This window comes from Triticum aestivum, chromosome 7B (assembly GCF_018294505.1).
Source record: "Triticum aestivum cultivar Chinese Spring chromosome 7B, IWGSC CS RefSeq v2.1, whole genome shotgun sequence".
NCBI classification, from domain to species: Eukaryota; Viridiplantae; Streptophyta; class Magnoliopsida; order Poales; family Poaceae; genus Triticum; species Triticum aestivum.
Window position 1 is genome coordinate 386,018,159 of NC_057813.1, and position 72,089 is coordinate 386,090,247.

The 72,089-nt window shown below is 45.4% G+C and overlaps 2 protein-coding genes across 2 annotated transcripts; one reads left to right on the forward strand and one right to left on the reverse strand.

The window, feature by feature from the left end:
* The first annotated feature begins 36,891 nt into the window (after positions 1-36,891).
* LOC123161615 (homeobox-leucine zipper protein ROC7) lies at positions 36,892-41,891 on the forward strand. Its single transcript, XM_044579432.1, has 5 exons — positions 36,892-37,360; positions 38,564-39,031; positions 39,133-40,584; positions 40,687-41,083; positions 41,174-41,891. The coding sequence occupies exons 1-4, from the start codon at positions 37,256-37,258 to the stop codon at positions 41,056-41,058; spliced, it is 2,397 nt and encodes a 798-aa protein (XP_044435367.1). The 5' UTR covers positions 36,892-37,255; the 3' UTR covers positions 41,059-41,083; positions 41,174-41,891.
* A 6,173-nt stretch (positions 41,892-48,064) lies between these two features.
* On the reverse strand, positions 48,065-51,803 carry LOC123157116 (tryptophan synthase beta chain 1). Its single transcript, XM_044575364.1, has 5 exons — positions 51,367-51,803; positions 50,401-50,757; positions 49,770-50,212; positions 49,593-49,687; positions 48,065-48,475 (listed from the first exon to the last, which is right to left on the reverse strand). Exons 1-5 carry the CDS (start codon positions 51,706-51,708, stop codon positions 48,300-48,302), a joined length of 1,413 nt encoding a protein of 470 aa, XP_044431299.1. The 5' UTR covers positions 51,709-51,803; the 3' UTR covers positions 48,065-48,299.
* Positions 51,804-72,089: the final 20,286 nt, after the last annotated feature.

A 72,089-nucleotide genomic window follows, 5' to 3' on the forward strand; every position in this document is an offset into this window, starting at 1 on the left:
AACGTAACAGGGCATAACGGCAACAACCAGGGTAATGGTGGTAAGCACAGACAACCCGATGGCGGGTCAGATCTTGTAGCTAACAACAACACTGGATACAAAAACCAACACCGTAATGGTAATGGTAAGCAGTCCTTTGGAGGAAAGAACTTTAATATTGAGGCAATGATGAATGAGCCTTGCCCAAAACACAGCCTGCCCAATAAACCGGCGACTCATGCTTGGAAGGACTGTTTCATTATGCGAGAGTACAGGAATTCCAACTTTAATCAGAATCATGGAAAAAATAATGGCCCGCCTGGCGGGTCAGGATCCGGCTCACATGGGGCCCGACTTTGGTGGCGGCGGCTCAAGCTCTGGGTATCAAGGATAGGGCAACCAGGGTGGTTATAATCAACAGTCTGGTCATGGTAACCAGCAGCATTAGTCAGGATACCAGAGTAATCCAAAGCATCTCAACAATGGCCAGTACCATGTCTTCACCACAAGTCTTTGCAAGCGGGGTCAGAAGGTTCATAAACACACAGTCATTGCAATTGAGCCGGCGGTACCTCAATACTTGCGATGGTTAGAGTATCCAAGCACATGGAGTCGCGAGGATCACCTCCCCGGGGTTGACAATCTGAGTCAGCTAGCGTTAGTGGTAGCCCCTCAGGTCGGGGGTTATAAATTCACTAAGGTGCTCATGGATGGTGGCAGCAGCATCAGTATCCTTTATTATGGCACCTTTCACCGGATGACTTAACTAATAAAGATCTTAAGCTATCTTCTACATTTTTTTCATGGTGTGGTGCCTGGTAAGTCAGCATATCCTGCTGGAAAGATTGCCCTGGAAGTGGCTTTTGGCGATGATTATGACTACAGAACAGAGATGTTATTGTTTGAAGTGGTCAAGATCAAGAGCCCTCATCATGCCTTGATTGGATGACCGGCTTATGCCAAATTTATGGCTCGACCTTGTTATGTTTATTTACAGCTTAAGATGCCAGGGTGTAAGGGTACTATTACGGTCCATGGTGATCGAAAAATTGCCTTGGAATGTGAGGAAGGAGATGTTGCTGATGCTAAGTCGGCCTGCACCACGGAGGAGCTTAAGTTTTATAACGCGCTTGATGTTTTGGATGCAGAGCGTGACCATGTGGTGGCCCGGTTGGCGATTTATCAACAAGACCTGCGTGGATATCATAGCCGTAGAGTTAAGACTCGGGTGTTTCAAGAGGGCGACTTAGTGCTCTGGCTGATTAAGGATCAAACTGGCATGCATAAGTTGTCTCCACCTTGGGAAGGACCTTTTGTGGTCAGTAATAACCTCAACGATGGCTCATATTATCTCATTGATCTACGTGAGCATACGAAGTCACACACCTCTGACAAGGAGACCAACAGGCTATGGAATATTGCTCATCTTTGCCCTACTATACTTGAGCCACATGCTCTCCCTATTGTACATACTTCTATTGATGTATATATATTTTTATGATCAATATAATAAAGCCAGCATCCCTGAAAAAATCAGGGCCTCTAACGTTTCATTTCTGTGTATCTGAGTCTTTATTAATTGGTCATAAGGTCACTTGGGGGCTTCCAACCCACTGGGTACCCTCTTGACCAGGCATGAGACGCCAAATTATGAGTTATCCTGCATGTTTGCAACTTGCTACTCCGCCAGGTGACCCGCCGAACTCTTAACAGTCAATCTTTTTAAGACCTTTAAGTTGTTAAGGTTAAAACGGTGGCTTGTGTCACGTGAGAGCCGGCTTACACTGAGCTAGGATAAACTCAACAGATGTGCAGCCTTGAAAGCACAAGGCATGTGAACCAACTTGTTTGGTCATGTCTTGAAAGACGGCCTAGCAAAGATTTTAGATTTGTTGTATCTCTTTCCTTTGGATTTGTTGATGTTTTTTTATTTTGTGCAAATTTTGAATATCCGGGTTGTGAAGCTCTGGGTTATGATTCTCATGATTGAGTATTTTGGGTTGTCACCCGCCTTGGCTTTGGACTTTAAGTCGCCAGCATGTTAGATTTGACTAGTTGTGGCTATGGGGCTAGAAATCTTGGGGTTGTCACCCATGCTGGCTTCTTGGTTTTTAAGCTAGCAGCATGATTTGGTTTTACAGCCATGTTAATCATGTTTTCAATTATTATGGGAGACTATGAGTCTTCGGGTTTGGTAACCTGCCCTGGTTTTTGACTTCAAGTCACCAATACATTGTTCAAATTTTTTGCAGGACATGCAAAACTTCGGATGAACATGAGAGCCTTGGTACGTCTCATATATATGATCACATCAGACTTGTCATAAAGATTAAACTGGCGGATCAAAGTCAGGATCAACATGCACGAAGGCATGACATGGTGGATCATTGTTTTATACTACCCTATTACAAGGCTTCACAAGGAGCCCAAAAGATTTGAATCAAGTGTTTCTGGAGTTGCACTCCTATAACCCGACTTGAGAGCCGCCTGAATCACCAGTACTATGATCAGTTGTCTTCCTGCCGCCTTGACGATTGTGGGCCATCCTGCGCCGGCTCTTCCTCGTCGATCATCTGAAGATCAGCCATTGTCCAGTTGATGCCGGCTAAAGCTTCAAAAGTGGCCTCATCATTTAGTATAATGGAATGATCGATGTCAGGGGCGAAGATATGCTCACGCTGATGAGGAATGAGACTGACAACATCATGAGTTGGTACCTTAATCTTCTGGTTGTTGTCGTCATAAGCTGGTGTGTGCTTGTTTAAGTTTGGCTCTTCAATGAGCTTGGAGGCCACGGGCCGCATCTCTCAGACACATTGAGTGAAGTGTTTTTCTTCAAAGGCAGACTGGTCACCCTTGAATTCTGGGCACCCGGTGGCTATTTCCTCTGGGTCAAGCTCAGATTGCCATGCTTCGGCCCGGCCAAGAGCAACGATGGCTCCAGCTTGGGCAGCTGATAATCTTTGTTCTTCAATCAGGCTTGCGACCATGGACAGATGATCCAGAACAGTCTTGATTTGACTCAGTGGCTTTCTGTTACCTCCTAAGGCCACAAGACCGCGGAGAGTGCCACTGTATAACTGCTCTATTAAAGAATAAATTACCTTCAGCATCACATGTCTTGACCAAGACTTGCACTCCTGGGGCCTGTTAAGAAGTTATATAAGAGTCGCCAGGCGAGTTAGCAATGCATATATATATGAGAAGCCAGGCGGGTTACCGAATTTGAATGGCATATTACACTTACCGAAGATGGCGGCTATCATTTGAGAGATGTTCTGTTTTAAACCGGATAACTCCTCGGTGCCGGTTTAAGCGCAGCTTCAGCATCTTCGACCTTTCTTGCTAGAGCAGCCTTGTTAGTCTCCCAGGAGGCTCTCTCAGCATTAAAACCCGCTTTAAGTTTCTCAATTTCCTCTAATGAGGCCTTCAGATCTGACTTGGCCTTGGAGGTTTCTGTCTGCTGCTGCTTAAATTTTTTCTTAACTCGCCAACTTGTGATTCCTTCATGTTCAGTTCTGCCTGAAATGCAATAAGGTGGTAATAGTTACCATACAAGGAGCAAGTTTGTGGTATAGTTGGTTAAGTCCCAAGCATATTGCAAACAACACACTTGGCACTTGGGGGATAATGTAGGTTGTCTTCGAAATTTCTTATGACCCGGCTCAACTTGTGAGTTTAAGCCGGCCCCTGGGGGCTACATATTTGGATTTCATAAGTGACTATAAGTCCCAGCTCAACTTGTCAGTTCAAGCGGCCCTTGGGGCTTACATGTTTGGATTTCTTACGTTATTATAAGTCCCAGCTCAACTTGTTAGTTTAAGCCGGCCCCTGAGAGGCTACAATTTGGAAATTATCATCAAGTCTCAAGCATATTCAACATCTGTTACTATACTTAAGACTTGGCGACTATATAAGTACATATGGAAAGGGGTTAGTAACATACCTCATAGCGTTCCTTCATAAGGTTCACTAAGCCGGCTTCCAGGTCATGGCTAGTATGAAGGCAGTTCAGATAACCTGCGTGGATGTCGCTCGCACTGAGGGCAGCATAGCTTTCCAGGTCTAGCTTGGCCTTGCCCTTTTCTAAGGAAGGCGATTCTTCCTTAGTTTTGTGCTTGGATAGCACTGTTGAGACTTGTCGGGGATATACCCCGCGGCGTAAACTGGCCAGAAGTATAACCCGGCTGGACTTGGCGGTTTATTTGAGACCCCGCTGACGCTTGGTGGTTCACCGGCGACCCGTTTGGACCTGGCGGTTCATGACTCATTGGTAATCCGACAGGCGGGTGCGAGGAGCGACAAGACCTGGTGGCCCAACAGGCGGTTCATGAAGGCCGGTTCATACTATGGTGGGCCGGTTTAAGAGGAAAGGCATAAGGAATATTTGTCTTACAAGGAGTTAAGACCTGGACTTGTATCCGGTTTGTATTAGAGATAGACTAGTCCTAATCCTAACAGGACTCCACATGTAACCCGCCCCTTCAACATATATAAGGAGGGGCAGGGCTCCCCAAAGAGGGAGAAGCTACAAGCAAGAAGAAACAATCTTAGGGCTAGACACAAAGAGGAGAGCCGATTTATGGCGACTCCCTCGTGATGATAATGAGACCGAGCCTCAAACAGCATGTAGGGTTTTTACCGGATGATGTTTTCCCGGGGCCCGAAGCTGTCTAAATCCCTGTCTTGTGTTGCGTCTCTCGATTCCGCTCAACCCCTCTCAAGCTACCACATAGATGCGTTGGCCTCGCGACTAAGTCTTGACACTAAAGACATCTGCCGTGACAAAACCATGACAGTTGGCGCCCACCGTGGGGCCTGCGCACGATGGTGTTAAGTTCTTGGAGGGTTTTCTTCCAGGGATCGAGAAGTTTGGCAGTTTACGGATGAAGAAGAGCCAGTTTGAAAGGATTTTTCATGAATAGTTTGCATCAGCTTCAAGATCTATAAAATCTAAAGTTCAAAGAGGAAATTAGGGTTGTGCTTGTATGCCACCATAAGTCGCCGACATCGACGTTTTCTGCTACAGCCTGGGTTTGCTGGCGTGTCAAGCCCGGATCCATAACTCGCCAAAACTGGCACGGTTGAAGATTCACCGTTCAACCATCAAACACCAAAGGAAAAAGTCCAGAAAAAGAAACAAAGCACCAAGAAAGATTTGATCCGTCGCCGCAGAATCTTAGCACAACAATCGCTAACCACCCAATCCAATTGACTTTAGTCAAAGAAACTACAACCCGGAGAAGGACTTGGAGTCTGAAACTTCCACGGTCTATGCCTCTGCTCCAGCTGTGGCTGCGCCTTGGGCCACCGTAAACCGTTCGCACCTTTCTCCACAGCTAGAGGCCATCCCAGCTACCTCTCCTCGCCGGTTCAACCTGCTGCTACTCAACCGGCCTGCGTTTCCTCCTCAGCCACGAGAGATCTTCACCGCCGCCCCTTCCATGGCTGGCTTCTAGCCAATATATCCCTCTGCGGCCTTGAGACGCGGATGCCGCGGACTGGCGCCACAAGCCATCTCGCCGTGCGCCCACTCCGCTGTGGTTGAGCCACTGGCCTTCTCACCTCTGTGGTGAGCCGCCGTGCCAGTTTGCCTCGCTGCCGAGCTGGCCTCGCGTCTCCTACTTCGAGTCGCCGCTTCGTCAAGTGGCCCTGCTTCCGAGACACTTTCCGCTTCGATCTTCGAGTCGCCCGCAGCCACGGCCTTCTTCTAAGTCGCCCCGGTTTAGCTTCGCCTCCTAGTCGCGAGCTACCTCGAAGCCGCCGTGGACGCCGTTCACCTCCGCCGTAAACCGGCTTCTGCCGCTGCCGACCCGGCCTCCACTGCTGCTAAACCGACCTCCCCTGTTGTCGTGAGTTGCCGCGACCGCACATCGACCCGCCTCAAATGAGTCACCGGCCACTCAACCAGGGTTCTACCGTGGCTCCGCCTCTTCAAGACTGCGCCACCCCGCCTTCTCGCGTTTGGCTTCATCTGCTGCCAAGGGCCCTCGCCAAGCTACTGAATTGCCGGTGTCCCCTTGCCTTGCTGTTGTGCTGTTTCTACAAGTCAACCGCGCCGTAAGACCCCCAAATTGCTGCTCCACTTATGTTGTTACCCTGCTAAGCTATGAATTATAAATATAAAGGACAACAAGACAGGCTCCATCAGAATTGCCAAAACTACATCAGGGTTTTCTGAAGAAAGCCTAGCTCCCGGTGATGAGAGAGAGAGAGAGAGAGATCCTGCAAGCATCATTTTACGGCGGTATTCGTTCAGGAAAACGGGCCACCAAACAGGCATAAAGGCAAAATTTCTACCATCCATGGTTTACATTGACCCGTCAGACGCTAAAAAGGAAGTCAGTGGCAGCCTGCGTGGGATGTTTGGTACTGCCATCTCCATTTTCTCAAAAGAAGACATAGGCAAAATCGACTAGCACTTACAGTACAACTGCTTATACGGTGAGGGAGTTCTACTACTAGTAGTAGTAACCCATCCAGACTAAAATACTAGCACATGCACAGTGCTATTGGACCCAGTTAAATTCTAGCCTGGGCGCAGATCATCTATCGTCCAAATACATTAGGTGAAATCTATCCGGTCTATTTTTATTTATATATTTTCATTCCTATGAGAACAATTACTCTGGCTATAATATTTTTACATAGGACGACAATTAAAAAAAGGGTATGGTGTTATACCGCAGATGCACGTTCGGCTGTGTCGCGCGGTTTCACGGACACGCGTGTCGCGGTCTAGTTTACATCAATGCGCCGGCCGACTCGCCCGTCCGCGCCGCCTTACAATGCCACGGACGAAGCATGCGTCCGCCCTCACGCCGGTTCAAGCGTCCACGCCGGCTTACAAGCGCGGAGGACAATTTGTTCGTCCGCACCAGCTTACAACGCTACAGCCGGCTCATCTGTCTGCTCCCACGGCCGACTCACTCGTGAGTGATTTCAACTTAACCTAGTGATCATCAACTTCATGGCGGATTATTTTTGGCCTGGCACATCAGGTGATATCCATTTTAAACATATTTTATTGGCACATATTATTTTTGTCAAAAAGCAGTTTATCTTTGTCTTGGTCTGCAATATTGTTGATGCAGGACAATTGTTCACTACATCAAAATGACGCGATTAACTCGCCCGTCCGTGCCGGTTTACGACACCGGTGCCGATCTTCCCCGTCCGCACCGGTTTACAATGCCACGGCCGACTCATCTATCCGAGCTGCCTCTGATGTTGCGGTCGTTTTTGTCGTCCGTCTCTCGCGGCCTGGTCTACATCAACATACCGGGCCGCACCTGTCTGCATGAGCTGTTTATTGAGTATGAGCAAGTCACAGCTTGGGTAGCCCGGTTTTTTTCAACAAAAAGGAGGCAAATTATCATATACTATCAACCGCCGTTTGCACTGGATGGCTCAATGGGCAGGCGCACAAGTCGCCGCCACTACAGTTTGGTTAACTTCAAATCGCCAGTTGGAAGGAACCATTGGCCGAGTTGCTGACACGGCTCATACGGGATCATTTATAACCCGCCGCAGTCACCTCAACCTTCTGTGGATTTACATCATGCTATCAACACCAATGATATACAAGTTATGTCGGTTTATATCATGGTCAAATATGAAGAGTTTCAAGCCAACTCCTCGAGTCACCTTGAGACTCGGGGGCTACGATGACATGACTCAGCAAATCTTGCTAGTTTCAGCAAATTTAAGAACCCCAGGATGATGGAGGGAAAGATAACCCGGTCCAGGAGGCTACTGTTATTTGAAGGCCGTCAGAAAATTTCCGGCTTAGAAAGTATATGATAGTTACAAAATCCCGGTTCAATGAAGAAGATCCGGGTCATCAGAAAGGATTCCGGTTTAAAATCCGGTTCAAGGGAAGTCAGTCTCATTGAAGCTCTCAAATATCTGGTTTACAATCCGGTTCAAGGGAAATCTGTTCTCCCACAAAACTCTGAAGCGCCCAAATCCGGTTTAACAATGTCCGGTTCAAAAAGGAATTAACTTCTCGCAGGTTCGAGTTTAAAGACCGTCAGAAAATTTCCAGCTGAAAATGAAGATTCCGGTTTAAAATCCGGGTCAAGGGAAAGATGTCTCCCACAAAGCTTTGAAGCTCTCAATATCCGGTTCAAGATCCCGGTTCAAGAAGAATTTATCTCTTGCAAAAAAGTTAAAAATTACCGAAGAGGACCTGCTGCCATGATGCGCGGTTCAAACATGGGTATCCTGCCTTGTTGGCCTAACATATTATTGATCACATGGGGGTTTTTGCTTCATAAAGCGGGGTCTCTGTCCTTTCATATCATGTGTGGTTACATGGAGTGGTTCTGTTTTAAAGCGGCCTCCGGTTTACCCCTTGAAATTTGCTTTTCAAAAAGCTTTGTGATATCACTTGGGGCCTTGGTCGTGTCCGAACCAATGCGACACCTTTTGATAGGCGAAAGCCACCAGATCACTTGGGGACATGGTCAAGTCTGAACCAGTCACGCCTCTTGATCGGCCTAAGGCCACAGAATCACTTGGGGGCTTGGTCGAACCCGAACCATTGCCACGCCTTTTGATCGGCATAAATGCCACGGTTTCATTTGGGGACCTGGCTGACTTGAACCATTGTCACTCATATTGGGGGCTTGGTCCTGTCCGACCATGGTAACACCATCTGATCAGCTCAGTAAAGCATGTTTTTGCAAATGGTCTTAACATTGCCTTTGTTTCCATATTTTTTCATAACTGTTATTTGATTTTTGTTGCGTTTTTAAACCGACATTGTTAATCCGTTTCAACTGTCAATTTCAAATTGGTGGAACACGGTCAAATCTTAATCCGGAGGCCATCTGCCCGGTTTGATTTTCTATTACCATCCTATTATGGAGTAAACCGGCGTTCATTAACCCGGCTTGACTTTCAATTACAAGTTGACAATACAGGATCAAGTTATAATCCGGAGACTATCAGCCCGGTCTGGTTTGACTACGAGTCGCCAGTATTATATATGGTTAAACCGGTGTTTATCACAACCCGGTACGGTTTATCATCAATCGGCACAGTATGAAAGGAGTTATCATTACTCAAGATGGGGGTCATCACCCTTACTACAAAAAGTTGGTAAACCAATGATGTGATTCAATGTCACAGGTATGATATATTTCATTGATTATTCTTAAGTGCAGCCTTGGTTATAAACCTGGGTTATATGTTGGGCATTATGACCCGTCCGATGGTAAACCGCCAGGACACTTTAAACTTGTTGTATGCAGAGACAGGTTGAATAAGGCATGATGATAAATTATCCGGTGTTTATTAAACCGGCCTGGCTTTAAGACGATAAGTCGCCAGTATATGATGAGAAATTATCCGGTGTTTGTTAACCCAGCCTGGCTTTGGACTATAAGTCGCCAGTACATATTTGGATCGAGCCATTGGAATCATGCGCTTATAAATCATTGGGTTATATTATTCAAATAGCCAAACTTGGCTGAGTTTTCATTATGATATTGAATGAATAAGGTTTTTCATACCAGATTATGTTATCTTTAATAGCCAACACGGCTGGATTTTTATTATGGTTATCAATAACCAATATGATAATTGAGGTTTTCAAAGTCGCTTTTAGCGCAATGGTTATCATATTATTAATGGATATGATTTATTCTACAATTGAAGGAATAGTCCCGAGTCGCTGCAGGCTTACGACCCGACACTTGGGGGCTACATTATTTAAGTTGAGATTACATCAAATATGCAAGTCTCATGTCGCTGCAAGCATGCACCATGACACTTGGGGGCTAATGCAAAGTAATTTTCTGCTCATATTATTGAAGACCCGACTCATCACATTATAATGAGTCGGCCCTTGGGGGCTACCAATTGCTCCTGTCAACAGTTGAAGGTACAAAGCTTTTTATTCATTATATTGAAGAGTCCACTGCTCAGTTGGTAAAGCACAAGGCTCTTAACCTTGTGGACGTAGATTCAAGTCCCATGATGAGGGTTACATCATATGATGTTATTTTCATTGAAGTATATATTAAGTCCCAGCTTAATATTATCTTACCGAGCCGGCCCTTGGGGGCTACACATCATTGCTCAAATCTACATGATTATACCTACAAAGTCCCTGCTCATTATTGCATAATGACCCGGCCCTTGGGGGCTACACTGGTTGATGTTTTTATGAGTATAAGACAATTACAAGTCCCAGGTTGCTGCAAGCATGACAACCCGGTACTTGGGGGCTACATAATATGGAGTATTCAGTTTTTACTAAGTGACTGGGATGAACAACATGGATTTCTTCTTAAGTGGCAGTATTTATATTGAAGCAAGTCTTAAGCAATCACTTTGTTCTGCTCAAGACTTGGGGGCTACAGGTATTATATTATTATTGAAGAAATATTTTCAAATTCTCTGATTGAGCAAACTAGGTTGACCCGGCATCACCAATTATTATGACCCTGTGGCTGCAACCCGGCGTCATTAATAATCATGAACTGGCATTGGCAACAATCATGAACCGGTGTCTGCAACAATCATGACTCGAAATTATCAAGTTTTTATAACCCGACAGTCTTTGGCAATGATAAAACCGGCAAGTTCTGCATCTTCAAACCGGTTGAATGTCAGATGAGTATTTCAAGACCAATATTTCTTAAACCGGCGCTTTGGAAGCCGACTCAAGTGGATTATTCTTCACAATATTTTTTCTATAAGAAGGCAACATCAGCAATTTGAGTATGAAGCTAGGTTATTGACCCGGATTTTCTAGAAGGAGGAAATGACAAGGATTTAAGGATGATCAGATGCCGGTTTACAAGAATTCTTAACCCGGAGCATAATCTGTCAAGTTTGTTCTTGTGTTTATTTCACAGGATCAGTTTAACATGGATAAATCCAAATTAAACTGGGGGCTAATGTCGGGGATTTACCCCGCGGCGTAAACCGGTCGGAAGTATAACCCGGCCGGACTTGGCGGTTTATTTGAGACCCCGCTGACACTTGGCGGTTCACCGGCGACCCGTTTGGACCTGGCGGTTCATGACTCATTGGTAATCCGACAGGCGGGTGCGAGGAGCGACAAGACCTGGTGGCCCAACAGGCGGATCATGAAGGCTGGTTCATACTATGGTGGGCCGGTTTAAGAGGAAAGGCATAAGGAATATTTGTCTTACAAGGAGTTAAGACCTGGACTTGTATCCGGTTTGTATTAGAGATAGACTAGTCCTAATCCTAATAGGACTCCACATGTAACCCGCCCCTTCAACATATATAAGGAGGGGCAGGGCTCCCCAAAGAGGGAGAAGCTACAAGCAAGAAGAAACAATCTTAGGGCTAGACACAAAGAGGAGAGCCGGTTTATGGCGACTCCCTCGTGATGGTAATGAGACCTAGCCTCAAACAGCATGTAGGGTTTTTATCGGATGATGTTTTCCCGGGGCCCGAAACTGTCTAAATCCCTGTCTTATGTTGCGTCTCTCGATTCCGCTCAACCCCTCTCAAGCTACCACATAGATGCGTTGGCCTCGCGGCTAAGTCCTGACACTAAGGACATCTGTCGTGACAAAACCACGACAAGACTCTTGGCGCTGTGTAAGCCGTCCTAGTGATAGTCACATCAACAGAGTTCTTCTCAAAGCGGATCTCTTCAGCTGGCTTTGGAGGAGTCGGCAACTTAGGGCTCGGCGGGTCATGGTTGGCCGCCGGGTTACGCTCACTGTCCATCTGTTCAGGGATGATAGCATCAACTAATGGTGGCGGGTCATTGACAGGCTCTTCGAGATCTTGAATAAGGGCCTCAAATATTTCTGTTGCTTGCTTCTCTAGTTCAGCCACTTTTGGATCTTTTAAAGACCCGCCCAGTTTTTGTTTTTTTACCCGCTTTGGCTACACCTCTATAACAAAGACACAAGAGCTCATGAGAACATGTCATTATAAATCATTTATGAATAAGTATAAATACTTACCCTTGGGCAACCTTGAAGACATGCATTTGAGTTCCTGTAGAGTCGCCGGATGATGGAGGTGTTCCCTGATAATTTGAGTCGGAAGAATTAAGAAGTTGACGAAAAAGACCAGCCTTCGGAAGAGAAAGAGTTTGGATATGAGGCACCTCATTTCGACGCTTGCGAGGAGCAGGAGTGTTGGGTAATCCATAGTTGAGGTCTTGAGAACCGTCACTCTGGGTCATACGTCTTGAGTCATGCTGCTGCTTCTTCAAAAGAAAATTGGGGTCCAAATGAGCAAGAGGATGAGAAAATCTTACTTTCCAGATGACCTCTCGGGTTCTCTTTCTTGGAAAAGGGTTTGAGTCAGAGAAGACAGGTATTACCTCTGCAGCATCAGCCTGCCTTGTCTCTGCATCATCCTGAGAAGAGTTGGCATTAATAAGTTGCATAAAAGGACAACCAAGAGAGGTGAGTTCTACCTCTGAGTTGTCCAACTTGAGAAGATCTTTTGCAGCTTGTTTCTTACGATGGCCCGGAGCACGGATTTTGGTCTTAGGTTTCTTGACCGGGGCGGCAGCTTGTGGTTTCTTGGTCCAGAAAGCAGAGTTAGCCTGAATAAGTATAAAAAGATTAAAACAAGGCATAATGCAGAGTTGATCTATATTGAACCAGATAAATATAAATGCTTATAGGTGGAGCTGGATTTTGTTTAAAGAAGGGTGGCAGACCAACTTAGTTGCAGTTTGCTACATTTTGAGCTTGCGTTGGTTTTCCTTGAAGAGGAAAGGGTGATGCAGCAAAGTAGCGTAAGTATTTCCCTCATTTTTTGAGAACTAAGTTATCAATCCAGTAGGAGGCTCCTCAAACGTCCCACGCACCTACACAAACAAACAAGAACCTCGCAACCAACACAATAAAGGGGTTGTCAATCCCTTCACGGCCACTTGCGAAAGTGAGATCTGATAGAGATAATATGATAAGATAAATATTTTTGGTATTTTTATGATATAGATAGGAAAATTAAAGATGCAAATAAAAGTAGATGGAAAACTTATATGATAAAAGATAGACCCGGGGGCCATAGGTTTCACTAGTGGCTTCTCTCAAGATAGCATAAGTATTACGGTGGGTGAACAAATTACTGTCAAGCAATTGATAGAAAAGTGCATAGTTATGAGATTATCTAGGCATGATCATGTATATAGGCATCATGTCCGTGACAAATAGATCGAAATGATTCTGCATCTACTACTATTACTCCACACATCGACCGACTCCTGCCTGCATCTAGAGTATTAAGTTCATGAAGAACAGAGTAACGCATTAAGAAAGATGACATGATGTAGAGGGATAAACTCATGCAATATGATATAAACCACATCTTTTTATCCTCGATGGGAACAATACAATACGTGCCTTGCTGCCCCTGTTGTCACTGGGAAAGGACACCGCAAGATTGAACCCAAAGCTAAGCACTTCTCCAATTGCAAGAAAGATCAATCTAGTAGGCCAAACCAAACTGATAATTCGAAGAGACTTGCAAAGATAACTTAATCACACATAAAAGAATTCAGAGGAGATTTAAATATTTCTCATAGATAAACTTGATCATAAACCCACAATTCATTGGATCTCGACAAACACACCGCAAAAAGAGTTACATCGAATAGATCTCCAAGAAGATCGAGGAGAACTTTGTATTGAGAATCAAATAGAGAGAAGAAGCCATCTAGCTAATAACTATGGACCCGAAGGTTTGTGGTAAACTACTCACAACTCATCGGAAGGGCCTTGGAGATGATGTAGAGGCCCACCATCGTCGATTCCCCCTTCGGTGGAGCGCCGGCGAAGGCTCTAAGATGGGATCTCGCGGATACAAAAGGTTGTGGCGGTAGAATTAGGTTTTCGTGGTGCTCCTCAAAGGTTTCAGGGTACGTAGGTATATATAGGAGGAAGAAGTAGGTCGGTGGACGCTCGAGGGGCCCACGAGGGTGGGGGGTGCGCCCACCCCTAGGGGGCGTGCTGGGCACCCTCGTGGACGCCTCCTCTGTTGCTTGACATCCAGTCCAAGTCCCTGGAACATGTTTGTTCCAAAAAGATCATTCCCGAAGGTTTCATTCTGTTTGGACTCCGTTTGATATTCCTTTTCTTCGAAACACTGAAATAGGCAAAAAAACAGCAATTCAGGTTGGGCCTCCGGTTAGTAGGTTAGTCCCAAAAATGATATAGAAGTGTAAAATAAAGCCCATAAACATCCAAAACGGGTAATATAATAGCATGGAACAATCAAAAACTATAGATACCTTGGGGACGTATCAAGCATCCCCAAGCTTAATTCCTGCTCGTCCTCGAGTAGGTAAATGATAAAAACAGAATTTTTGATGTGGAATGCTACCTAGCATAATTCTCAATGTAATTTTCTTTATTGTGGCATGAATGTTCAGATCCAAATGATTCAAAATAAAAGTTCATATTGACATAAGAAATAGTAATACTTCAAGTATACTAACAAAGCAATCATGTCTTCTCAAAATAACATGGCTAAAGAAAGTTATCCCTACAAAATCATATAGTCTGGTTGTTGCTCTATCTTCATCACACAATGTATTTAATCATGCACAACCCCAATGACAATCCAAGCAATTGTTTCATAATTTAGTAATCTCAAACCTTTTCAACTTTCACGCAATACATGAGCGTGACCCATGGACATAACACTATATGTCGAATAGAATGGTGGTTGTGGAGAAGACAAAAAAAGAAGATAGTCTCACATCAACTAGGCGTATCAACGGGCTATGGAGATGCCCATTAATAGATATGACTGTGAGCGAGTAGGGAATGCCATGCAACGGATGCACTAGAGCTATAAATGTATGAAAGCTCAACAAAAGAAACTAAGTGGGTGTGCATCTAACTTGCTTGCTCACGAAGACCTAGGGCATTCTAAGGAAGCCTGCCATTGGAATATACAAGCCAAGTTCTTTAATGAAAAAATTCCCACTAGTATATGAAAGTGACAACATAGGAGACTCTCTATCATTAAGATCATGGTGCTACTTCGAAGCACAAGTGTGGTAAAAAGGATAGTAGCATTGTCCCTTCTCTCTTTTTCTCACATTTTTTATTTGGCCTTTCTCTTCTTATTTTTTGGCCTTCCTTTTTTTTTTTATATATATATATATATAAAGTCTAAAGTCTCATCCCGACTTGTGGGGGAATCATAGTCTCCATCATCCTTTCCTCACTTGGGACAATGCTCTAATAATGAAGATCATCACACTTTTATTTACTTACAACTCAAGATTACAACTAGATACTTAGAACAAGATATGACTCTATATGAATGCCTCCGGCGGTGTACCGAGATATGCAATGAATCAAGAGTGACATGTATGAAAAATTATGAAGGTGGCCTAGCCACAAATACGATGTCAACTACATGATCATGCAAAAGCAATATGACAATGATGATGCGTGTCATATAAACGGAACGGTGGAAAGTTGCATGGCAATATATCTCGGAATGGCTATAGAAATGCCATAATAGGTAGGTATGGTGGCTGTTTTGAGGAAGGTATATGGTTGGTGTATGGTAACGGCGAAAGTTGCACGGCACAAGAGAGGCTAGCAATGGTGGAAGGGTGAGAGTTCGTATAATCCATGGACTCAACATTAGTCATAAAGAACTCATATACTTATTGCAAAAATCTACAAGTCATTTAAAAAAAAAGTACTACGCGCATGCTCCTAGGGGAATAGATTGGTAGGAAAAGACCATCGCTCGTCCCCGACCACCACTCATAAGGAAGACAATCAATAAATAAAATCATGCTCCAACTTCATCACAAAGCGGTTCACCATACGTGCATGCTACGGGAATCACAAACTTAAACACAAGTATTCTTTAAATTCACAATTACCCAATTAGCATGAATCTAACATCACCATCCTAATATCTCAAATCAATTATCAAGTATCAAATTGATCATAGCATCCAATTCACTTTCAATGATAGCTTTTATTATACCCAACTTGGATGCCCATCATTCTAGGACCAATTTTATAACCATAGCAAATACCATGCTGTTCTAAGAGACTCTCAAAATAATATAAGTGAAGCATGATAGATCAACAATTTCTACAAAATTAAGCCATCGTCGTGCTCTAAAAGATATAAGTGAAGCACTAGAGCAAAACTATCTAGCTCAAAAGATATAAGTGAAGCACATAAAGTATTCTAATAAATTCTAAATCAAGTGGGATTCTCCCAAAAGGTGTGTACAGCAAGGATGATTGTGGTAATCTAAAAAGCAAAGACTAATATCGTACATGACACTCCAAGCAAAACACATATCATGTGGCAAATAAAAATATAGCTCCAAGTAAAGTTACCGATAGACGAAGACGAAAGAAGGGATGCCTTCTGGGGCATCCCCAAGCTTAGGCTTTTGGTTATCCTTGAATATCTTGGGGTGCCATGGTCATCCCCAAGCTTAGGATCTTGCCACTCCTTATTCCATAGTCCATCAAATCTTTACCCAAAACTTGAAAACTTCACAACACAAAACTCAACAGGAAATCTCATAAGCTTCGTTAGTGCAAGAAAGAAAAACCACCACATAAGGTACTGTAATGAACTCATTATTTATTTATATTGATGTTAAACCTACTGTATTCCAACTTCTCTATGGTTCATACCCCCCGATACTAGCCATAGATACATCAAAATAAGTAAACAACACACGAAAAACAGAATCTGTCAAAAACAGAACAGTCTGTAGCAATCTGTAACTTTCGAATACTTCTGGAGCTCTAAAAATCTTACAAAAATAGGAAGTCCTGGGAAATTTGTCTATGGATCTACATAAAAAATAATCAACGCAAAATCACGTTTCTGTGATTTATTAAAATTATTTTCGTGCGCCCAAAAGTTTCTGTTTTTCAGCAGAATCAAATTAACTATCACTGTAGGTTATCCTATAGGTTCTACTTGGCACAAACACTAATTAAAACATAAAACCACATATAAACATAAGCTAGATGAATTATTTATTACTAAACAGAAGCAAAAATCAAGGAACAAAAATAAAATTGGGTTGCCTCCCAACAAGCACTATTGTTTAACGCCCCTAACTAGGCATTGAGATTTCAATGATGCTCTCATGAAAGACAAGAATTGAAGCACAAAGAGAGCATCATAAAACGTGTGACAAACACATCTAAGTCTAACATACTTCCTATGCATAGGCATTTTATAAGCAAACAAATTATCATAGCAAGCAAAAATTAGCATATGCAAGGAAGAAGAAAGAGACGATAACAATCTCAACATGACAAGAGGTAATTTTGTAACATGAAAATTTCTACAACCATATTTTCCTCTCTCATAATAACTACATGTGTATCATAAGAAAATTCAACAAAATAGCTATCACATAAAGTATTTTCAACACGATCCACATGCATGCAAAGTTGACACTCTTCCAAAATAGTGGGATTAACATTAACTAAAGTCATGACCTCTCCAAACCCACTTTTATCAAAAATACCATAAGATTGAACATTCTCCAAATATGTGGGATCTAAAGTTGACAGTCTTCCAAACCCACTTTCAATAATATTGCAAACACTATTATCAATCTCATATTCATCATGGGGGTTAAATAATTTTTCAAGATCAATAGAAGAATCACCCCAATCATGATCATTGCAACAAGTATTAGACATAGCAAAACTAGCATCCCCAAGCTTAGGGTTTTGCATATTATTAGCACAATTGACATCAAGAGAATTTATAGTAACATAATTGCAATCATGCTTTTCATTGAAGGAACTATCAAGTATGGGTCCAATAGCAACGATCTCATATTTAACATAAGGAACTATAGCAAATTCATCTTCATATATATTGGCATCATGGTTGTCAGTGTCAAAACCGGCGGATCTCGGGTAGGGGGTCCCGAACTGTGCGTCTAGGCGGATGGTAACAGGAGACAAGGGACATGATGTTTTTACCCAGGTTCGGGCCCTCTCGATGGAGGTAAAACCCTACTCCTGCTTGATTAATATTGATGATATGGGTAGTACAAGAGTAGATCTACCACGAGATCAGAGAGGCTAAACCCTAGAAGCTAGCCTATGGTATGATTGGTGTTCGTCCTATGCCACCCACCGCCCTCAAAGTGGCATGTGGCTTTGATTAGCGAAGAGCTGGCAACCGACGCATCGTTGGACTAAGTCCTGAGCGTCTGCCCGGGCCGTCGGCCAATAGAATCATGTACGGAAGGCCTTGCCTACAAGGGCACGGGCTGCGGCATGGTGCCCGCCGATTCCGGCATGAATTTCGGCCAGAAGATTCCGCCCTTCCTCTTCGGAGATACACCTTTGAAGGACTCCAGTTGTGCTTTTCTTATAAAGCTCTCCCTCATGGACCTTGTAGGCTTTAGATCGCCGTACTATGCAGCGGGCCTCATTTTGGTCCTCGGAAAGTTCCTGCCTGGTTACGTAGGCTAGGAATGGTTCCGTCCACGGGGCGATGACTGCCATTATTACGTGGGCTGAGGGTGTTACTTCGTTGGCAGAACCACCAATTGTGTCAGAACGTTCGGTGTCGGGCAGTGCGGTTGGGTTTGGGTTGTTATTTTCGGACTCCCCCTCCCATAGTACGGATGGCTTAAACAGCCTCTCTAGGAAGATGTTGGGAGGGACGGCATCGCGCTTTGCGCCAATGCGTGCCAATACGTCTGCTGCCTGGTTGTTATCCTGGGCTATATGGTGAAATTCGAGCCCCTCGAACTGAGCTGACATTTTTAGGACGGCGTTGCGATTGGCTGCCATTTTCAGATCCTTGGCATCGAAGTCTCCATTTATTTGGGATATCGCGAGGTTCGAATCCCCGCGCACCTCTAGGCATTGAATGCCCATGGAGACTGCCATCCGGAGACCATGTAGAAGGGCCTCGTATTCGGCTGCGTTGTTGGAGTTCGTATACATTATCTGGAGTACGTATTGAACTGTATCTCCGGTTGGGGACGTCAGAACGACGCCAGCCCCCAGACCAGCCAACATTTTGGAGCCATCGAACTGCATGATCCAGTTGGAATATGCGCCGTACTCTTTAGGGAGTTCGGCTTCACTCCATTCGGTGATGAAGTCGGCCAAAACTTGCGACTTAATAGCTCGCCGTGGCTTATAGGTTATGTCGAACGGGAGGAGCTCAATGGCCCATTTGGCAATCCGGCCCGTCGCGTCGCGGTTGTTTATAATGTCGTTAAGAGGTACTTCGGAGGCTACTGTTATCGAACACTCTTGAAAGTAGTGTCGCAGCTTCCGGGATGCCATAAACACCGCGTACGCTATCTTTTGATAATGCGGGTACCGTGACTTGCATGGAGTTAGGACAGTGGACACGTAGTAAACTGGTTTTTGAAGGGGGAACTTGTGTCCATCCGTTTCTCGTTCGACAACGAGTACCGCGCTTACAACTTGATGAGTTGCCGCGATATATAATAGCATTGGTTCGCCCATATTGGGTGCGGCCAGGACCGGGTTTGTTGCCAATATGGCTTTTATTTCTTCGAGTCCAGCCGTGGCGGCATCCGTCCACTCGAAGTGTTCGGTGCATCGGAGGAGGCGATAAAGGGGTAATGCCTTTTCTCCCAAACGGGAGATAAAGCGGCTTAGAGCCGCCACGCATCCAGTCAATTTTTGTATTTGTTTGAGGTCCTTTGGGATATCCGATTGTGACAGAGCTCAGATCTTGGCTGGGTTTGCTTCAATTCCTCTGCCGGATACAATGAAGCCTAAGAGCTTTCCGGCTGGTATGCCGAAAACGCATTTTTCGGGTTGAGCTTGATGTCATATATTCGGAGATTATCGAATGTGAGCCTCAAGTCGTCTACTAGAGTTTCGACATGCTTGGTTTTAACGACCACATCGTCTACGTATGCCTCCACTGTTTTGCCGATCTGGTTTGCCAAACATGTCTGAATCATGCGCTGATATGTTGCGCCGGCGTTTTTGAGCTCGAAGGGCATTGAGTTGAAGCAGAATGGGCCGTATGGGGTGATGAATGCCATTGCAGCTTGGTCGGGCTCTGCCATCTTAATTTGGTGGTAGCCGGAGTATGCGTCGAGGAAGCACAATGAATCATGTCCTGCGGTAGCATCGATAATTTGATCGATGCGGGGGAGGGGCAAGGGATCCTTTGGGCAAGCCTTGTTAAGGTCCTTGAAATCGATGCATAGGCGCCAGGATTTGTCCTTCTTTGGTACCATCACCAGGTTTGCTAGCCAGTCCGAATGTTTTATATCTCTGATGAATCCGGCCTCCAATAGTTTGGCTAGCTCCTCTCCCATGGCCTGTCTCTTGGGTTCGGAGAAACGCCGAAGAGCTTGTTTGACTGTCTTGAATCCTTTTAGGATGTTTAGGCTGTGCTCGGCCAGCCGGCGTAGGCTTCCTGGCATGTCTGAAGGGTGCCAGGCAAAAATGTCCCAATTTTCGCGTAGGAATTCTCGTAGTGCGGCGTCTACATCAGGGTTTAATTGTGCCCCGATAGAGGTCGTTTTTGTAGGGTCCGTTGGATGGACTTGGAATTTGACTATTTCATCTGCCGGTTTAAAGGAGGTGGACTTGGATCTCTTATCGAGTATCACATCGTCTCTGTTCACCGTGGAGCGCAGCGCAATGAGTTCTTCCGCCACTAGGGCTTCGGATAGTGCCTCAAGGGCTAGTGCGGCTGTCTTGTTTTCGACGCGGAGTGCTATGTTCGGGTCACTAGCAAGAGTGATGATTCCGTTGGGGCCGGGCATTTTGAGCTTCATGTACCCGTAATGGGGTATAGCTTGAAAAATTGTGAATGCCTCTCGCCCTAATAGAGTGTGATATCCGCTGCTGAACGGGGCCACTTGGAACGTGACCTCCTCGGACCTGTAATTATCCGGCGTGCCGAACACCACATCCAGTGTGATTTTTCCTGTACAGCATGCTTCCCGACTGGGGATTATTCCTCTAAAGGTTGTGCTGCTTCGCTCAATGCGGCTCCAGTCTATTTCCATTTTTCGGAGGGTTTCCTCATAAATGAGGTTCAATCCGCTGCCACCGTCCATCAGTACCTTGGTAAGGCGAAAGTCATCCACTAATGGACTGAGGACCAATGCGGCTGGTGCTCGGGCTAATCGGAATTTAGGTTCGTCACTGGTATTAAAGGTAATAGCCATGTCACTCCATGGGTTTATTGTTGCTACTTGGTAGACTTCGGCAAGGCTGCAAAGTGTTCGTTTCCGCATATTATTTGATGCGAAAGTCTCGAAGACTGTTAATACCGTATTGGTATCCCTGGGCTGGTGCTCTGGAGTTAGAAGCTCTTCGCCACTTTTGGCCACCTGCCGTAGTATCCGACATGCTCTAAGGCTGTGAGTTGGAGTGGCGCCCTCTGTACTATGAATTTTGCAGGGTCCATTGAGCCATCCCTCCAGTACGGTTCCATGACCTATAGAGGGTTTTTGCTTTTTGGTATTTAACCCAGGTGCCTGGCGATGATGCACCCTTTTATTTCGGACTGGGTTGTATTCAGGGTCGGATTGTCCCAAAAATTAATTTCGGTTTTCCAGGCGCTTTCCATCGCACAATACTTTCGTACTATGGACGCCAAGTCAATGAAGCGTGTAATTTCACGACGACTTATGGTGTTGAGGATTCCCTTGTCCGTGCAATTATTGCAGAAGAATGAAATTGCATCCTCCTTGCGGCAATCCTTTATCCTGTTGATGACCAGGAGGAATCTGGCCCAGTAATGGTGTACTGTTTCTGCGGGCTCTTGCCGCATTTGGGATAGATCGCTTATGTTTGGGTGGGCGGGTGGAATTAAATTCAGAACCCCGTCCAATCTAAGACTCAGGGGCCAAGAAGTTTCCCAACTTGGAAGCTTGGGTTCTTGGATGTTGTCCAATGAATCTAGCCCGCTACCTGACTTTAGGTTCAGGGATTGAGTGACGTCCTCCCCTCCGCGGTAATCCGGCATGGAGGGATTGGGAATCCGGACATAGCTAGTCCTTAAAATAGAGGAAGGGTCACCGTATTGTTCCTCAACCACAACACGTGGTGGGTAACCTGGGGAGAGTTGATCTCTCTTAGATCGGGTTTAGGGCCAATCTGATCATAGTCTGTAGCGACTCCTAGGGCGGCGATGCGATCCAAGAGCTTGTTTAAGGAAGAGAGCTCCATCGGATCTAACTGCTCGGCGGGTTCCGAGTTAACGTGAAGATTGCTTTCGATGACCCGAGAAGTCATTGTCGGAGCGGCGGCCGAACAAGCGGTCATAAGAAAACCACCTAGCCAGAGAGTTTGGCCGATGGACAAAGCTCCTTTAGCGATAGTGTCGTCTTTAAAGACGGGATGAGGCATCCTTCCTGATGGCGACGGCACAGAGGAACTCTCAATGAAAGCACCAATGTCGGTGTCAAAACCGGCGGATCTCGGGTAGGGGGTCCCGAACTGTGCGTCTAGGCGGATGGTAACAGGAGACAAGGGACACGATGTTTTTACCCAGGTTTGGGCCCTCTCCATGGAGGTAAAACCCTACTCCTGCTTGATTAATATTGATGATATGGGTAGTACAAGAGTAGATCTACCACGAGATCAGAGAGGCTAAACCCTAGAAGCTAGCCTATGGTATGATTGTTGTTCGTCCTATGGACTAAAACCCTCCGGTTTATATAGGCACCGAAGAGGGTTAGGGTTACACAGAGTCGGTTACAATGGTAGGAGATCTACATATCCGTATCGCCAAGCTTGCCTTCCACGTCAAGGAAAGTCCCATCCGGACACGGGATGAAGTCTTCAATCTTGTATCTTCATAGTCCAGGAGTCCGACCAAAGGTCATAGTCCGGCTATCCGGACACCCCCTAATCCGGGACTCCCTCAATGGCCACAAGAATAGCAAGCATCATGTTCATCAAGGAATATTTCAATCAAATCATCGGAATCATTATCTATAGATTCATGCATATCATTATTTTCTTCCAAAGCAACAGTCATTCTCTAAATAAATTCTTTGACATAGACATTATGAGCATTGTTTTCATAGCAATATTTAAGTATGTCAAAAATTTCAGATTCGTAGAGAGTAATATCATACTTTTCAATCAAAGAAGCAACTTCATAAGCACCCTTAAAAGCAACAAATTCTTCAATTTGTTCGATATCATAGTAGCTATAAACACCTTTTGCATAAGAAGATAAGATTTCATTTTCATTAAACTCACATAGGTAGGGAAGGTGTTTTTTAGGGTTCCTAGAGCAACAAGTAAAATCATGAATTTCACAAAGATTCCAAACATAACACGGCAATATGTTTATTTGATCCCATAAGAGTCTCCCCTTTTCAGACAAACGGTGACCACAAAATGAGCATGCTCATCTAAAGATTTCCCGTCAACTAGGCTAGTTGGGGTTTCAGCACGAGCACATAAGGATCAAAGATGATCCAAGTAGAACACTTTAAGTGGATCCATATCAATAGATTTTTAGCAAGCAAAGATGCAAGCAAATAGAAGGCACATGGTAACACAAGATCGAACGGAAGGAGGGCGAATAAAACGGCAAGGGTGAAGTGGGGGAGAGGAAAACGAGAGGCAAATGGCAAATAATGTAATGCGTGGGAGATGAGTTTGTGATGGGTACTTGGTATGTCTTGACTTGAGCGAAGACCTCCCCAACAATGGCGCCAGAAAGCCTTCTTGCTAGGTCTTGAGCTTGTGTTGGTTTTCCTTGAAGAGGAAAGGGTGATGCAGCAAAGTAGCGTAAGTATTTCCCTCAGTTTTTGAGAACCAAGGTATCAATCCAGTACGAGGCTCCTCAAAAGTCCCACGAACCTACACAAACAAACAAGAACCTCGCAACCAACACAATAAAGGGGTTGTCAATCCCTTCACGGCCACTTGCGAAAAGTGAGATCTGATAGAGATAATATGATAAGATAAAGTTTTTTGGTATTTTTATGATATAGATAGGAAAAGTAAAGATGCAAATAAAAGTAGATGGAAAACTTATATGATAAAAGATAGACCCGGGGGCCATAGGTTTCACTAGTGGCTTCTCTCAAGATAGCATAAGTATTACGGTGGGTGAACAAATTACTGTCGAGCAATTGATAGAAAAGCGCATAGTTATGAGATTATCTAAGCATGATCATGTATATAGGCATCACGTCCGTGACAAGTAGATCGAAACGATTCTGCATCTACTACTATTACTCCACACATCGACCGACTCCTGCCTGCATCTAGAGTATTAAGTTCATGAAGAACGGAGTAACGCATTAAGAAAGATGACATGATGTAGAGGGATAAACTCATGCAATATGATATAAACCGCATCTTTTTATCCTCGATGGCAACAATACAATACGTGCCTTGCTGCCCCTGCTGTCACTGGGAAAGGGCACCGCAAGATTGAACCCAAAGCTAAGCACTTCTCCCATTGCAAGAAAGATCAATCTAGTAGGCCAAACCAAACTGATAATTCGAAGAGACTTGCAAAGATAACTTAATCACACATAAAATAATTCAGAGGAGATTCAAATATTTCTCATAGATAAACTTGATCATAAACCCACAATTCATCAGATCTCGACAAACAGACCGCAAAAAGAGTTACATCGAATAGATCTCCAAGAAGATCAAGGAGAACTTTGTATTGAGAATCAAAGAGAGAGAAGAAGAAATCTAGCTAATAACTATGGACCCAAAGGTATGTGGTAAACTACTCACAACTCATCGGAAGGGCCTTGGAGATGATGTAGAGGCCCTCCATGGTTGATTCCCCCTCCGGTGGAGCGCCGGCGAAGGCTCTAAGATGGGATCTCATGGATACAGAAGGTTGCGGTGGTGGAATTAGGTTTTTGTGGTGCTCCTCGAAGGTTTCAGGGTACGTAGGTATATATAGGAGGAAGAAGTAGGTCGGTGGATGCTCGAGGGGCCCACAAGGGTGGGGGCGCAACGGGCACCCTCGTGGCCGCCTCCTCTGTTGCTTGACGTCCACTGCAAGTCCCCTAGATCACGTTTGTTCCAAAAAGATCGTTCCCGAAGATTTCATTCTATTTGGACTCCGTTTGATATTCCTTTTCTTCGAAACACTGAAATAGGCAAAAAAACAATAATTCGGGATGGGCCTCCGGTTAGTAAGTTAGTCCCAAAAATGATATAAAAGTGTAAAATAAAGCCCATAAACATCCAAAACGGGTAATATAATATCATGGAACAATCAAAAAATTATAGATACGTTGGAGACGTATCATAGTTCTCCTAAGACTCGCCAAGCAGGGTCCTCATAGCTTTAAAGGCTTCTTCAGCGGTAAAGTTGTCTTCAGTATACCATTGAGGGTCACATGGCTCGCTATATTATTCTTACATTAAGCAGGGACGGCAGCTTAATGGGAGTATCTTCTGAGAGACCCAGCACCGGGTTAGGTCAACTCCAAGCAACACATGAGCCAATAAAGCTTTAGCCCTAGAAAGGAATGGGAAGGCCTCGACATGCTCTTCTAGAATAATTTTTCTTGGCGGGCCAAAATTTGTTGGAAGATGATCAGCCCTAAACCCAAGCAAAGGATTTTCCGTTGCAGGAGGAGTTTTCTTACAGTAAAACCAGGTGGTCACCCATCCCTTGGGGTGACTTGGTAAGACGATGGAGGGAAAACTATTATCCCTTCGTCTCTGAATAGAGATTCCACCTAATTCCTGGCTTGGGCCATTTTGACATTTAGTCTCGCGGTTTATATAAAAGAACTCCTTGAACAGGGGAACAATGGGTGTGGTCTGCAGATAAACTTCACAGAAGATTTCAAAGAGGGAGATGTTGGATACTGAGTTCGGCCCTATGTCTTGAGGGTGCAAGTTGAAGTAGTGGAGCAGGTCCCGAAAGAATTTAGACCCAGGTGGGGTAAACCCTTTGAGTATGTGATTAGTAAAGGTCACAATCTCATCCTCGACAGGAATAGGGATTACTTCCCCATTGCTAACTCGCCATCCAATTTCTTGCTGACTTACTAATAGGCCTTGGCCTACGAAATCATTGAGAATCTCCTTGGTAACCAGAGAATGTTCCCAGTTGACGATAGTCATTTTCAACGAGTTAAAAGTTACGGACTGAGAATAAAGGTATTGGCAAGTTAATGTATGATAGTAAGCCGCTTAAATGATCCTACAATAATTCAGCAATGATGAGCCAGACAAAGCTAAAAGGTTATGTGTAATGAACTACTAAAGGGATTGTGAGGTGCCCTAGCCATAGAATGAAGCAATTGACCAGATTATAAGTACATGGCCGGTTAAGTTGAGGAGGAATAAGCCGGCAAGTATTATCGGCGGGTTATACAAAACTCCAAATTTCTTGCCGAGTCATAAGTTATGATTAAGCCAGCCAGGTTCTGGTGGGTCACAAAGGTTGTTATTTAAGCCGCCCGAACAAAGAATGGCGGGACAGTTGTCTATGAAATCAAGATGGTTGAAATTATGCTAAGTATGAAACAAACAAGTTTCACGGATTGTGCCTAAAATTTTGGATCTATGGTAGTTCAAGAAATGAAGAACGAATTCGAGACCTAAGGAACAATAGTGGAAAAGTGGCGAATCATGCATGGATTCTGAAGAAAGGGGATCTACACGAAAAGCAAGATAATGGCTAAAACTGCTATCGCTCCATGCTTACTTTGTTTTTGGATTGAATAAAGTTTTCTAAAGCAGAAGGTGGATGAACTTGAGGGAACCACGATGAACATGCTAATGGTTTACCTGAACTGCTATGACCTAATGTGGATCTGAAGCAGAAGAGAAGGAGTACCTGATGAAACCAAAGAAGAGCGGGATGTGCCGCCATTATCTAGTCCGATCAGGTTGATGCAGCAGCCTTTGTCGGAGCCGCTGGTGAGGAACAGCCGGAGTGGCGGAGCTCTGTGCGATGGAGGTCGCGAGGAAGAAGAAGTGGAGGCGAAGGGGGTAAAAGTGAAAAAAGGACCCCCCCTGCCTATTTATAAGGGAAAAGGTGAATAGTAAAATGGCAGGAACGGAAATCGAGATGTCATGATTATCTCAACACTAGAGGCGCCTCGATTTTCAATGACCATTTAATGCAAAAAGATCTTTTGTGATGTCATATGTTTTTTCTGGATTTATTCCACATGACGTCATGGTGGGTTACAATGATTTGTTTAGAGCTAAGCATTGGAAAGAAGACTCGCCAACCGGAAGAAGTGAAGATTGACATGAACAAGTTCAAATCAATCTGGGGCCTAATGTTGGGGATATAACCCCGCGGTATGACCCGCCCAGGAGGGGCCGGGTTACATTGTTGGCGACTCAAGAATGAAAGGCTTCGATGGGCCTGAGGAGACGTGAAGACTAGTGGCGGCTTAAGAGCGGGCCTGTTGAAGGACCAAGATCCGGAGGTGTGCGCCGCCAGATGGTAACTTGCCTAGTAAGGCAAGGCGACTTAGAAACCGAGTTGGTCACGTTGTGTGATCCGGCTTGGACTCCTGTAAGCCCCAGGCCTCGACCTGTGTATATAAAAGCAAGACCCGACGGCGGGTTAACTTAAGAAACAATCGGTTGAGAGCTAGGTGAGGTGATTCCGCTCCCTTGTAATCGATATTCATGATATAGTCAACAAAATCAGGAGTAGGCTTTTACCTCATTTTGAGGAGCCGAACCTGGGTAAACCTTGTGTCCTTTGTCCTGTTCAACCCCTTGGAGCTAACCTACTTTGTGATGGCTCCACACCTAAGTCCTTTCACAAGGGCATCTGCCGTGACAAAAAGAAGACTAAAATCAAACATGGTCCAACCTTCCGAGTCATGTATTGCTTAACAGTCATCTGTTAATTAATTTTGTCAAATTTGAAGCTATAGAATATGCGTGCATGCCAAAAAACGGTAGAATACGTGTAGACAAAAGTCAATCTCCAACATATACCTAGAACATGTGTCAAGATTAACATGACTTCTTATGTACAGTACTGCTTCATATGTGGTGACGGGTATATATCAAATAAAACTGTAAAAACGTCTTATATTTAGGAATAGAGGGAATATCTTCTATAGTATTACTCCAGTAAATATTCAGTCACTTGTGAAAAATCCACACATCAATTTTTTATAGACAACAACTATTTGTACCTTGCTTGCATTTGTAATTGAGCTAAGTCGATTTTGTGGGAGATGAGAGGAGGCGAGGCAGAGCTCCAGTGCTGAGCCAAAACAAAGACGACATGGCTCGTTGCGCTGCCTCTGGAGGACGCGAGGTGAAGGCTTGACATGTGCAGGTGGGGGGTCTTCTAGTATTTGTTTCCTGTTTGGATTATACAACATCTTTGTTGGAGGAGGGACGGTGCGACGAGCGGTAGCAAGGCACGCATGGCAGCTGAAAGCAAGTACCGGAGGAGTAATAGTTGAAGGGGGGAGAAAAAAGAAGGACAGCCGTCAGGTCTTAATCAAACGGTTTAGAAAATCTACTTACCCCAAAAAAGAATTGACGCAACCTACAAATAGTCAGTCTTATTTTATACTCCCTCTGTCCGGAATTACTTGTCACAGAAATGAATAAAAAATGGGTGTATCTAGAACTAAAATATGTCTAGATGAACAGCGAGAAACATTTACCTCGAAACCTTTTCATTCTGTGCAGCAGCCAGCCGGGCATCCCCCGTGACGGGAATCCAGCCATGAGGAACCCCATTGGAGTACGTTGTCGATAACCACATTGCTGGAATGCGCAATGTTGTCTCCCCCTCCCCTCCCTCTCCCCTCCTCCCCCCGCTCCCTGCTCCCCTCCTCCTCAGATCTCGTCTCCAGCCATGGGCTCCCCCTGTCTCCTGCTCCCCTCTCCTCCTCTTCGGCGACCCCCTCGTCGCCTGGTGCCCGGGGTGGTGACCCTGTTCCCTTGCCCGTTGCGGTCCTTCCTCTCCTCCTGTCGGGGTCGCCATCCCTGTCTGGATCCCGCTTCTGGGCGCCAGGGGATGAGCTGGATTCGGAGTCTGATTCGGAGGGGCCTGCCTCGCCGGTTGGGTCGGCGATGTCGGCGGCCTTGCCTATGTCGGGTCGTTCTCGCAAATTCGCCCCTGGGCAGAGGTCGGCCGGTGGTTGAGGCTTCGGGTTCGTCTGGTTGGCTGCGTGTTGGGCGGCGTCAGTGCAAGTCGGGGCGGTGCTCGGCTCCGTCGCTTGACCACGGCCTCCTTGGTCCACTCCCCTCTGCTTCTGGTCTTGTCGATGGCCTGGTTTCCCCGTCCGCCGAGTCCTGCCTGGCCTCTCCTCACCGGCCGGGCCGGTGCCGAAGGCGGCGGGTGCTCCGGCGGACTCGGTGCGGGACTTGGGGCTAACCCTAGATCCACCACGGTCTGTGCTGGGGGTGGGGCCCCTGGGCTTGGAGGGCCTGGTGGTTCTTGGGTCGGCTTGGGCTGGGCCGTCTGCGCCTCCGGCCTTGTCTTCGCTGGCCGCTTTCCCCCCTCCCTCCTGTGGCCCCGGGGCAGTTGGTTGTGGCCACTGCCCCTCTCGCTTCCCCTCCCGTGGCCCATTGTCCTGGCCGACCCAGTCTGGCCTTGCTAGTCTTGGCTATTTATGGGTGCCGCGCGGCTCTCCCCCCCCCCCCCTCCTAGGGTTTCCGGCCTCCACCGCTGATATGCGTAGAGCGTGTCTTCCCATCCGACGTTTCATCAGATCCACTGCTCTTCTCCCTCCTCTCCTCCTTTCCTTCGTGGAAGTGCTCGCCATGGACAAGTCCAGGGTCTCTTCCACTGAGGCCCTCTCGGGAGCACGACCGTGAAGATTCGCCGGGTTCTAGGGCGGATCTGGCGTACGACGCGGAGTTGCGGTCGAATTTGGTGGCGGGGGGTGTGGCGTGCAAGGCATCGCGCGATCGTGAGGTCCGGGCGGCCGGCTCTGAGCGACTCCAGCGCGACGGGCAGGAGCGGCCCGTCGTTAGATCTAGGGCGGCGTTGCCTGGATCTGGTGGCGCGGCAGCGTCGGGCCCGGATCCATGGGAGGCCGCGGCTGCTTCGGCTGGTGGCGGCTCCTCCTCTTCGATCTTGCTCCCGGCTCTGGCCCAGGGTCCGGTGCAGCCGTCGCGTCCGCCTCCTCACTCTTTTGTGCCTGGTGCCGCTTCCCGCCCCGGCCACCGTTTCGGGCCTGACTCCTCCTTCGCGCCAGTCAGAGATTGTCGTGCTCCTCCTCCTGGTGCGTCGTCTACTGGGCTCAGTGATGGTCTCCTGCCCCCACCTCCGCCCCCCCCCCTCCCTCGACATCATCCTGCTGCTTCTTCCCCATCTTCGTCCCTATCATGTTTCGCTTGTCACCGACCGGGCCACTTTCAATCTAGGTGCACCAATCCTCCCTTTTGCCTCATTTGTCACTCTGACGGGCATCTCACCGTAGATTGCTAAAGTCGTACAAAGAACCCCTCCTTTGTGCACTTCGGGACTGGTCTGCCAGGCTGCGCCTTCTTTGCCCTTGATTCTGATGCTCCTGTGGTGGTGGCTGCCCCCTCTCTATCAAATGCGGCTATCATTTCTGTTCGTGACCAAAAGATCTCTCCGCAGACCCTCTTGGATGGCCTGAAGATTTGGGATGAGGGGGGCTGGGATTGGCAGGTGCGCCAGCTGTCAGATTTTGAGTTTGCAGTTGTCTTCCCCTCCAAGGAGTGCTTAAGGATGATTTCTTCGTGTACTAGCTTCACATTACCTCTGAACCAGCTGGTTGTTTCCGTTAAGGCTGCTACTTGTGGAGCAAAGGTGGTTGGCCCTCTGTCAGTGACTTGGGTTCTAGTGGATGATGTGCCAGTGGGGCTACGTTCGGCGGAGTTCATGATGGCTTTTGGGAATCTCAATGGTAAGCCTGTGGAGGTTGATTTGGAGTCTTTGGGCAAGGTTGGCCCGGTTCGCCTTAGCATTTGGTGCATTGATCCGATTTGTGTCCATGGAGCGGTGGATGTTTCCCTTCCCCTGAGGGTGTGCAATTGCGGGTTCGTGTTGAAGGCGTTGATACTTTCCAGGCCCCTCCTCCGCCTCCCCCTTATAAGTTGGTTGATCATGAGGATATGCTAGGAGATGGCTCGGCTGGCGGGCAAAACCCGAGTGGAGGCTTTGACCCTCGGTTTACTCAGTCTGAATGGGATGGAATGGAGCCTGTAATGTAGGAGCTTTTCAAGGAGAATGCCCCGACTGCTAATGCTCAAAAAGATGACATGCCCCCTCTTAGGAAATCTGTTAGCAAAGGAACTCCCATCTATGGTGCCTGCTCCAACTTCCATGCTCGTCCACAATCACCCTCCTTCTCTGGGATTGAAGATCTTCCTGCTTCCCCTACTCGCTCTGCTGGACCTGTATCAAAGAAGAAGAAGGAGTCCTCAGTCAGGAAATTCTCTGCTAAGAGTCGGGCCTCCTCTGGATCCATGCAGTCGATGGCAGGTTTGGCGCACCATTTGGACAAGGACATGGGTGCTGTGTCTGGGTCTGGTCTGGGTGTGGCCTCGCCTCCGGTGAGTTCGCCGGTGCTGTGCTCGCCAGCGTCCATGGCCCGCAAGGTTCGCCGCGTCCGTGACTCTGGCGAGTCTATGGCTGTGAGGGCCGAGAGGCGCGCTGCGGCCAGGGATCTTCCTCCTTCAGGTACGTTTGTCCACTCCCCTCCCCCTGCTTCTCCAGTTCGTCTAGTTTTACCTGCCTACTCGGATGATCACTTGTCTCATGTTTTGGAAGATGTTGGTGTGTCTGTCGTTACTGGGTTGGGTTCCCCCTCGCGTCTGATCTCTGTTATTAGGGCTAATGAAATAGCCCAGGCGGCTATTGCCAAGGCCAAGGAGGTCGCGGCCGCCACGGGCCCTGCTGCGGCCCAAGTGTTGTCTGGGGTTGTTGGGGCGCCAAATGGTTGTGGCCAGGCGCCTTCCACCACCTCCCAGTTGAAGAGAGGTCAGTCTAAGTGCTCTAAGCCTTGTCTGGCCCCGTGCAGATCTAGCCTTCGTATTAAAAACCTCTCTTATAAATGAAAGCTCTCTTCTGGAATGTAAGAGGTTTCGGCGCTAGGGGCGTCAGGACCAGATTCATGACTTGGTTTGTGGTGAACACATTGACATTTTAGGGTAGTTGAAATGTTTAAGGAATCCTTCTCCCCCTCTGAGTTGTCCGCGGTTGCAAGCATGGATAGATTTGAGTGAAATTTTCTCCCCTCCTCGGGCCACTCTGGGGGTATCTTGATTGGTTCTAAGTGGGATGTGTTTGATTTCATTATTTTTGATCATGGCATCTTTTGGGCTAGCATGGTAGTTCACCATCGGCAGCTAAGCAAGTTATGGGAATTTCTAGTGGTCTATGGTCCTAGTGATCATTCTCTGGCGTCTTTGTTTCTTGACGAGCTCTCTAATAAGGTCGAGTCCTGTAATATTCCGCTACTGATCGGTGGGGATTTCAATCTCTTGCGCACCCCGGCAGATAAAAATAACTCTAACTTCTCCTGGCCCCTGGCTAATGCCTTTAATGAGTTCATTAGCAACTGTGCGATCCGTGAGCTCCCTAGGATGGGGGCGAGGTTCACTTGGTCCAATCATCAGTCAAACCCTGTCCGGTCGGTGCTGGATCGGGTCTTTGTCTGTGATAGATGGGATTCGCTCTTTCCCCGTGCTTTGCTGAAAGTGAGACCTGCGGTTGGTTCTGGTCATGTTCCACTTGTTGTTGATGCAGGTCTTTCTTATCCTCTCTCTTCTTCCCGTTTCCAATTTGATGCTTCCTGGTTGCTCGTGGATGGGTTCTGTGATATTCTGGCCACCAAGATCTCTAATATTCTTAACTCCCCTCATCACTCCTTTGGTCCCATGGATGATTGGCACAAGTGCTCTTATGAGCTTCGCAAATTCTTAAGGGGCTGGTCCTGGAATAGGGCGGCCGACCAACGCAGGTAAAAAGCGTCCCTGGAATTCCAGCTCAGGGTCCTTGACCAAGCTGCTGATCTCTCTGGTCTTTCTGCTTCCCAATGGGCGACTCAGTATTCCTTGGAAGATGCCCTCATGATCTTGCATCAGCAATCGGAGATCTATTGGCGCCAGCGCAGCTCTCTTAACTGGACCTTAAAGGGTGACGCTATCACATCCTATTTTTTTGCGATCGCCAATGGGAGGCGACGGAGATGTTTCATTGATAGTCTTATCATTGACGATGTCAGGACTTCTGACCATTCTTTAATTCTAGACCACATTGTAGCTTTCTTTTCCAACCTTCCTGGTCCCAAACCGGATTCTACCATTGCTTTCTCCTCTGATTTTTGGGAAGGGGGCAGTAAGATATCTGAGGAAGAAAATATTGGCTTATTGATTCCCACTTCGGATGAGGAGGTCTAGAACGTGATCAGTTCGGCTAACCCGAACGCTGGCTCGGGGCCTGACGGTTTCTCAATCCCTTTCTTTAAGAAATTCTGGCCGCAGTTGCGGGTGCTAGTTTGTAAGATCATCCAAGGGTTTTGGCTGGGGATGGTGGATATCTCACGTCTTAACTACGCTGTCATCTCTCACATTCCTAAAGTCAAAGGTGCTTACTTGATCTTGCAGTTTCGTCCTATTGCCCTGATCAATAACTTCACTAAATTTCCTGCCAAGGGGCTCGCCTCGCGCCTTTCCCCCATTGCCCACCGTACTATCAGCCCTTCCAATCTGCTTTCATCAAAGGTACATTCATTTTGGATGGGGTCTTATGCTTACATGAGATTGTGCATGACCTTAAGATCCATAAGTCCAAAGCCGTGATTCTAAAGCTTGATTTTGAGAAGGCCTATGACTCTGTGAGCTGGCCGTTTTTGAGGAGGGTGCTTTTAGCTAAATGGTTTGATGCGCCCTTGGTGCACAGAATCATGCAGTTGGTCTCGGGTGGTTGCCAAGGTCGGTAACAGGGTCTCAACCACCCTGCTTCTCCCATCCTGTTCAATTTTGTGGTGGATGCTCTGTCCCGTGTGCTATCCAGAGCTGCTGCTCATGGACATATTGCTCCAGTTAGCTCTAATCTTATTCTTGATGGTGTCACTCACCTTCAATATGTGGATGATACTATTATTATGGTCGAGCTGAATGACTCTTGCCTCGCCCATCTCAAATTCATTCTCCTCTGCTTCGAGGTTATGTCGGGTCTTAAGATCAACTTTGCGAAGAGCGAGGTTATTGTCACTGGCGTTGATGACACTGAAGTTGTGCGTGTGGCTCACCTCCTTAATTGTAAGCTTGGCTCCTTCCCTTTCAAATATCTGGGCCTTCCCATCTCTCCGGGCGTTCTTCATGCAAAAGAATTCACCCCGGTGGTTGCCAAGGTCGCCAACAGGGTCTTACCCTGGCGTGGGAGGTATAATACCAACGCGGGTAAAGTTGCCCTGATCAATGCTTGTTTGTCTTCCCTCCCCATGTTCTTGATGGGCTTCTACTTATTATCGGGAGGAATCCATGCTGGTTTCGATAAGCATCGTGGGGCCTTTTATTGGAATGTCGCTGATAATCGGCGTAAATACCGCTTTGTAAAATGGAAACTAGTGTGCAGACTGAAAAACCTTGGAGGGTTGGGGATCATTAATACTTCTATATGAACCAATGTTTGATGATTAAATGGTGGTGGAAGATTATGACCGCTAGGGATCAGCCTCTTTGGCTCTCCATTCTGAAGGCTAAGTATTTTCCGTCCTCCAGCCCGATGCTTGTTAATGCTCATGGTGGTTCTCAGTTTTGGAAGGCCTTTGTTAAAGTTAGGCCCCTGTTCCAGGCTCATGTTAAATTTATAGTTGGGGATGGCTCCTCCATTAGATTTTGGCTGGACTGGTGGTGTGGAGATTCACCGCTCTCGGTGACCTTCCCCACCTTGTTCTCCTATTGTCCGGACCCGTTTATTTCTATTGCTAAGTTGGCATCCCAGGGTTGGAACCTGGCCTTTCGCCGATCCTTGTCGCATGTAGACTTTGAAGATTGGCAACGCCTTACTGCCTTCTTCCCCCCGCTCTCGACGAATACGGATTCGGTGATCTGGCCGTACTCTGCCTCGGGGTGTTTTTCTGTTAAATCGCTTTACTCTAAGCTTATTGGTGGCGCTCCTACTAACCGTTTCTCTCAGATTTGGAAGGCTCGGATCCCGCCTAAAGTTAAGATATTCTTGTGGCAAGCCTTTAGGGGCCGGTTGCCTTCGGCTGACCAGATTCACAAGAGAAACGGGCCGGGCTCTATATTTTGCGCCCTTTGTGGTGATGTAGAGGACACGGCTCATATTTTCTTTCACTGTGCCTTAGCTAAGCTCAACTGGAGTTGTGTTCGTGACTGGCTTCAGGTCTCCTGGCCCCTGTTTCTTCCTCTGATCTGTGGACTCTTGCGAGTACCTTGTCTGGTGTCTCCAGACGCATCTTTTGGGTGGGCCTGGGTACTGTTTGTTGGTCCCGTTGGACGACTAGAAACAAGTTTACTATTGAACATGTGTTTTCGGCTAAACCTGCTGATTGCTTATTTAAATCGTATGCTCTCTTGCAGCAGTGGAAATCATTGACTAAGGTGGACGACCAGGAAGCGCTCTCCTTGCTTATCTCCAAAGTCCGGGCCTCGACGTCTAACTTATGCAGTCAAGAGCAAGATGCTTAGCCTTTTCGGTCGTTGTTCGCGTGCTTATTTTGGGTAGCTTCTCTCCGGCCTGCGTGCCGTGCCTTTGACTCTAGTTCTTCTTTCGACCCATGGTTGGGGTTTGGTTGGGTGTCCTCTCGAACTCTTGTGTGCTTGTGTTGTTGCTACCTTGCCTATTGGCTTTATTTATAAAGTCGGGCGCATGCCTTTTTCCTAAAAAATACGTCTAAATACATCCATTTCTCTGACAAGTATTTCCGAAGCCAGGGAGTATGAAACATATGCAGTGAGCTATTTCTTGCAAAAAAAATGTTGAAAATACAGCAACCATAAGAGACTACGGAAGATACAACCAAAATACTGGAAACAAGACACACCAAATCATGGAGGTAAGTTCTGAACTGGCCGAAAGCAAGTACACGTCACTAACTTGCTCACTGCCAGACATTTCGAGTGAGTTGTACGTTCAGAAAAAAAAAAACTATTTTTTTGTGAAGACCAGACGATCGACTGACATCATATGTCGGCTCCTAGAAGAAGAAAAAAAATACATTTAGGTAGGTTTTATTGCAATGAATATTGTAATGTACCTGTTGGTGTCATTGCCCATTGCCACGGGTGGTCAGGTATGATCAACAAGTCATGCATTCAACCGAATTAACCAAGCGAAAATTATCTATGCAGCAAATGAGAACTTCATTTGTGCCTTTTCCTACCCTTGATCTTCACAGCAGGAGCAGTGCGTGCATACACATCAGTCTTCCCAAGTAACTTCATGGATCTTCACAGCCCAATTAACCGGCCGAGTTTCCCCCCGGCCCATTAAACTTCATGGTTGATGCATGGTGTGTGCATGCATGCATATGCATGTGTAGTTCATGTACGCAATAAATTCTGGACCTAGACCGCCTCGCTCCACCCAGCGCGTACAGTACTCGTCTTCCCAAGAATTTAAGCGTACAAAGTAGTACTAGTAGTAGAAAGTACGTACTCCCGCCTCCTGTATCCAAAGTTTAATTACAAACAAAACTGATTTGGCGTTGAAAAGAAGAAGAAAGAGAAGCATCATCTCATTTTAACGGAGGTAAAACATGATCGATGTATCGATCGATGGATACACACAAATCTGAGTACGTACGTACGTACGCACGCATACACACGATCTGTACCGCCGCATCGCTCCCGTCTCTCCAGCTACAGTCGGGTTTCTCTCTCTAACCCACAGGGCTGGCCGGGGTAGAGAGGAGTGAGAGGCATGCTGCGCAATAACTCCACGCCATGGCCGCAATGAATGCCATTGCACCCTCCTCTCGCTAGCTACTCTCCGCAATAACTCGGCCCATTCAATACGCGCACCCTCCACCCCTCTCCCCTCCCCTCCCCTCCGTCTCCATCCATCCTCTCTTCCCCTCCCTTCCCCGGCCTTCCTCGCTTCCCCTTCCTCCCCGATCCATCCATCTCTTCCGCCAGAGCTTCGTCGGCCTGCTCGCTCGCGGTAGTGAATCGACCGACGAAGCGCGTAGCTAGCTGCTGCTTTACTCCGTGCGTGGCGGCGGCGGAGGTATTACATAGATCTGAGCTCGGGATCCGCTCGACGGATCGACAAAGTGCGTAGCTAGCTAGCTTCGATCCGAAGCGCATGCGAGTCGCACGAGCCGTTGCATGGTGCCGGTGGGTTCCTGCCTAGGGTTTCCGCGTCGCTGAAGGAGATCAGAAGTGGTATGCCCGGAGGGATGATGATCCCTGGACGCAACATGATCGGCCGGAGCAACGGCGCCGGCGTCGCCTACGCCTCCTCCTCCTCCTCCGCGCTCTCCCTCGGCCAGGTCACTAATTCTGCTGCACCTCTAATCCTCTATATATACATATACAGTATATATCAAATTCTTTCCATTTTAGATAATACTTGTATGGAAGAGTTTTATCATTTCCTTTCCTTGTCGCTGCACCGCATCGAGGTTATGCTTATGCATGAAGCAGGAAATAAAGAGTAACGCCCGGCCGGACGGCCTCTCCGCATTGTTCTTGTTCATGCACAATCAAATCTGTACTTAATCAGTTCATCGCACTTGCTAGTAGTATTTTTGAGGGGTACAAAATAGCTTAATCATGCATTAATTCGGAGTGCATACATGCTTATCACATGTCTGTGTTCATCAAGTGCTGACGGGCCGGGGGAGTATATCTGCTCTTCAAAAAAGAAGACATGTGCAACATTTAAGTTCCTCGGAGTTAAATACCAAAAGCCAAAAAGGGATTCGTGTCACTCATATCACAAGGCTTAATTTGTTGCTTTCATGTCTAACCTGAGAAACGAAACGAAAGATACATCATGTACACAGGCCTATGGTTGGTGCCTGCACTTGGATGGATACATGGAGCATTAACTTGCTCCTTTATTTCTCAAGCTGGGTTGGGTTGTAGTAGTAGACTACTATCCCAGCCAGCCCACTCTATAGTATGTTTTTCCAGTATTTATTGCTTTCCAAAATGTACCAAATTTCCAAACAGTGTTTCCTAGTCAGTACTCACTGGTACTCCATGTTTGCTACTATTAATATTTTGTTTCTGGGTTTTATTATTATCTCTCCTCTAACTCGTTTCGGAACTCTCGTGTTTCAAAAACTCGGTTTTCCCAATTTTATGTACACTTCAAATCAGTATATAGCAAGTTTCAAAAAAAAAAGTAGCAATTTCCAAGCCTCTAATTCCTCCATATAATTCAGATCTTGCCTATCAAATATGTTACTATCTAGTCAGTGTTCAATGGTGCTCCATGTGCAATTTATACCGTTCTTGATTCTCTTAATTTCCTCATTTCATGTACGCTTCAAATCAGAAGCAATTCCCAAGCCTTTAATTCGGTACCCAAATTTGCAGGTCAATATGAAGATATGCAATGAAGTAGACTAGCTAGCTGCAGCATGTTAATTTTTCCAATTGCCTCCCACAATTAAAATCATTGAATTAATTATTGCTTTTCTACACTTTACTGAATACCTAAAAATGGCATTATTGATGCAATGCAGAACTTGATGGATGGGATGCACCACCACCAGCTCCCAGCGATGCTGCAACACCAGATGGTTGATCACCATCTTCTTCTTCCCCAGCACCATCATCACCCCCACCAGCAGGCGGCCACGAGCGAGAGCGATGCCCGGGGCCCCCACGGAGGGGGCAACAACAACAGCAGCAACAACAATGAAGAGCTGGAGATGAGCAAGTCAGGTACTGGCAGCGACAACAACCTCGACGGCGAAGGCGGCGGTGGCGGTGGCGGGGAGAACGATGAGCAAGAGGACCCGGCCGGCCAGCATCCCCGGAAGAAGAAGCGTTACCACCGTCATACCCAGCACCAGATCCAGGAGCTTGAGGCCTTCTTCAAGGAGTGCCCCCACCCCGACGACAAGCAGCGCAAGGAGCTCAGCCGCAGCCTCTCCCTCGAGCCCCTCCAGGTCAAGTTCTGGTTCCAGAACAAGCGCACCCAGATCAAGGTACGTAACCATCCATGGCGATCCTTCATGCATGATACGTACTCCATACCATACGTCACTGCCTCGTAATTGACGTACGTGCATGCATCCATGTCGCGCAGACGCAGCACGAGAGGCAGGAGAACACGGCACTCAGGACGGAGAACGAGAAGCTGAGGGCGGAGAACATGAGGTACAAGGAAGCGCTGGCCAACGCGTCGTGCCCAAACTGCGGCGGGCCGGCGGCCATCGGGGAGATGTCCTTCGACGAGCACCACCTGCGCGTCGAGAACGCGCGCCTCCGCGACGAGATCGACAGGATCTCCGCCATCGCCGCCAAGTACGTCGGCGGCAAGCCCGGCTCCGGGGTGGCTGTGGCCTCCGCCTCCTACCCGCCACTGCCACCGCAGTCTTCCGGCCGCTCTGCGCTCGACCACCTGGGCATGCCCGGCATGTTTGGCGGTGCTGAGTTCGATAAGCCGATGGTGATCGAGCTGGCCGTGGCTGCCATGGAGGAGCTGGTCCGGATGGCGCAGCTCGGGGAGCCTCTCTGGGTGCCATCCCTCGACGGCGAGGCGCTCGGCGAGGAGGAGTACGCTCGCGCTTTCCCACGGGGTGCACTCGGCCCCAAGTCGCCGGAGCTCCGGTCCGAGGCGTCGAGGGAGACAGATGTTGTCATCATGAACCACGTCAGCCTCGTTGAGATGCTCATGGACGTGCGTCAGTGGTCGGCGCTCTTCTCGAGCATCGTGTCCCGGGCGGCCACGCTTGATGTTCTCTCCACCGGCGTCGCCGGCAATCACGACGGCGCGCTGCAGCTCATGTCTGCCGAATTTCAGATGCCGTCGCCCCTGGTGCCGACGCGGGACACCCAGTTCCTGCGCTACTGCAAGCAGCATCCGGGCGGCGCATGGGCCGTTGTCGACGTCTCCCTCGACGACGGTCTCCGTTCCGCTGCGCGGGTGGGCGGGCACTTTCGCCGCCGCGCCTCCGGCTGCCTCATCCAGGAGATGCCCAACGGCTACTCCAAGGTGACGTGGGTGGAGCACGTCGAGGCCGGTGACGACGCGATGGTGCACGATCTGTACAGACCCCTGGTGAACTCTGGGCTGGCATTCGGCGCGCGGCGGTGGACGTCGACGCTGAAGCGGCAGTGCGAGCGGCTGGCGAGCGCTATGGCCACCGTGCCCTCCTCAGGCGGCGACGTGATTACGACGGCGGAGGGGCGGAGGAGCATGCTGAAGCTGGCGGAGAGGATGACGGCGAGCTTCTGCGGCGGGGTGACTGCGTCGACGACGCACCAATGGACGACGCTCTCTGGCAGCGGCGCGGAGGACGTGCGCGTGATGACCCGCAAGAGCGTCGACGACCCCGGCCGCCCACCGGGTATCATCCTCAACGCCGCCACCTCCTTCTGGCTCCCCGTCCCTCCCTCCCGCGTCTTCGGCTTCCTGCGCGACGACTCCACCCGCAGCGAATGGGACATCCTCTCCAACGGCGGCGTCGTCCAGGAGATGGCCCACATCGCCAACGGCAGCCATCACGGCAACGCCGTCTCCCTCCTCCGCGTCAACGTCAGTACCTATATGCTACACATTTACTCCATTACTACTTCCTTCCTGTTTCATTGCCATGCATGGCTGACAACGACATGAACGGTGTTCCACTCCATGCAGAACGCGAACTCGAATCAGAGCAACATGCTGATCCTGCAGGAATGCTGCACGGACGCGACGGGGTCGTACGTGGTGTACGCGCCGGTGGACGTGGTGGCCATGAACGTGGTGCTCAACGGCGGGGACCCGGACTACGTGGCGCTGCTGCCGTCCGGGTTCGCCATCCTTCCTGACGGGCCGGCCGGGGCGCCGGATGCCGGCGGGTCGCTCCTCACCGTCGCCTTCCAGATCCTCGTCGACTCCGTGCCTACAGCCAAGCTCTCGCTGGGATCCGTCGCCACCGTCAACAGCCTCATCGCGTGCACCGTCGACCGCATCAAGGCCGCCCTCGTCGTCAGCCCCGGGGACAACGCCGGCACCGCCGCCCGGTGACCGCCATCCATCATCGTGCGCAATGGTAAGTAGTAGATCAAGAACACATTCACAAAGTGATCTACAAAATATTGGAATTGCTGATTGGAAACCATTGTTACTTGGTTTTGTGCAGAAGATCAAGAGGGGCCAAGAGCGGGTCCGGAGGTTTAGCAATGTGGGAAGTCAAGAACGCACCGCAGACTCTCCTTGCCAAGTGTTGTTTGCATTGCATGCATAATCCCTTTTCTCTCTTCTTCCCATGCATAATCCCCTTTCTTTCTTCTTAGCATGCATAATCCAATCACCACCACCACCACAAGCACAACACCATCATAGCAAGATGAAGGGACCAACCATGGAGGAACACAACCTAGGTCCTATGATCATGGCTGCAGATAAATGCACGCATTGACATGTCATAGGCTCTGAGTTGTGTTTCTTAGTTAACCAATCCCAGATCATCTACACATTTACATGTTCGTGTTTGCTTCATACTAGACTAAGCACAAACCCTTTCTCTTAATTACATGATCATTTGCATGTCATGACAAATTCAGAAGCAAGCAAGCAGGCAGGCAACACTTTGCAAGGGCGGTTGGTTCGGGTATTGACTTCTCTTTTAGTTTTCTGTCTCTGGGTTGCCAGTCCCTCTCCAGAATGATCGTCCAGGATTAATGTGTCATCAGCTAGACTTTTAGTTTGGTTAATTACATTGCCATGTGTTTTGTTGTGTAGTGCTCCATCCATCTCCGCATGGAGGGGTTGTCTCTTTAAACTAGACTTTCCTAAGTTTGTGTATTATGTTTGGAACTGTTTAATTTGGACCTACTTTTTGCATCCATCCATTCCAATCCGCGGCTGAGTTGTTTGATTTTATTTTTATTATTCCGTTGATTTTGATAAAATGAAATCTAACACTAGAGGAACAACCAACATATCATTTTTGATGCTTGGTCTGGCGGTTGTCTTTTTTATTTTAAATAGACTTGCATCTCGCTATATTAATATAGCAAACACCCAATACAAACAATGATAGATGCTGGGGTGGAAGTAGCACAGTCACACCCAAAGGAAATGAAAGACAAAATACAAAAGGAACAAATGCCAACAGCGGATCAACAAAAACAAAGAACCGAACAAATGCTGATAATGGTGGATCAACAAAACGAAGAAGGTTCACGACCGCTGCGTCCACCGAAGATCTCCCACCAAGTTCCTAGACTTCGAAGCGCCGGTACCAATCAACACCTCCAAGAAGGAACGCAACAGTGACGGCCCTGCTGCCAAGGGTTTCCCATGGTACGCGGCGAGGAGAAAGGAAGGGTAGCACCCGACGCCCTCCAAGAAGGTCTGGTGGCATCCTCAGGCGCCACTGCGTCTGTGTCAGCCAGGCCGACATAGATTTCTTTTGATCCCAACCTTCACGTCGGGCGCTATGGAGCACGCCACCATACCGTCCACCACCTTGTGCCAACACGGTCTTGAAGCTTCCCACGCCATCTCACCACGGCGCCGTGAAGTGGGGCCACACAACGAAGAAGAGGAGATGGGACTAGGGGCAGTATCACCGTCGGCACGCGGGAGGGCCCAACCTCCACTGTCAACGACGGTTACCGACCGGATGCAACAGCAGGAGCAGACCAGGCCCATGGACCCACAGGCTCTGTGGGGCCCTGAGATGCCAGTAAAGCTCCCGCCGTCGTGCTGCAGAAGGCACGTCGTCGGCATCGCCGCCCCCTGTCCGAGCTCCTCCTCCTCACCATGCAGTAGGCATCGAAGCCGCGCTGGAGCCGATCCGCTAGGACCCAGATGGGGCTCTAAGGGCCTAGATCTGGGCCGGGGGCGAGCCACCAATCCGCCCCGCCGCCACCTCGCCCGTCGCCGACCACCGCCTCCAGGTCGCCGGGCCGCCACCAAGCCGAGCCTCACCGCCGTGCCCGCTGCCCCGGGAAGGAGAGCGGCGTGCAGGTACAGAAGGTCATGCCGCCGTCGACACCACCCGGGCCAGATCCAGGGGCACCCACTGGTGACGGTGGGGGGAGAGGTTTAGGAGAAGGAGGGGCCGAAGGGAGGGAGGTCGCACACCGCCCCGGCCGCCTCCCGGGGAGGCGGCGCCAGGATGGGGTCAGGAGGGGACACAGTTGTCTCTTTTTTCAGCTGTGAAGGTCGTAAATGATCTATTTCAGGGGTTTGGCTAACTAAGAATACTAGATAATACCCCGCGCGTTGCTGCGGAATAGGTTGCAATATATACTAATGTGATACGATTTTATTGAACATGAACATTTTGGATTAATAATACGATAACTAAAACTATATATAATATGTGTTATTATGTAATTGTAAAATATTTATACAACATAAGTATCATTTTTTCATGCATGGTACATATGATCTAGAATTGGCAAAATATATAATAATAAATAATATTACCCATGCAGCTAGTTAATCTATGATTTTTGTGAGCTTCAGGCTTAATAACTGGGTTCTAAACTATTTCTCTTCTTTTTTTCATAGATGGGTTGCCGCCCTTGGTAGTCTTGAAAGAAACTTAAATAAGGAACACACTTTAGGATCAGACGGAGGCTTTTGGAACATTGGAAGGAAACTGTTAAACATGGATTATATATGGCGTTACCCCATACAAAAAAAGCAATAGTTAATACTCAAGAATGGCTCGATAATCTGCTCTGATGTGAACATTTTCCTTATTTTTACATGTTAATGATTACTTTATTTGTATAAGATATCCTACTGTTTCCGGTTAAAATAAATTGTGTGACCGAACCCTCCATGTACCTTAAGCACATATGCTTTTTTGTTCTGATCTAGAAAATGATCAGATTGCATAAGTTGACAAAAATCCGAAAAACCAAATCAGTAATCATGCAGCAGCCTTGGGGTGAAAATAATACGATCTTTCACCCATCTCTGAACAGAAAGCATGGCAAAGAATAATAAGCAAATCAAGTAGCACAACCTTCCGCTAAAGTTGCGAGATAATTGGAGGATTAGGAATGGAGCATTCAGGTATATCCTGCTACCTTCCCCTCAAAACAAAAATGGAAGAGCCTCCTACGTGGTACAAATGTCATGAGGGTGAGGACATAATAAGCAAATAGTGTAGCATAACCTCACGCTAAAGTAGGAAGATAATAGGAGGATTAGGAATGGAGCAATGAGGAAGAACCTGGTATGTTTTCCTCATAAAAAAGATGGAATAGCCTGCTACATTGTACAGATGCCATGAAGGGTAGGACCTGCAGGCAATGGAGAATACAAATTTCACTGACCACTATAATCAGTATGAACTGAGCAGAAATTGAGGTGCATGAAGAAAATTAACCACATGCGAAGATTAATTTAGGAGACATAATCGAGGATTCACACCAGGGGTTATTTACCTACTCATGGGAGAGGTCTTCACTGTAGTCGAAGGCTAGATAAAAGTAGGGGACTTGTCCATGATGCAACGGGCAAGAGAGGCGGGTTGAAGGCGCTGAAGATGACACCAAAACGTTGATCATGGAGCGAAGATAATGGGGGCGGCAGCAGGCGACATGCCCGCCGTGTTCAGCAATTATAGCATCAGTAACTTGCAGGTGCTTGGTACCTCACGACAAAACGTCCCAGTTAGGTTTGTCGGGAGATCGGGATAGGAAGACATGGCGAGGCATTAGGCTGCAATCTGCAGGAAGCTGAATGACATGAGGGAGTTTAGGGGGGGTGTAATGGAGCCGCTGATCAAGGGAGATGAAGCAGCAGATAGTGTGGTGGAATTTTATAAGGCAGAGAAGAAGATAAGGGATTGGGGATGAGAAACGTCATGTAGTTACAACTTGCAAAACAAACTTGTGCGCTGGTTAAACACTAATTAATGACACGTGAGCATGCATAAGGTGGGTGAATTTCTTTGTCGCAGGAAACAAAACGCAAGAGGGTGCTGGCTTCGGTCTGTTGCATGCAAATAGAAATTGAAGACATGACATGACAGTAAGGATGTTTAGAGTTGTTGACATGGCTAGATGCTGATGTGGACAGCTTGCATGCTTAGATAAATAAGATAGTGGGGATGAATTTCTTAAGTATATAGGATGAGTGGTGAGTATGACAAAGAGAAGGAGGTTTTGTTTGTGATTGTTAATGATTTAGACACTAAGATGGAGTCTTCTGGACTGAAAATGAATTTAGGGTTAGTCGAATCATTTTCAGCCTTCCATGCATAACCAACGGGCTAGATGCCTTCTTCTACCTTTGAACGTTTTGTTCTATTCATCTTCTACTCCGAGTTGCCAGCTACCACCAACCTAACCGTCCCGACGCCCACAACAGCAACGCAGGCCCTGCCCTCCCCCTCAACCGCCGCCCATCGCTATGTTGGCGCCACCTCGGCCATCCTCTAACCACGGGAAACAAATAGATTTTTCCAATGAGTCTCCACCACGCACCCCTAAGATTGCTACCCGACGAGCCTGCACAACAAATATTCTGGAAACCTGTGAACAATTTTTTTTCAAATCAAAGAACATTTTCTAAATTGACAAAGATAGTTTTTGGAAATAGGGAAATAATTTTTGAAAATTTAGGAACATTTATTTGTTTTGACAAACATTTTTTGAATTTGTAAAAATTTAAAAGGATCATAGAAAGTATTTGAATTTGTGAACATTTTTCCGATTTCACGAATATTTATTCAAAATAATGAATACGTTTTGATTTCCCCATCAATTTTCTTTCAAAATTGTGAATGTTTTTTGAATATGCGAACATTTTTTTTAAATCAGGATTTTTCTAATCCATGAACATTATATGAATTTTGAAAAAAAATCAAATTTGGAAAAAATGGGAACTTTTTAATCCTGAATTATATTGAAAAAACAAATAAATAATAAAAATAGAAAAACGGAATGAAAAAATTGCACCCGCACAACACGCCAAATAGGTGCTCCCATCTCTAACCACACAAACAACCAAAGCCACCGATCAGCGAGTACACACGGCGCAAAATCCGTGGTACCCAAGCTGCTCCACGGCCCACCAGCAAAGGAAGCGGCAAAGAGCAACTAACTGATCAGTGCTCCTTCGGGAGCCCTCCAAGGGTCATTTGGGGGCGTGCTCTCGGCTGCCGCCATATGTCGCGTTCTGGCATTTTCATTAATTTTTGTTTCTTATATATTTTTCTACATGTGTTTTTAGCTTTTTAAATGGTTTTTTAGATTTTTGGCTTTTCGGTTTTCCATCGGCCTTTCTTAGCTTTTGGAAAGAAACTATAGAAGAATTACATGAAAAACATGTTTTCTTTGTTTATTTCGTCCGCTAGAGGCACAAGCATGCCTCTCGAAAATAAAAATACGTGTTTTTTCCCCTTCTACGAGAGGCACGGCCGTGCCTCTCGGAAACGGAAAAACCGTATTTTTTTTCTTCCGCCAGAGGCACAACCATGTCTCTCGGAAACAAAAAAAGCATGTTTTCTCTTTCTTTTTCGTAAGAGGCACGATCGTGCCTCTCGAAAACAGGAGAAACTGTGCTTTTTTTTTTTGCAAGACGCACTTTTTTTGCAAGACACACGGTTTTTTTTGCAAGACGCACGGGTTCACTTTGTACATCACGAGAGGGTGATGCAAATATTTTTTTACTTGGGGATAGGGCATGATATAAAATAGGCCATCAAGTGATGCAACAAATTTTACATCACCAAGCGACCATATAGGGGACCACGGGGCTGAAGCTAAATTTACATCACCAAGTGCTTCAACATATTATGTAAAATAGGGCACCCACAATAAGATAATCGTGATTTATTTTACATCATCTACTGGAGTTGAAGGTTTTTGGTCGGGAATTGCTTTATAACATTTATATTTTTTATAGAGATATAGATATATTTTACATTTCAAATGCAAAATTCAAAAATCGTGAAAATTCATATTTTTTACATTTCAAAAAATTCTGAAAAAATAGAGATATAGATGAGGGCATAGTGCACAAGTGTTTAAATTTTCAGGACGAAATACGTTGAAATGAGGGTTGTGCAAAAATAACAAATCCGAGGCTTTTTAACCCATGATACTATTCATCTTCCCGGACCATGAATATGTCCTTTTCTTACAGGTCGCATTTCAAGTTTTCCATCCTGAAATTTTACACACATACGCCACACATCCTTGTTTACTTGTACAAATTTTTTCAGATTTTTTTTAAACCAAAATTTTCGAATTTTGAATTTTTCAAAAAAAAAGGCTGAGAGCCAAAACGCCATTCTCGTTTTTGGTGATTAAAAAACCACATTTTAGCGATGTAAATTTTACTCGAAGCATAATTTGATGATGCATTTTACCTCATCTATTATAGATGCTCTAAACTTGTAGGTGATTCCAAGTATGGCTCCAGGTAAAGTCCAGCCGAGAGCTGAGGCGAAGCCAACACTGGAAATTTAGCAGTTTTCTAACTGCCGAATCAAACTTCCTATGAAAATAGTGCAATTTATTATTTCCAGACATAACAGATCATGTCTTCGGCTCGCTCTAATGTTTGTAGTCGTCGCTAGATGGTCTACGAATTTGAATGTAATTCTTGTTACTTCTGATGTTCTTTATACTGCCATGACATTTCATGAATAGATCAAAATAAGTTCCCGCAGAAAAAAATTGCCAGTGGAAAAAAAATGACATCCCTGTCCCTGCGATGAACACGCTTAAAATCATGTCGATCTGATTCTTCGAGGAGATATAAATTTCAGTGTTCCAAACAGTGAAGATCACCTTCAGAAGCAATGTCGCCTAAAAACAACCTTCCGAAGCTAGGAAGGTTTCAAAGACACTGCAGGCAATGCTGGAAGATTGCAACCTCAGTTCAAATGCTTTGTTGAGTCAAAATAAGAAGAAAAACAGTAAAAATATCTCATGAATTGTTCGTGAGGTTGCAATTATGGGCAGCAACTGGCTAAGTAAGAAAGCCAACCAACCAAATCTTCTCTGTCTCAACACACAGCAAAATCATCACAAGGCAAAAAGAAAACGTCAGATTGAGTGCAATGCATGGCACAAAACGAGCCTTTATTTACCAAGTTTAGCATACAACATATTTTTATTTAGATAAAATTCAACAAACCAAACTAAATTAGCTATAGACCAACCGACTTCCAGGATTATTTGTACCCTCATATTGTACCCCAAAGAACAACACTAAGCGATTGCTTTCTGTTTTCACTTTCAAAACTGCTCATACGAAAGCCATCATTGTTTAGTCTTTCCGGAGTTCTAGACTTCAAGGTACTTGCTGGCTGTGTGGACATCCTTGTCTCCTCTTCCACTGCAGTTGAGAACCACCCTCACACCATCCGGTAGTGTTGGGCAGAGCTTCTCCAGGTAAGCCAGCGCGTGGGATGTCTCCAGGGCAGGGATGATGCCCTCCAGCCGAGAGGTGCGCTTGAAAGCTGCATGCGGAGGAAGGAGTTAGATGCTGAAGGTAGCATACATGACAGGGGGACTGTCTAGACTACTGAATCAGTTTTCAATCGATCAGGGACATCACCAGCAGGCTTAAGACAATTAGGTTCACGGTACTAAAAGCTACAATATCCCAGACTCCCACTATAACATCATTATTTGTTGCAATATTCAAGCCTATTACTTAATATTCAAGCCTATTACTTAGCACTGTAGGGTGAGGAAATGGAAGCTGCCAGGTTACCACCATCTTATTTTTCAATAATGTGGTTACTTGCAGCCAATATCTAAGATGGAAATATCAAGCATGTTACGTGTTATTTTTCTATAATTCAGTCACTTGGAGATGCCTTGGTATTAAGTTCATTGTGTGCTGAAGTATTAAAGATTGCAACATCAACCATGTGCACATACATGCCATTGATTCAGCATGTCAAAACTATCACGTGTTATTTCTCTCCTACATTCATTATGTATTGCAATTGACCATGTGTTTAAAATTACTCAGTAAAGGTTTACAAGCTGGCAATTCATAAACAACAGCTGTTATTTTTCTATAATACAGTCACTTTCAGATGCCTAAAGTAGTGTTTGTCATTCATTTCGCGTTGCAGATTTAGTCAGTCAAGGTTTATAAACTAGCGATTCAGAACGTTTTTAAACAGTCACTTTCTGATGACTTATAGTGTATGGTATCGAGATGGATTAAGATAATCCAGCTTTTCCAACCAGCATTTACTTAATTTTTTTCCGTTCGGCTAACAATTTTTTCCTGCTTAACTGCCTACTTTTCCACATCATATTCTAAAACAGGTTCAGCAGCTGTAAACTGAAACTTGCTGTCTCAAGAGTTTTAACCTTCTGTAATGCCTACAGTGTACCATCCAAATTCACATGTAAATCTAGACCAGCGATAGTGCCTAAACCACAGACTTGTCACGTGAAGATATATGAAAACACTCAGGATGTCACTCAGAACTACTATCAGCATTTAGTACATGGACTAGAAGTCAACTGGATGAAAATCAACTGCAGCCAGTATGCAGGATAAATAGAGCAAGTGATCAAGCATGACAAGGAAACATAAATGGTAGAGAAACATACCGTCCAATGCCTCCTGATCTGTCACACTATCATATTCAGCACGTCCAATATCCCTCAAGAAACTATGCTCAGGTCCAACACCTGGGTAATCCAACCTATGAAATTGAAACAATGGATAATAAGCCCACTTGACGTAAGAAAAGAAAAATGCTTCCAACTTAACATCAGAATACTTACCCAGCACTGATGGAGTGGGGCTCAATCACTTGTCCATCAGCATCCTGCAATACATAACTCAGAGATCCATGGAGAACTCCGACTTCCCCCTTCGTTAATGTTGCAGCGTGCTTGTCAGTGTCTACACCATGACCAGCAGCCTCCACTCCAATCAGTCTTACATCCTGATCATCAACAAACTCATGGAAGAGACCCATGGCATTTGATCCACCACCAACACAAGCAACCAGCACGTCAGGCTTGCCACCCCACTTGTCCATCGCCTGTCTACGGGTCTCCTTGCCGATCACCTTATGGAACTCCCTCACCATCATCGGGTATGGGTGTGGACCCGCAACTGAGCCCAAAATGTAGTGTGTGGTCTCTACGTTGGTGACCCAGTCACGGATGGCCTCTGAGGTAGCATCCTTCAGCGTTGCAGTCCCAGAATGTACTGGCCTTACCTGTGCGAAGACACACACACATGATGAGAAACAAACGAACAAGCCTAACAAGAATTCTTCCCCAGCAGCATTTCACATCTCAGAGCTTATGATTTGCCAAATAAGTAATAGCCGCAACGGATACTTGGAAACACAAAGGCATATTCTCCAGAGATAAGGCATGTGGATGATACAAGCTCCGCACATACCTCTGCCCCAAGAAGCTTCATCCTGAAAACGTTAAGCGCCTGCCTCTCCATATCTTGTGCACCCATGTAGATGATGCACTGCAGACCAAACCGAGCACACACTGTTGCAGTGGCAACCCCATGCTGGCCAGCCCCAGTCTCAGCAATAATACGCTGCTTCCCAAGCTTCTTGGCAAGCAGAGCTTGTGCCACAGCATTGTTGATCTTGTGAGCACCGGTGTGGTTCAGATCCTCCCTCTTGAGGTAAATCAGTGGGCCAGTGCCATCAGCACGCTTGTAGTGCTCCGTCAAGCGCTCCGCAAAGTATAGCGGGCTCTCGCGGCCCACGTAATCCTTGAGGATGCCGTCAAGTTCTTTCTGCAGATAGAAGAAATGTGGTGTCAAACTATAAATACCTGCCTTTCCATAATCTCCCTATCCAACATGGCTTGCATTTATTTATTCGCTTGATTAGAGGGCAATACTACATGACTATCCTAAACCCAAATTCTCCAAGCTTTGATTCTGACACCATACACAAAGGGCAAGCATCTAGAGCCCTATGATCACACTTCCTCTCTGATCGGCGCAACTACCAACCAAATGCAGCCAAACACACATTACCAAAGTATGTGGAGGCGGCTCCCAGAAAGGGACTAAATAAAAGCCGAATCTGCTGGCAAATCAAATACAGTGGAACTAGCGTTTCAAAGGACAATCTGTTGTGCGATTTAGATGTGACCGCTCCCAACTACCACAACCAAAACATGGCAAAACTCCAACAAATAATAGCTAAAAAGATAATGATAAAATCAAACGGCAATACACGCAAAACCCCATATCTGCAGGCAGGATAAAATCCTCCTACAGATGAGCCATCAAATCGCCTATATCGCCTACGAAATGGTGGCGCGGACGCTCTAATACCACGAATCGCACAAAAATGAATGCACCAGATCCTCAAGAACATGGGGCTCTCGCGTTTACCTGGAAGTCCTCGTCGTCGGCGAGCGCGTGGAAGGCGGCCTCGAGCTCGGTGAGGGCGTGCATGAGGGTCTCCGGCACGTACTTGCCCCCGAACTTGCCGAACCTACCGAGCGCGTCGGGCCTCGCGATGCCCGCCCCCGCCACCTCGGCCCCGTTCACTCTCTCGGCAACGGGGGAGGGCGCCTCCGCCGCGACCGCCTTGGCCGGCCGCATTGACGCGGACGCCACGACGGACGCGCCTCTCCGGGCCGACGGCGTCACCATCCGCAGCACCGCGCGGGAGGGCAGGGGCGCGGCGACGGCGGCGGCTGGGCTAGGGTTTCTGATTGCCGAGGCGGCCATTGGCTGCGGCGAGTGGCAGAGAGAAGAAAGAAGGCAGGTATGAAATCGGAGGGGATTAAAGAATGATGAAGAGTGGGTGGCTTAACACGAGGAGGGTGTACCCGGCGGGTATATAAACCGGTCGCCTTGGAACATTTCCCGCGGGGTTGGTGGTGGGACACGTGAGCCTGGCGTACCGGCAGGGGGCTATGGGAGGGCGGAGGGCTGGCGCCGGTGTTGGTGCACCGGGTGCGCTTGAGGATCACTTTTCTTCCAAGGTAAGGCCCACAAGATCTGGGAGCCGGATCCGGACGGGACGGCAGCCTCTCTCGTCGCGATGGCAGAGCCGCATTGTAGTAGAGCACTGTGTGTGTGTCCACGCTCGGGTCCACGTCAATGGTCCTACGTGGGTCATCCTCCACCCATCGTTGTATTAAGCCGCTCGTCGTGGTGGAGCCTTTGACTTGATTATCCCAATCACATGTTGCATGCGATCTCATCACTTCATATCACGAAAACACGGGGAAACCTCCACTGCTCATGTGATCCGATACTATGCCACTATGCTGTAGTAGTAGAGAGGAGTGATTCGATGCCCAAACTCGCACCTGCAATGAAGAGAAAATTCAAGATAAATACTAAAAAATTCAAATTTCTTTTATATGATAGATAATTTGGTGCGTGACAAGCGTTTCAAATTTCAGATCATGAAAACCTGAATAGCTCTCTGCAAAAAGGTCAAATTTAGGACCCTAAAAACCTTTACAATTTATGTTTATTCTGACAGAATTTATCTTTTTGTTGAGAGTTACTCATATGTCTAAATGGTCTGAAATTTAAAACGCACCTCACGCACCAAATTATCAATCAAAAAAATTATTTTTTTTGTATTTTTTGTAAAAAAATATCTTGACCAGGTGCTGATGAGTCTGGACTTAGAAATGGATATTCCGCGGTAGTATTACTACTATCTAGAAAAAACACCGTAGCACTGCTCGTATCGTTTTTTTTTGGAAAACTAGTAGTAGTACTATTGTCATAGACTACATGCAAAAAAAACATTATAATCTAATTTTCGGTTATAATTGATTTGAGTATGAGTAAGGAAAACAAGGATAGTTTAGATTTAGTTGAAGTTTTGGTAAGAATTTAGTTGATTTGGATATGGATAGAGGAAAACAAGGGTAATTTTTATTTTGTTGAGGTTTGGTAAGATTTTAGTTGATTTGGATATATGGATAGGGGAAAACAAGGATAGTTTTAATTTGTTGAGGTTTTGGTAAGATTTTGTTTGATTTGATTGACTTAATGTGGGCAGGGTTTTGATAAGAATTTATTGAGTTAATGTAGAGCATGGTTTTCAATAATAAGCACGAATTTTAATTTTAATTACTCTGACCAAAGAGAGGAGGGCAAAATCATATTTGATGGCGTACAAATAGCAACTTCCCTTTAATAGTAGAGAAGATAATTATTTGTGTGTTGCAATGGGCCTAGTACGCCGCGGTTTTATCTATTAATGTAAATATTTCTTCTGATCCATATTAATTGTCGCTGAAATAGATGTACCTAGACGTATTTCAATGCCAGAACATCTGTTTGAGCCTTTGAAAGACAACTAGTTTGGATCGGAGGGAGTATGATTCTTTAGAAAATAGGATTTTATTTGATAAATATTTACTGTATTTTGTCAAGTACTTATTGTTTTGCCCAAAATATTAGAATTTTATTTCATCAATCATTAAGATATGAGGTAGTTAGATGGTTTTCAGGAAAAGATGAAGAGAGAAAATCAAAACCAAAAGAGAAAGAAGAAACAAACTTCAGGTTGAACCAAGGAGGAGCTAACCTTATGTTTTTTCTTAATTTAATTGATGTCTTTTTAAATAAGAAAGATAAATACGAGAGGTTTTGGATAAGTATGAGCGATTTGGGATGCCTCACTCAAAACGGCTAAGATCTTGAAGTTAAATAGTCATCAGCAATTGTTTATAGCTTACCATTGTGGTCGTCATTGTCCTTGTTCATAGAATCAACAACAACAACAACAACAACAATAAAGCCTTTAGTCCCAAACAAGTTGGGATAGGCTAGAGGTGAAACTCATAAGATCTCGCAACCAACTCATGGCTCTGACACATGGATAGCAAGCTTCCACGCACCCCTGTCCATAGCTAGCTCTTTGTCGATACTCCAATCCTTCAGGTCGCTCTTAACGGACTCCTCCCATGTCAAATTCGATCGACCCCGCCCTCTCTTAACATTCTTCGCACGCTTTAACCGTCCGCTATGCACTGGAACTTCTGGAGGCCTGCGCTGAATATGCCCAAACCATCTCAAATGATGTTGGACAAGCTTCTCCTCAATTGTTCATAGAATCAAATCAAGCATAAAGCTTTGAAAAATCATATACAAGTATACCACTTCTGCACACCTAATTTTTAATATATGAGCAAATTACTACGAGTTTTAATTCGAATAAACAGAAGATAAATCATGACAGCACTAGCAGAGATTAAACTAATCATGCGAACTAGCATAGTAGATGAACATATCACATCTAGGGCACATACTAGAAACATGAATTCTACCACGATCTCGAACAAGAAGGATAGAATCACATACGGTGCAGCGGGAGCAACATCGCCGGAGTTGATGTTGTTGCCCATGTCGTTGAAGATGAAGTTGCCGAGGTCGCGGAAGAAGTCGTCGTTGGCGAAGTCGTCGCTACCAGCAGTCACGCGAGTTCGCTCCATAAAAACCTGATCGCCACTCTCCCGTACAAGATCACGAGTGACGCGGTTTCGGAGACCTGTTGTCCCTTCTCGCGGTGCACGCCGGAAGGAGGGATGGAAAAGACTTTCGTGGCGGCGCAATGATCTGGAATGGTGGTGCGAAACCATACGAAGCGGCGGCGGCTAGGATAGACGTCTGCCTGACTATATAGTGCGGGTCGGGTAGGTCGTGGGAGTAAACCCCACGCCTGAATCGCGATCCAAAAGAATCGAAAACAACGCGTCCGTTAACTATTAAGTAATGACTCATTAATTTTTTTCCCAGTAGCAAAAATATAAACAACGTGCATAGCTCTGTCCTTTGCTCAATACCACAACCCGCAGCGAGCAAGGAGGAAGGGCGCGCGTGTAAGTCTCCTCTTCTCATGCTCATACAAGTGGTAGAAGAGTTCACCTTATAAAGAGGTGCGACTCCCTCTCAACTTTCGACGTGGCACTAAACTTTAGTCTCACTTACACCACTCACATGTGTGCATGAATGGATCAAGAGAATTTCAGAGTTTTAGTTGGGCTTTGGGCCAAAAGTCTACTAGCAAAATTCCAAAAATAATTGTAGTTGATAAACAACTTTTACAAAGCATGACATATGCCGCGAGCTACCTAAAAATAAACAATGTTTAGATAAACCAGCTTTGCATCCCACTGACCAAGATTTTATTTGGAAACTCCAATAGTTACTTGTAAATCCCCACTAGGCATTTTAATGTACTACAGATACTCTACTAACTTGGTTTCTACTTTCAAATATTTTGTATTTTAATTTAAGCATCTTGATGGACGCATTTTATTTAGTGAAGAAACTTCACAAGATTTATGTACTCTTCGTCAATTTCGACTTGCATGCGTGCAAGATGATGTGCACGTGTCTCTCTAGCAACACCAAGAGTTTCTTCGGCGGCTGAAGATGGTTCGAGATCCTAGAGGAGTGAAGATTTGTTGTAGCCACAACCTACATCGGAAAGTGCAGTGTCGTTGTGGTGGCGCCTGTTCAGAGGCTCACAACACCTATGGTTTTGTCTTGGATCTTTGCTTGGAGGACACCGTTTCTTCTACTCTCAGGTGGACGCTCCCGTGATGGCGGTGGTTGAAGTTTTTGGTTAGTATTTTTCTGCAAATTTCCTTTGTTATGAGTGTTTTCTGTCGTTTCCTTTTGGTGTGCTGTCGTTTTGAATTTATTAGAGATGCTACACCAAGTCTCCCTTTATTGAATAAGTTACGAGACTTCCTTTCCTTTTTTTCCCTAACACTAGGCGTTTAGGGCAACCTCTTTCCTCCAAATTCACCGGCGAGCCAGTGGATTTGCCTCCCCTCTGCTTACCGATCCGGTGGTCTATGGCGGGGAGGGGAATCCTGGTGCCTCCGCTCTGGTTAGTAGTTTAGATTAGGATATTTTAGTCCTTGCAGGTGCGATGCTCAGGCGGATAGCGACATTACTTCCTCGAGTCTGTCTTCTGGGCTCCGATCCACCTCAAGTTCGTCCGGAGCTCCGGCGTAGATTCTTGTCGTCTTCTTGGGGCGTTGAGGTTGGTGATAGAGGCAAAGGTGTCCCGTCTTTCGATGAGATGATGGATATCGCTTTGGTGGAAGTCGACTTTGACGATCCGACTACGAACGTGTGAGGACGTCGCGCCTTAGCAATCGCTAAACCAACTCCGAGAGGTTATTGACCACGCCGGAGCACGATCAACCTGACCACGAGGGTCTGTTTTCTACGAGCAAACAAAGAAAAAACAAGAAATTGAGATTGCAATCTGGATATTGCGAATATAAGATGAAAGCTTTATCGATCAAGGTGGGGTTCTGTGACGCCTTTGTCTGGTTGTTGAACACAAACGAAGTACGCGAAGTTGCAGTTATGGCGAACTTTAATCTAAACAAAACCCAAAGTCTAAACGGTGCCCTAAGGGCTGTATATATGGAGGAAGAGGGGGGGAATTTCGTGGCCCTTGGTAGAGGGGTCCGAAATCAACCCTATCTCTTGTTTCCCCACACATACGGACTCTAAAAATAGCCTATACTTACGTATTTCGAAATTACAAGGGCTTGGCCCAATAATAAGGTGACGCAGCACCTAGAATAGCCTCGGGACGAAATTTATGAAGTGACATCTTGTATATTTTGTCCAAGGCTTCATGCACCGATTATGGTGGCTTCAAAGTCCTGAAATCATCACTTGTAACTCCGTTCTTGTTCCCCTTGCGCATGGCATCATCTCCATGCTTGTTCTTGCTCCAATGTTCATCCTTCTCCAAGCTAGGCCCTTCATTTGTAAGCAAAACAAATGTATCCAATTTAGGCAGCATCATATTCTCATTAACATTAGAATCATTACCAAGAAACGAAAGTACCTGATAATTTAATTGGCGTGCGCGAGCTCTAGTAATTGGTCCCGTATATGTAGCAGTAGGGGTTGTGGGTGTAACAATGGTATTGATGTCCTCATCATCCTCCCCTTCTTGAAATGAAGTCGTCCTCGACGGAAGCTCATCTTCCTCACCCAAACAAGGCTTCAAATCTGCAATGTTAAAAGTGGGACTAACCCCAAAATCTGCAGGCAGCTCAAGTTTGTATGCATTAACATTTATTTTCTCTAACACCTTAAAGGGACCATCAGCACGTGGCATTAGCTTTGATTTGCGCAAATCAGGAAATCTATCTTTACGCAAATGTAACCAAACAAGATCTCCAGGTGCAAACACAACATGTTTTCTACCCTTATCTCCAGCAAGTTTATATTTAGCATTCATACGCTCAATGTTTTCCTTAGTTAACTCATGCATTTTTAAAACCAATTCAGCACGTTGTTTAGCATCAAAATTAACCTTCTCCGAAGATGGAAGAGGCAACAAATCAATAGGTGCACGAGGTAGGAAACCATACACAACTTCAAAAGGGCACATCTTTGTTGGGTTTCGTAGTAATTTCAAAAAATTTCCTACGCGCACACAGGATCATGTGATGCATAGCAACGAGGGGAGAGTGTTGTCTACGTACCCAACGCAGACCGACTGCGGAAGCGATGACACGACGTAGAGGAAGTAGTTGTACGTCTTCACGATCCAACCGATCAAGCACCGAAACTACGGCACCTCCGAGTTCGAGCACACGTTCAGCTCGATGACGATCCCCGGACTCCGATCCAGCAAAGTGTCGGGGAAGAGTTCCGTCAACACGACGGCGTGGTGACGATCTTGATGAACTACAGCAGCAGGGCTTTGCCTAAACTCCGCTACAATATTATCGAGGAATATGGTGGCAGGGGGCACCGCACACGGCTAAGGAACAGATCACGTGGATCAACTTGTGTCAACTTGTGTGTTTAGAGGTGCCCCTGCCTCCGTATATAAAGGAGTAGAGGGGGGGAGGCTGGCCGGCCATAGAGGGAGGCGCAGGAGAGTCCTACTCCCTCTGGGAGTAGGATTCCTCCCCCAATCCTAGTCCAACTAGGATTCCTCGGAGGGGAAGGGAGAGAGGGGGGCCGGCCACCTTCTCCTAGTCCTAATAGGACTAGGGGAGGGGGAAGAGGCGCAGCCACCTTGGGCTGCCCCTTTCTCCTTTCCACTAAGGCCCATGAAGGCCCATATGGCTCCCGGGGGGTTCCGATAACCCTCCCGGTAACCCGGTAAAATCCCGATTTCACCCGGAACACTTCCGATGTCCAAACATAGGCTTCCAATATATCAATCTTTACGTCTCGACCATTTTGAGACTCCTCGTCATGTCCGTGATCACATCCGGGACTCCGAACAACCTTCGGTACATCAAAATGCATAAACTCATAATATAACTGTCATCGTAACCTTAAGCGTGCGGACCCTACGGGTTCGAGAACAATGTAGACATGACCGAGACATGTCTCCGGTCAATAACCAATAGCGGGACCTGGATGCCCATATTGGCTCCTACATATTCTACGAAGATCTTTATCGGTCAGACCGCATAACAACATACGTTGTTCCCTTTGTCATCGGTATGTTACTTGCCCGAGATTCGATCGTTGGTATCCAATACCTAGTTCAATCTCGTTACCGGCAAGTCTCTTTACTCGTTCCGTAATACATCATCTCACAACTAACATATTAGTTGTAATGCTTGCAAGGCTTATGTGATGTGTAGTACCGAGAGGGCCCAGAGATACCTCTCCGACAATCGGAGTGACAAATCCTAATCTCGAAATACGCCAACCCAACATCGACCATTGGAGACACCTGTAGTACTCCTTTATAATCACCCAGTTACGTTGTGACGTTTGGTAGTACCCAAAGTGTTCCTCCGGTAAACGGGAGTTGCATAATCTCATAGTCATAGGAACATGTATAAGTCATGAAGAAAGCAATAGCAACATACTAAACGATCAGGTGCTAAGCTAATGGAATGGGTCATGTCAATCAGATCATTCAACTAATGATGTGACCTCGTTAATCAAATAACAACTCATTGTTCATGGTCAGGAAACATAACCATCTTTGATTAACGAGCTAGTCAAGTAGAGGTATACTAGTGACACTCTGTTTGTCTATGCATTCACACATGTATTATGTTTCCGGTTAATACAATTCTAGCATGAATAATAAATATTTATCATGTTTATGAGGAAATAAATAATAACTTTATTATTGCCTCTAGGGCATATTTCCTTCAGTCTCCCACTTGCACTAGAGTCAATAATCTAGTTCACATCGCCATGTGATTTAACAGCAATAGTTCACATCATCATGTGATTAACACCCATAGTTCACATCGATATGTGATCAACACCCAAAGGGTTTACTAGATTCAATAATCTAGTTCACATCATTTATGTGATTAACATCCAAAGAGTACTAAGGCGTGATCATGTTTTACTTGTGAGATAATTTAGTCAACGGGTCTGTCACATTCAGATCCGTAAGTATTTTGCGAATTTCTATGTCAACAATGCTCTGCATGGAGCTACTCTAGCTTATTGCTCCCACTTTTAATATGTATCTAGATCGAGACTTAGAGTCATCCAGATCTGTGTCAAAACTTGCATCGACGTAATTTTTTACGACGAACCTTTTGTCACCTCCATAATCGAGAAATATTTCCTTATTTCACTAAGGATAATTTTGACCAATGTCCAGTGATCTACTCTTAGATCACTATTGTACTCCCTTGCCAAATACAGAGCAAGGTATACAATAGGTCTGGTACAAAGCATAGCATACTTTATAGAACCTATGACTGAGGCATAGGGAATGACTTTTCATTCTTTTTCTATTTTCTGCTGTGGTCAGGATTTGAGTTTTACTCAATTTCATACCTTTGCAACACAGGCAAGAACTCTTTCTTTAACTGTTCCATTTTGAACTATTTCAAAATCTTGCCAAGGTATGTACTCATTGAAAATCTTATCAAGCGTCTTGATCTATCTCAATAGATCTTTGATGCTCAATATATAAGTAGCTTTTTACTGAGGTTTTTTCCTTTTAAAGAACTCCTTTAAAACACTCCTTTATGCTTTGCAGAAAAATTCTACATCATTTCTGATCAACAATATGTCACTCACATATACTAATCAGAAAGCCTGTAGTGCTCCCACTCACTTTATTGTAAATACAGGCTTCTCAAAAAATCTGTATAAAACCATATGCTTTGATCAACTCATCAAAGCGTATATTCCAACTCCGAGAGGCTTGCACCAGTCCATAGATGGATCGCTGGAGCTTGCACATTTTGTTAGTACCTTTAGGACTGACAAAACCTTCTGGTTGCATCATATACAACTCTTCTTTAATAAATCCATTAAGGAATGCAGTTTTGTTTATCCATTTGCCAGATTTCATAAAATGCGGCAATTGCTAACATGATTCGGACAGACTAAAGCATAGATACGAGTAAGAAAATCTCATCGTATTCAATACCTTGAACTTTGTCAAAAACCTTTTTCGACAAGTCTAGCTTTGTAGATAGTAACACTACTATCAACGTCCGTCTTCCTCTTGAAGATCCATTTATTCTTAATGACTCACCGATCATCGGGCAAGTCAATCAAAGTCTACACTTTCTTATACATGGATCATATCTCAGATTTCATGACCTCAAGCCATTTCGTGGAATTTGGGCTCATCATTGCTTCCTCATAGTTCGTAGGTTCATCATGGTCTATTAACATGACTTCCAGAACATGATTACCGTACCACTCTGGTGCGGATCTTACTCTGGAAGACCTACGAGGTTTGGTAGTAACTTGATCTGAAGTTTGATGATCATCATCATTAACTTCCTCACTTATTGGTGTAGGAATCACTGGAACTGATTTCTATGATGAACTACTTTCCAATAAGGGAGAAGGTATAATTACCTCATCAAGTTCTACTCTCCTCCCACTCACTTCTTTCGAGAGAAACTCCTTCTCTGGAAAGGATCCATTTTAGCAACGAATGTCTTGCCTTCGGATCTGTGATAGAAGGTGTACCCAACAATTTCCTTTGGGTATGAAGACGCACTTCTCCGATTTGGGTTCGAGCTTATCAGGATGAAACCTTTTTCACATAAGCATCGCAGCCCCAAACTTTAAGAAACAACAGGTTAGGTTTACTGCTAAACCATAGTTCATACAGTGTCGTCTCAACGGATTTAGATGGTGCCCTATTTTAAAACGTGAATGCAGCTGTCTCTAATGCATAACCCCAAAACGATAGTGGTAAAGAGATATCATAGATCGCACCATATCAAATAAAGTGCGGTTACGATGTTCGGACACACCATAACGATGTGGTGTTCCAGGTGGCGTGAGCTGTGAAACTATTCCACATTGTTTTAATTGAAGACCAAACTCGTAACTCAAATATTTGTCTCCGCGATCAGATCGCAGAAACTTTATTTTCTTGTTACGATGATTTTTCCACTTCACTCTGAAATTCTTTGAACCTTTCAACTATTTCAGACTTATGTTTTATCAAGTAGATATACCCATATCTGCTCAAATCATCTTGTGAAGGTTAGAAAACAACGATGCTTGCCACGAGCAACAGCACTCATTGGATCACATACATCGGTATGAATTATTTCCAACAAGTCAGTAACTCGTTCCATTGTTCCGAAGAACGGAGTTTTAGTCATCTTGCCCAAAAGGCACGGTTCGCAAGCATCAAATGATTCATAACCAAGTGATTCCGAAAATCCATCTTTATGGAGTTTCTTCATGCGCTTTACACCGATATGACCCAAACGCCAGTGCCACAAATAAGTTGCACTATCATTATTAACTTTGCATCTTTTGGCATCAATATTATGAATATGTGTATCACTACGATCGAGATCCAATGAACCATTTTCATTGGGTGTGTAACCATATAAGGTTTTATTCATGTAAATAGAACAACAGTTTATTCTCTTACTTAAATGAATAACCGTATTGCAATAAACATGATCAAATCATATTCATGCTCAACGCAAACACCAAATAACATTTATTTAGGTTCAACACTAATCCCGAAAGAATAGGGAGTGTGCGATGATAATCATATCAATCTTGAAACTACTTTCAACACACATCATCACTTCACCCTTAACTAGTTTCTGTTTATTCTGCAACTCCCGTTTCGAGTTACTACTCTTAGCAACTGAACCAGTACCAAATACCGAGGGGTTGCTATAAACACTAGTAAAGCACACATCAAACACCTGTATATCAAATGTACCCTTTTTCACTTTGCCATCCTTCTTATCCACCAAATATTTAGGGTAGTTCCGCTTCCAGTGACCATTTCCTTTGCAGTGTAAGCACTCAGTTTCAGGCTTTGGTTCAGCTTTGGGCTTCTTCGTGGGAGTGACAACTTGCTTGTCAATCTACTTGAAGTTCCCCTTTCTTTCCCTTTGCCCTTTTCTTGAAACTAGTGATCTTGTCAACCATCAACACTTGATGCTCTTTCTTGATTTCTACCTTCGTTGATTTCAACATCACGAAGAGCTCGGGAATCATTTTCATCATCCCTTGCATACTATAGTTCATCACGAAGTTCTACTAACTTGGTGATGGTGACTAGAGAATTCTGTCAATCACTATCTTATCTGGAAGATTAACTCCCACTTGATTCAAGCGATTGAAGTACCCAGACAATCTGAGCACATGCTCACTAGTTGAGCGATTCTCCTCCATCTTTTAGCTATAGAACTTGTTGGAGACTTCATATCTCTCAACTCGGGTATTTGCTTGAAATATTAACTTCAATTCCTGGAACATCTCATATGATCCATGACGTTCAAAACGTCTTTGAAGTCCCGATTCTAAGCCGTTAAGCATGGTGCACTAAACTATCAAGTAGTCATCATATTGAGCTAGTCAGACGTTCATAACTTCTGCATCTGCTCCTGCAATAGGTCTGTCACCTAGCGGTGCATTAAGGACATAATTCTTCTGTGCAGCAATGAGGATTTAACCTCAGATCACGGATCAAATCCGCAACATTGCTACTAACATTTTTCAACATAATCTTCTCTAGGAACATATCAAAATAAACACAGGGAAGCAACAATGCGAGCTATTGATCTATAATTTGCAAAATACTACCAGGACTAAGTTCATGATAAATTTAAGTTCAATTTAATCATATTACTTAAGAACTCCCACTTAGATAGACATCCCTCTAATCCTCTAAGTGATCACGTGATCCAAATCAACTAAACCATAACCGATCATCACGTGAGATGGAGTAGTTTTCAATGGTGAACATCGTTATGTTGATCATATCTACTATATGATTCACGCTCGACCTTTCGGTCTCCGTGTTCCGAGGCCATATCTGCATATGCTAGGCTCGTCAAGTTTAACCTGAGTATTCTGCGTGTGCAAAACTGGCTTGCACCCGTTGTAGATGGACGTAGAGCTTATCACACCCGATCATCACGTGGTGTCTGGGCACGACGAACTTTGGCAACGGTGCATACTCAGGGAGAACACTTCTTGATAATTTAGTGAGAGATCATCTTATAATGCTACCGTCAATCAAAGTAAGATAAGATGCATAAAAAGATAAACATCACATGCAATCAATATAAGTGATATGATATGGCCATCATCATCTTGTGCTTGTGATCTCTATCTCCAAAGCACCGTCATGATCACCATCGTCACCGGCGCGACACCTTGATCTCCATCGTAGCATCGTTGTCGTCTCGCCAATCTTATGCTTCCACGACTATCACTACCGTTTAGTAATAAAGTTAAGCATTACATCGCGATTGCATTGCATACAATAAAGCGACAACCATATGGCTCCTGCCAGTTGCCGATAACTTGGTTACAAAACATGATCATCTCATACAATAAAATTCAGCATCATGCCTTGACCATATCACATCACAACATGCCCTGCAAAAACAAGTTAGACGTCCTCTACTTTGTTGTTGCATGTTTTACGTGGCTGCTACGGGCTTAAGTAAGAACCAATCTCACCTACGCATCAAAACCACAACGATAGTTTGTCAAATAGACTCCGTTTTAACCTTCTCAAGGACCGGGCGTAGCCATACTCGGTTCAACTAAAGTTGGAGAGACAGTCGCCCGCAAGCCATCTATGTGCAAAGCATGTCGAGGGAACCGGTCTCGCGTAAGGGTACGCGTAAGGTTGGTCCGGGTCGTCTCGTCCAACAATACCGCCGAACCAAAATATGACATGCTGGTAGGCAGTATGACTTGTATCGTCCACAACTCACTTGTGTTCTACTCGCGCATATAACATCAACATAAGTAACCTAGGCTCGGATACCACTGTTGGGTTTCGTAGTAATTTCAAAAATTTTCCTACGCGCACACAGGATCATGTGATGCATAGAAACGAGGGGAGAGTGTTGTCTACGTACCCAACGCAGACCGACTGCGGAAGCGATGACACGACGTAGAGGAAGTAGTTGTACGTCTTCACGATCCAACCGATCAAGCACCGAAACTACGGCACCTCCGAGTTCGAGCACACGTTCAGCTCGATGACGATCCCCGGACTCCGATCCAGCAAAGTGTCGGGGAAGAGTTCCGTCAACACGACGGCGTGGTGACGATCTTGATGAACTACAGCAGCAGGGCTTTGCCTAAACTCCGCTACAATATTATCGAGGAATATGGTGGCAGGGGGCACCGCACACGGCTAAGGAACAGATCACGTGGATCAACTTGTGTCAACTTGTGTGTTTAGAGGTGCCCCTGCCTCCGTATATAAAGGAGTAGAGGGGGGAGGCTGGCCGGCCATAGAGGGAGGCGCAGGAGAGTCCTACTCCCTCTGGGAGTAGGATTCCTCCCCCAATCCTAGTCCAACTAGGATTCCTCGGAGGGGAAGGGAGAGAGGGGGGCCGGCCACCTTCTCCTAGTCCTAATAGGACTAGGGGAGGGGGAAGAGGCGCAGCCACCTTGGGCTGCCCCTTTCTCCTTTCCACTAAGGCCCATGAAGGCCCATATGGCTCCCGGGGGGTTCCGGTAACCCTCCCGGTAACCCGGTAAAATCCCGATTTCACCCGGAACACTTCCGATGTCCAAACATAGGCTTCCAATATATCAATCTTTACGTCTCGACCATTTTGAGACTCCTCGTCATGTCCGTGATCACATCCGGGACTCCGAACAACCTTCGGTACATCAAAATGCATAAACTCATAATATAACTGTCATCGTAACCTTAAGCGTGCGGACCCTACGGGTTCGAGAACAATGTAGACATGACCGAGACACGTCTCCGGTCAATAACCAATAGCGGGACCTAGATGCCCATATTGGCTCCTACATATTCTACGAAGATCTTTATCGGTCAGACCGCATAACAACATACGTTGTTCCCTTTGTCATCGGTATGTTACTTGCCCGAGATTCGATCGTTGTTATCCAATACCTAGTTCAATCTCGTTACCGGCAAGTCTCTTTACTCGTTCCGTAATACATCATCTCACAACTAACATATTAGTTGTAATGCTTGCAAGGCTTATGTGATGTGTATTACCGAGAGGGCCCAGAGATACCTCTCCGACAATCGGAGTGACAAATCCTAATCTCGAAATACGCCAACCCAACATCGACCATTGGAGACACCTGTAGTACTCCTTTATAATCACCCAGTTACGTTGTGACGTTTGGTAGTACCCAAAGTGTTCCTCCGGTAAACGGGAGTTGCATAATCTCATAGTCATAGGAACATGTATAAGTCATGAAGAAAGCAATAGCAACATACTAAACGATCAGGTGCTAAGCTAATGGAATGGGTCATGTCAATCAGATCATTCAACTAATGATGTGACCTCGTTAATCAAATAACAACTCATTGTTCATGGTCAGGAAACATAACCATCTTTGATTAACGAGCTAGTCAAGTAGAGGCATACTAGTGACACTCTGTTTGTCTATGTATTCACACATGTATTATGTTTCCGGTTAATACAATTCTAGCATGAATAATAAACATTTATCATGTTTATGAGGAAATAAATAATAACTTTATTATTGCCTCTAGGGCATATTTCCTTCAATCTTAGTAGTAGAATGCAATGAACGATTATAAGCAAATTCAATATGAGGCAAGCATTCCTCCCACATTTTCTTATTATTCTTCAAAACAGCCCTAAGCATAGTAGGCAATGTTCTATTGACTACTTCAGTTTGTCCATCGGTTTGGGGGTGACAAGTAGTACTAAAAAGCAGTTTAGTCCCCAACTTAGCCCATAAACATCTCCAAAAGTGGCTAAGAAATTTAGTATCACGATCTGAAACAATAGTATTTGGCACACCATGCAAGTGAATAATTTCACAACAGAACAAATCAGCAACATTAACAGCATCATCGCTTTTATGACATGGTATAAAGTGTGCCATTTTTGAGAATCTATCCACGACAACAAATATGCTATCCCTCCCCTTCTTTGTTCGAGGTAAACCTAAAACAAAGTCCATAGATATATCCTCCCAAGGAACACTAGGTACAAGCAAAGACATATATAAAGCATGAGGATTGAGTCGTGACTTAGTTTTTTGACATGTAGTGCAGCGAGCAATAAAACGCTCAACATCCCGTCTCATCTTTGGTCAAAAGAAATGTGTAGCAAGTATGTCATCCGTCTTCTTCACGCCAAAGTGTCCCATTAATCCTCCTCCATGTGCCTCCTGCAACAACAAAAGACGAACAGAGCTAGCTAGAATGCATAGCTTGTTAGCACGAAACACAAATCCATCGTTAACGACGAACTTGTTCCACATTCTTCCTTCTTTACAATTCTGCATTACATCTTTAAAATCAGCATCATGCACATATTGATCTTTAATGGTCTCCAAACCAAATATTTTGAAGTCAAGTTGTGAAAGCATAGTATAGCGACGAGACAATGCATCAGCAATAACATTTTCTTTTTCCTTCTTGTGTTTAATGACATAAGGGAAAGTCATGAATTCAACCCATTTAGCATGTCTACGATTCAGTTTAGCTTGACTTTTAATATGTTTCAAAGATTCATGATCAGAATGTATAACAAATTCTTTGGGCCATAAATAATGTTGCCATGTTTCTAAAGTCCGAACAAGAGCATATAATTCTTTATCATAAGTAGAATAATTCAGACTAGGCCCACTCAATTTTTCAGAAAAGTATGCAACAGGTTTGCCATCTTGTAATAACACACCTCCTAATCCAATTCCACTAGCATCACATTCAAGATCAAAAGTCTTATTAAAATCAGGAAGTTGGAGTAAAGGAGCATGTGTCCAACTTATCTTTCAATACCGTGAAGGCTTCTTCCTGTGCGGTACCCCAAAGAAAAGGCACATCTTTCTTTGTAAGCTCATTGAGAGGTGCAGCAATGGTGCTGAAATCTCTCACAAAACGCCTATAGAATCCAGCGAGGCCAAGAAAACTCCTCACTTGTATGACCGTTTTGGGCTGCGGCCAACTCTCAATAGCTTCAATCTTGGCTTTATCAACTTCAATTTCCTGTGGAGTAACAACATAGCCAAGAAAAGACACTCGGTCGGTGCAAAAGGTGCACTTCCCAAGGTTACCAAACAAACGTGCATCACGTAGAGCAATAAAAACAACACGTAAATGTTCCAAATGTTCTTCCAAAGATCTGCTATAAATCAATATGTCATCAAAGTAAACTACCACAAATCGTCCAATGAAAGCACGTAAAACTTCGTTCATTAATCTCATGAAAGTACTAGGTGCATTACTTAACCCAAAAGGCATGACTAACCACTAATATAATCTAAACTTAGTTTTAAATGTTGTTTTCCATTCATCTCCCAACTTCATACGAATTTGATGGTATCCACTACGCAAATCAACTTTGGAGAATATTGTAGAGCCACTCAATTCATCAAGCATATCATCTAGCCTAGGAATAGGATGACGATAACGAATAGTAATATTATTAATGCCTCTACAATCAACACACATACGTGATGTACCATCCTTTTTCGGCACTAGAATAATAGGAACAACACAAGGACTAAGGGATTCGCGTATATAACCTTTGTCGAGAAGCTCTTGTACTTGACGCATATTCTCTTTCTTCTCCTCTGGATTGGTACGGTATGGCGCACGGTTTGGCAGTGAAGCACCGGGTATTAAGTCAATCTGATGCTCAATCCCTCGAATAGGCGGTAATCCCGGTGGCACGTCTTGTGGAAAGACATCAGCGAACTCCTGCAAAATGTTAGTGACAGCATGAGGCAAAGAGGAAGGCACGTCCTCGAATGAAAATAATGCCTCTTTGCACACAAAAGCATAGCAAACAGATTTGCTGAAATCTAGCTCATCAATATCAGATTTGGTGGCAAATAAACATGCACTTTTCAATTTAATTTCAGAAGCAACACTAGATGGTTTATTATTAGGCTTCATTTGTTGCTCAAATTCTTTTGCCACAATCTGATTTTCACTCTTATTCTTCTCCTGTTTTGCTTTATTAGCTCTATTAATATCATCTTTCAAAATGGAATCAGGAGTCATAGGAAGCAAAGTAATATTTTTATCCTTATGAACAAGAGTATAGTGATTGTTTCTACCATGGTGTACAGAATTTTTATCAAATTGCCATGGTCTATCAAGTAATAAGGAACATGCTTGCATAGGTACCACATCACAATTAACATAATCAGCATATGTAGGGATACTAAAATGCACACGAACAGTACGTGTTACCTTAACCTTGCCGCTGTTGTTCAACCATTGGATGTAGTAAGGATGTGGATGTGGTCTTGTGGTGAGAGAAAGCTTCTCCACCATCTCCATGCTAGCCAAGTTGTTGCAACTTCCTCCGTCTATGATGACGCGCACAGAACGTTCCTTCATAACTCCCTTGGTACGGAACAAATTGTGCCTCTGATTTTGCTCAGCTTGTGTGACCTGCACACTCAAAACACGTTGAGCAACTAAACATTCATACCTGTCAGTGTCTTCAGGAGCCATGTATTGCGTCTCATGATCAAAATCATCTCCATCATGTTCTTTACGTGTAATAAGAGCCAAAGTCTCCTCATCATAGTCACTAGCGGACTCATATCCACCACCCTCGGTAGCAATCATCGCACGCGGAAATTTGCATTCTCTCGCATAATGACCTCCTCCCTTACAACGACGACAAATAATATCACTTGTGTGCCCTGTTGATGCCATGGAAGAAGAAGAACTCTGTGCAGGCCCGGCAGGTGCGCTCTTGGCAGATAATGGTGGTTGTGCCTGTTTTCTTGTATCACGGCTGGAGGAGGCACCTGATTGAGGTGCTGGTGCAGTTGAAGTAGAGGATGCACGCGGTGTCCATGATGAAGGTCGGCCTGCAGAAAAGTTAGTTCGCGCCAATGCTTGTCGATCCTGCACTTCACGTTCAGCTTTACAAGCAAGATGGAATAAACGAGTGATATTAGTATACTCCTTATAGTCTAGAATGGTCTGAATCTCTCTATTTAATCCACCCAGAAAACGTGCAAGCATAGCTTCATTCTCCTCAACAATACCACATCGAATCATGTCAGTTTGTAATTCCTAATAATATTCTTCTACAGAATTTTTCCCTTGTCTTAAACGCTGCAATTTTTGAAGCAATTCACGTTGATAATATGGTGGAACCCAACGCGTACGCATAGCAGTTTTCAAAGCAGCCCAAGTAGTTGGAATAGGATATAATCTACAATGTTCAGACCACCATACACATGCAAAACTAGTGAAAGCACAAACATCAGCAGCAACCCGTCTCTCCTCAGGATATTGTAAACATGTAAATCGTTGTTCAGTTTCTAACTCCCAAGTAAGATATATATCAGGAACATATCTACCCTAAAATGATGGAATATTCAATTTCAGTTTAGGAATATGGATATCATCTCGTACCTGAGGTGGTGGTGCAGGCCTACCATTACGAATATATACCTGAGGTCGACCTGCTGGTGGTGGTGCTGGTGGCTGCACGTAGTTCGGATTTTGATCAACCTCATCATCATAATCGCCCGCATACTCATCCTCCTCCTGGGTACCAGCAGCAGCAGTAGCACGAGCCAAAGAAGTATTAACAACAGGAACAGTAGCACCAGAAGTTTGGCCATCCTCAATAGGAACACGCTTCGCTCGTCCATACTGATTCGGAAGGAGGCGTTGTTGTTGTTGTTGTAGAGGTGCAATAGGTGCAGCCGGCGGTGGTGGTGGAAAACGCGCGAGCAATTCATTAAACTTGCTATCAAGCTTTGTTTCGAACGTCTTCTCAATGCCATCTACCTTCTTCATGGCCTCGTCAAATCTGTTTAGCACATCTTGCACCTGTCCACTCATCATTTGCTGAAATTTATCATGTAGTTGTTTGTTCGTCAGGTTCTCCCAATCAGTCTCATCGGCTTGTGATCCTACCATGGTTAGCAGCAAATAGAAACACACAAGAATATGATCCTACAGACTACTAAGAAGTGGTGGTTGTGTATCACAAACCCGTCAAGCAAATCTCAAATTCTTGTTTGTTCTTCGTTTGCTCGCAGGAAACAGACCCTCGTGGTCAGGTTGATCGTGCTCCGGCGTGGTCAATAACCTCTGATACCACTTGATAGAGGCAAAGGTGTCCCGTCTTTCGATGAGATGATGGATATCGCTTTGGTGGAAGTCGACCTTGACGATCCGACTACGAACGTGCGAGGACGTCGCGCCTTAGCAATTGCTAAACCAACTCCGAGATGTTATTGACCACGCCGGAGCACGATCAACCTGACCACGAGGGTCTGTTTCCTGCGAGCAAACAAAGAACAAACAAGAAATCGAGATTGCAATCTGGATATTATGAATATAAGATGAAAGCTTTATTGATCAAGGTGGGGTTCTGTGACGCCTTTGTCTGGTTGTTGAACACAAATGAAGTACGCGAAGTTGCAGCTATGGCGAACTTTAATCTAAACAAAACCTAAAGTCTAAACGGTGCCCTAAGGGCTGTATATATGGAGGAAGAGGGGGGGAATTTCGTGGCCCTTGGTAGAGGGGTCCGAAATCAACCCTATCTCTTGTTTCCCCACACATACGGACTCTAAAAATAGCCTATACTTATGTATTTCGAAATTACAAGGGCCTGGCCCAATAATAAGGTGACGCAGCACCTAAAATAGCCTCGGGACGAAATTTATGAAGTGGCATCTTGTATATTTCGTCCAAGGCTTCATGCACCCATTATGGTGGCTTCAAAGTCCTGAAATCATCACTTGTAACTCTGTTCTTGTTCCCCTTGCGCATGGCATCATCTTCATGCTTGTTCCTGCTCCAATGTCCATCCTTCTTCAAGCTAGGCCCTTCATTTGTAAGCAAAACAAATGTATCCAATTTAGGCAGCATCATATTCTCATGAACATTAGAATCATTACCAAGAAACGAAAGTACCTGATAATTTAATTGGCGTGCGCGAGCTCTAGTAATTGGTCCCGTATATGTAGCAGTAGGGCCTGTGGGTGTAACAATGGTATTGATGTCCTCATCAGTTGGGGTTTCTCGTCATGTGACGAGATTTCGTGTCAGGTGTTTTAGATCTATGCAAGGATTCAACGGCGACGACTGCAACTCCAGCGCGCTAGTCCTTAGCGGCAAGTGCACGAAGACTTCTCGGCTGCTATCGGCAAGGTCAAGTCGGCTCTGGTAGGGGAGCGGGAACAGCGGCGCGTCGGTGGCTCGTTTTGACGGCAACAGTGGTTGTTTGGGGGTCTTGAAATTTCAATGTAATTTTTATTATGTTTGAGATGCTTTGTACTCTGGTGAACTTTGATAATAGATCTGAATCATTTTTGCAAAAAAGAAAATGCTACATTTGCTGTGATTTGGTGATGTTATTAATATAATCGTGACACAAGGGTTGCTCCGAGCCAAGGACCGACATGCATGTATTGTTTATTTTTTTGAGCGGTGACAACAAATTTACATGACCGATTAATTGATGGACCTTGATAAGTACAACATGTATGCCACGAACACATGGCTACTTCGAACATGTTTTACGTTAAGTTTAGTGACGCGGTGATGGCAATTGTTTTTTGAATTTTCAAGGGGGAGGGGGGGGGGGTTGTAATCATTCCCACCTGAATTGTATTCATTTTTTTTGCCTATAGGCTTTGCAGCCTAATACAAGATAGGGTTAAAGTGAACCAGAAGTACA

Coding starts and splice junctions, on each gene's coding strand:
- LOC123161615 (XM_044579432.1), top strand. CDS start 37,256: ATGCCCGGAGGGATGATGATCCCTGGACGCAACATGATCGGCCGGAGC. Junction 37,361..38,563: donor CCGCGCTCTCCCTCGGCCAG/GTCACTAATTCT, acceptor GATGCAATGCAG/AACTTGATGGATGGGATGCA. Junction 39,032..39,132: donor ACAAGCGCACCCAGATCAAG/GTACGTAACCAT, acceptor CATGTCGCGCAG/ACGCAGCACGAGAGGCAGGA.
- LOC123157116 (XM_044575364.1), bottom strand. CDS start 51,708: ATGGCCGCCTCGGCAATCAGAAACCCTAGCCCAGCCGCCGCCGTCGCC. Junction 50,758..51,366: donor CCGACGACGAGGACTTCCAG/GTAAACGCGAGA, acceptor TTCTATCTGCAG/AAAGAACTTGACGGCATCCT. Junction 50,213..50,400: donor TGAAGCTTCTTGGGGCAGAG/GTATGTGCGGAG, acceptor GTCTTCGCACAG/GTAAGGCCAGTACATTCTGG.